The 72,089-nt window shown below is 33.9% G+C and overlaps 5 protein-coding genes and 1 pseudogene across 5 annotated transcripts; 5 read left to right on the forward strand and 1 right to left on the reverse strand.

Moving 5' to 3' along the window:
- The first annotated feature begins 7,990 nt into the window (after positions 1–7,990).
- On the forward strand, positions 7,991–10,010 carry LOC133681682 (outer envelope pore protein 24A, chloroplastic-like). The gene is made up of 3 exons (XM_062104792.1): positions 7,991–8,263; positions 8,593–8,952; positions 9,704–10,010. Exons 1-3 carry the CDS (start codon positions 8,066–8,068, stop codon positions 9,782–9,784), a joined length of 639 nt encoding a protein of 212 aa, XP_061960776.1. The 5' UTR covers positions 7,991–8,065; the 3' UTR covers positions 9,785–10,010.
- Positions 10,011–16,426: 6,416 nt separating this feature from the next.
- LOC133681359 (uncharacterized membrane protein At1g75140-like) lies at positions 16,427–18,817 on the forward strand. Its single transcript, XM_062104393.1, has one exon. It carries the CDS (start codon positions 16,672–16,674, stop codon positions 18,640–18,642), a length of 1,971 nt encoding a protein of 656 aa, XP_061960377.1. The 5' UTR covers positions 16,427–16,671; the 3' UTR covers positions 18,643–18,817.
- Positions 18,818–20,056: 1,239 nt separating this feature from the next.
- On the reverse strand, positions 20,057–25,087 carry LOC133681710 (COP9 signalosome complex subunit 4-like). Its single transcript, XM_062104817.1, has 14 exons — positions 24,763–25,087; positions 24,527–24,678; positions 23,828–23,931; positions 23,661–23,721; positions 23,082–23,174; positions 22,885–22,985; positions 22,193–22,301; positions 22,065–22,109; positions 21,863–21,931; positions 21,685–21,776; positions 21,546–21,588; positions 20,971–21,030; positions 20,468–20,527; positions 20,057–20,336 (listed from the first exon to the last, which is right to left on the reverse strand). Exons 1-14 carry the CDS (start codon positions 24,890–24,892, stop codon positions 20,262–20,264), a joined length of 1,194 nt encoding a protein of 397 aa, XP_061960801.1. The 5' UTR covers positions 24,893–25,087; the 3' UTR covers positions 20,057–20,261.
- Positions 25,088–31,975: 6,888 nt separating this feature from the next.
- Positions 31,976–39,075, forward strand: LOC133682784 (uncharacterized). The gene is made up of 16 exons (XM_062106304.1): positions 31,976–32,128; positions 32,366–32,589; positions 33,041–33,177; positions 33,269–33,379; positions 33,492–33,593; positions 33,787–33,895; positions 33,976–34,176; positions 34,801–34,969; positions 35,078–35,159; positions 35,253–35,340; positions 35,843–35,939; positions 36,100–36,193; positions 37,073–37,145; positions 37,836–38,009; positions 38,197–38,319; positions 38,800–39,075. The coding sequence occupies exons 1-16, from the start codon at positions 32,116–32,118 to the stop codon at positions 38,959–38,961; spliced, it is 1,959 nt and encodes a 652-aa protein (XP_061962288.1). The 5' UTR covers positions 31,976–32,115; the 3' UTR covers positions 38,962–39,075.
- Positions 39,076–47,606: 8,531 nt separating this feature from the next.
- On the forward strand, positions 47,607–50,888 carry LOC133681999 (zinc finger protein GAI-ASSOCIATED FACTOR 1-like). The gene is made up of 4 exons (XM_062105219.1): positions 47,607–48,268; positions 48,373–48,769; positions 48,868–49,061; positions 49,771–50,888. Exons 1-4 carry the CDS (start codon positions 48,073–48,075, stop codon positions 50,544–50,546), a joined length of 1,563 nt encoding a protein of 520 aa, XP_061961203.1. The 5' UTR covers positions 47,607–48,072; the 3' UTR covers positions 50,547–50,888.
- Positions 50,889–69,011: 18,123 nt separating this feature from the next.
- The window catches only part of LOC133682181 (cytochrome P450 734A1-like), a 6,952-nt pseudogene continuing 3,874 nt past the window's right edge, over positions 69,012–72,089 (forward strand).

Raw genomic sequence — 72,089 nt, forward strand, 5'->3', positions numbered from 1 at the left:
AATCATGAGCATAAGTCTTTTTGATGAATAATAACTTTAATAATGCTATATATGTTGCAGGTCTATGTCACAAAGTGAACTAACACTGATTATGTCGTTTCACTATTTATAATTTTGTTAGGTACCTATTTTTGTATACTATGAATACTTAAAATTGTGTTAATAATTTCACCTTGAAATGTACTAAATGATATGATTGTATTTTTAGCATTTGGTTATTGCATCTCTTTTGTTATATATGTGTGTTGGTATCCATCACACGTATGTTTTATGTAAATGGAAAATGAAAAGAAAATAAGGTTGCATTTGTTTCTTGGAAACTGGTTTCCGGGAAACCACTTTCTAAATTTTCCTGTGTTTGTTTGTCATTCAGAAAGTTGGTTAACGGAAAACACTTTCCAATCAAAGGAAAATTTGGCTTGGTTTCCAGGAAAGTGTTTTCCTTTTATTTTGGGTGAAAAACACTTTCCGGAAGTTGTGAAAAAATTAGAAATGTCATATTATTTGCTAATTATATCAAATTTGGTCCTTAAACTTTTGATTGCTATATATATATATATATATATATATATATATATATATATATATATATATATATTGTTTTGAATATTTGTTTTTCAATTTTATCCCTTATAATTTAATTTTTATATTAATTTTGGTCCTTATTTTTATAATTGTTATTTGTTTTTCCCTTATTTTGGTCCTCATTCTTTTAATTGTTACTTATTTTATTTGAAATAATTTATGAAATGTTAATTATTATTATTTTAATTTCTTCATCTTTCAATTGTTTTATTTTTTAGATTTAATCTCTATTATTTTGATTATTATTTATTTTATTTGAGATAATTTATGAAATTATATTTTTTTTCAATCTCATTCTCATTCAACTTTTTAATTTGTAAGATTTGTTCCTCATTATTTTAGCAAACTTGAAAAAAATAAAACATTAATAAGTTATTTTTCAGCTCATTTTTCATGACATAACCAAACACTGGAAAGTGTTTTCCAGCTTATTTTTCATTACACTATCAATCATCGGAAAATAATTCATTTTCCCAGAATTCACTTTCCTGAAATTCACTTTACAAAAAGAAACTACTTTCCAGCAAACAATCGGGGGCTAAGATGAATTGTAAGAAGTAATGTGAAAGAATTAAATGGAGAAATAATTGAACTAGTGGGTAGTTGAAGGTTACTATGTATATGTAATAGAGTTATTTGATATTGTGTTACCCAAGAGGATAAGAAAAGAACTGAGGAAATGTATAAGTTTTAGGGGAAATGTTGTTGTAAATTTGATAAACCAAAGAATCAATAATGAGATGTATTCTTAAACAGATTGCTAAAAAAAAAAAATACCCCATTATACTTAGACATGATGATTAGAAACATGAAAGTTACATGAAAATTTTAGGTCATTACACTAACCAGCATGGATGGAGAAGATGTATAGACCTATTGATTAGTACTTAAAAGTGCATTTTTATCAAGGTTTTATATCATCATTTTGCACTTAAAGTATCAATAACTCCTTAACTAAAGCATGTTTTATAATAACATATCTAATTATATAAGATACCTTTAATTTATGGTAAATGTTCATCTTAAATGCAGGCCTATCACATAAATGAAAGAATTGATTGATGAGTTGAAGTACTGAAATTGAAAGGACAAAAAGATGGCCAAAGAGATGCTGATGCAGTCCAAACTGGAACACAGTTCGGTAATTGGGTCATATATGGAGCTGTAGATCTTGGATTTAGGTCCATTTTATATGGATGGAAAGATAAGACATAGGCCTACAACGTTTATGTGGAGCCCAAGATTTAAAAAGGCTGTTTTCAAGTCCAAATTGTAGCAACAACAAAGAAGTCCGAATCTGTCCTACAGCCCAGACACTGTTCAGTGTTCAGCCCATATCTCAAGTTCTAGAAGTCCAAATGATCTCAAATGTTTACCCTGGAAAGATGAGACAATTTCCTAGAATTTTCATGATTTAAGTTTGTTCAAATTATGACGTCATCAATGACGTTTTTGGCAGACAAGAAGATAAGAATTGTCACCAAGTCAAGATGTGGCCACCCACTCATCAATTAGTCAACAAATCAATAGTTTCGAATTTTGGCCTATAAAAGGAGGCATTTGCCATGTATTTAGGCATCTTGATTTTCAGATCAAGATCATGCTCTTGCTTTCTCTCTTTATATTTTGTAATGCTTAAGTTTTGCTTATAATTAATCTCTTGTTTATGCTTTTCATTTCCTTTCCTTGTTTATTTATGTTTCTTTCTTTCATTATGTTTAACTAAGTTTATTATGTCAAGGTGAAAAGGGTACACTAATGGTGTAAGAATAAGTATAATATAAACTTAACATGGACCTTAATGTTGGATACTAACATGCTTTATATTTGCTATCTTGTTCACTTATGATACTTTGCTTGTTAAATGGTTAATCTAGATTTATGTTGTATAATATTTGGTACAAAAAATACTTGGCACTTTTATAGCCCATACTGTATGGTATAACCGACACCTGAGCTATGAAAGGAACTTGATTTGTTGTTAACATAAGTTATAATCATGAATGTCTGACAACATTTACAAGTATTAGCATTATTCGAATAAGATAACTAATGTAATCATGTTAACAATTTATAATCTGATTGGAACCTCTTTTGTGTGTGGTTTCCAGTTGAATAATAAGAGTTTATACTATACTTGTTTGATGTACCATTAGTGGATCCTCTAACCTTGACATTTGTTGTTATCATTGTTTAATCCTACGTTAATCTTCCATCTCAAAAGTTCTCATCAACTTCTTCCTCTTCTTCTTCACTATTATTATTATCATCATTGTTGTTGTTGTTGTTGTTACTATTGTTGTTGTATTATTGTTGCTTATAATTTATACAAGTAACCTCCCTGTGGTTCGACCCCGGTCTTGCCGGGTTATTTATTACTTCGACACTCCTGCACTTGGGAAAAGACATCAATCTTTTAGTCGTGTCACCTATGAATTCAGATTCTGTAAAGAAATACTTTGTGTAGCTTGTTATCATCAACAAAACAAAATTTGACCAATAATTCTCTTAGCATACACTCTCTTCTCTTAAAAAAAAAACTTGCATGATCTCATTGACTTGCAATGTTTTTGAGAAAACCCTTTCCTAAAAAGTTTTAGACTTTTTGACCTATTTTGTTTTCCAAAGAAAAGTGATATGATGTTTGTTTTAAAAGATATCTTGACATTTTGTTCAAGCAATTCTCACATTGAGGTGATAAGAGTTTGTTTATATCATATATCTTGAGTTGCACTTTAGCTATATGTATAATTTCAGAAAGTAGGATTCACCTAATGTCAATTTGAAATCTTTTTCCAAACCATTACTTTGGATAAGGATAGATTTATCAGTTCTGATCGTTCGTGATTGAAAATAAAAATGGTCATCTTTGTTTTTCTCTTGTATTCTAAAACATATCCCTTGTAGTTTCCTTTTGAGCCTAAATAACTTTATCCCTTATAGTCCCCTTTCGAGCCTAAATAAGTTTTTTGTTTCATAAAAACTCTAACTAGGATCACACTCCACACTTGGAGGGCATATGAAAATTCCAAAGATCAAGATCGGTTCTGACTAGGATCATACACCACACTAGGAGGCAAATAGAATTTTTAGAGCAATAAAAAAAAATCGAATCAAGGTCAAAACAAAATTAGGATGCTCCATCAAAGCAATTGATGCAACCATATTATTCGATAGTTTCACCCACATTTAACTAGTGTTTTTCCTATGTTTTATATATAAAATGTCTTGATATTCTTTGTTTTATGTTTTGAAGGCACTTTTAGATGAATGATGCAAAAAGGAGTAAATTCGAGATAATTGACAGATTTGACCTTCAGTCGATGTTTTGTGTAGAGCGTGAGCTCTAGAGGTTGAAATGAAGTGATTCTAGTGGCATTAAAAATCTAACATCCATACCTTTCTGGACATCTAAGGCAAGAAAATAAAATAAGAAAGAGCATGAAAATCACAGCCTTTAAAGTCAAATCTCACAATCAGCCAATGTTGACCTTCAGCCATTCCAACTTGAATATATGGAGCTACAGAAGTCCAATTGATGTAAACTTAATTGTTTTGGATTCATGACTCAAAGGTCTATAAACGCTCCAAATTTCAGCCAAACACGATGTCATATGAAGGAGATATGATTTTTCAAAGATGACATCTGAATTCTACCAGCAAACAGGTTTCGTGAAGAAACGAGTCCAAATTATTTTCTGAAGCATCTAAACCGATATCCAAGTTTTTATTTCAGCAATTTAGCTCCTCTAAGTCAAAGCTTGAAGATTTCATGCAAGGCTATTTCTCTTTTTTTAGGAAAATAGTTATTGAAGTACTTAAATGTAAACAGTCTACTTAATGGAGGACTATTTTGTAAAATAGAGACCTGGGGTTTCCTAGGATATAAAAAGAATGAGAGAAGAGAAGGGGGACAGCTAGCCAAGAAGAGAAAAACGCCCCCTTCCTCTAAGAAACCCTAAATTATGCATTCTTCCTTTTTTTTTATTAGTTGTTCAACAAACATGCAAGGCTAAACACTTTTTCTTGGTTGCAAGGACACGGAAACCTTCGGATTTCAAGAACTGTGAGATTTATTTTACCTTTTCTTTTCAGTTTATATGATGAATATGTTTGCTCTCCTATGCTTATTTTTCCTATGAATGTTTATTTTAATTGCTAGAGCGGACTCTAAGTTATTATTGTAGACAATCTATTGCTAAGTTTGATATCAAAACTGGAGTTGTGGTATATGAACTTGTGAAGCAACTGAGTTTAATAATTGTGGCGGATCTACGTTATTAAACTTAGGAAGAACATTCAATCAAATCAAACATAGACTGCGGACAGTTATGTTTTCTTGATTAATCAACTTATCTAGTTTTTAAGGTTGTCATTGAATTAAATTACTAGTGCGGACACTGTGGTTGTTTGATGATTAGGGTTAGTTATACGACGAATCCATAAACTAACCAATGTTAAGAAGAGATAAATATTCAGAATATAAATTGATGTTTCGTTTCCATGATCAGTTCTGATTTCTGTAGGTGGATGTGTGCTTGTGATCAAGGTTTGTTCTCTTGATGATTTTCTGATTTTATTAAATTTTGTTTGATAGTTTTCTGTTTTCTTTTGCTTTAGCCTAAATAACGTCCAAACCCCCCCATATTACATATCATCTAGCATAAAAATCTGACTTGAATCTTCCTCGTGGGATCGACCCCTTGCTTGCTTTATACTATCTTGTGTGTTGTGTTTGAAGCTAGGGTAATTAATTTGTGCGACCGCGACATCGCAACAGCAATCAAAATGGGCAAAGCAAAGAAGCATAATGAAAAAACACAATGGATTAAGAGTAGTGATTTTAAGTCTAAAAACCTTGAAATACTTTTGAGCCTATGAATATATTTTTTTTCATAATAAAAAACATGACCCATATTATGTGACTTTGAAAGTCATTTCTGATCAAGTAAACAAACGATTTAGATTATTAAAATTACATCTTCAAAGATTTCATCATGAATATGGCATAGCAAACAAAACTATCTGTCATTATTCATAAAGATAAAATGAGAATGCAAGAAACTTTTCACTATATTTTTGATCTGGTCATCTCACCCTATACCTTTGAATACTTTTTATTTATTTTTTTTTCCAAAAGTAAAACTACTCAAGTTGCACTCTTGAGCCACCATCATAAAAAAATACCATTACCATCATAAAAAAAATACCATTAAAAAGATTGGTTGGTGGTTGTATAGGTTGTGAGTATGAATAGCGATGATAGTAGACATCCAAGTGTCTAGTTTTGGTATATCCATACCCAAACATAAACCTGATAAGATATAAATCATATCTAATCTTATCGAGTTTTGAGTATCCATCGGGTATACATATTAGAACCGAATCGACCCAAACTCAAACATGTGTTATCCAACATTCTGTTGGCATAGAATGAGAGTCACCAACCTACCCATCCTTTTGTGTAATGTTCAAATCTTTTAATAAAAATTATAAAGTACAAAATTCTATTATTTCAGACTCTGATTTATGTGAAAACGCTGCAAATATCAAACTAAAAGTCAGTACCACAACAAAAGCTAGGACTCTTGAATTTTTTTTATTATAAAACAACTCAAGTAGCAGTTAACAAGTTCTTAAAGTTCAAATTGCACTTTTTCTAGCATCTGTAAGACTTTACTTGTGAAGAAAACATAGCCAACTTTAGCTTTTCTATCTGTCCAGGTTAATAGGTAAGGGGAACAGACCCATGACATAATAAATGATAAACAATAAGTTTTGTACTAATTCGTAGGGTATGACATTATAGTTTTTTCTCCCTTTTTTTCAAGTCAAAGGACAATTAATATTTTTTAGATACGGGATATATAACTAACTAAGATATTTTTAGCTCGGAGATGTGGTGATTTATTTTGATGAGACCTATATAAAAGTATGTGTTTTTTTATTTTTGTAAGGTATAATTTGTGTTTTAAAAGGTTATATATCTTTGAAAAAAATCAACCACACCTCCAAGCTAAATACACACGTAATCTCACTGCTTGAGAGATTTTGAGACCGGGACAATGAACACAAAGAAGAAAAAGAACTTGAACACCACTTTCTTTGTCACCACTCAATAGAATTATTCTCAACTCCTGATGCTTCCCAGGAATTTAGATCCGTGGATGGGCGACTCGTCTGGCCAGAAGGAGTTGTTGACTTGCTGCTGGGAAAGGGAAGTAAGGAGATTGGAGAAGAGAATAAGAGGAAGAGGAAAAGAGTGAGGTGTATGGGAAAGGAAGTCGGATGGAGAGGGGACGTGTGATAACCCTAATCATATATATATATATATATATATATATATATATATATATATATATATATATATATATATATATAAATGATTATTATTATTATATATATAAATGATTATTATTATTATTATTATTATATATATATATATATATATATATATATATATATATATATATATATATAGGTGTGGATGAAGGTTGTAGATGTGTGGCTAGAGAGTGATGGATGTCATGGTGGTTAATATCGTGTGGCTGGTCGTGGAAAAGGAGGATCGATGTTGAGGTGTGGCTGGTCGTCGAGATGTCTAGCTTGGCTGGCTATTGCGTGTTGAGAGCTTCTCAATATATGTGGTGAGTACTCTTCACAAAGTCTAAATAGGAAGCCATTCCAGGAGCAACGATGCTCATGGTAAATTAATAATAATAATAATAATAATAATAATCATTTATATATATATATATATATATATATATATATTCCTTTTTAGCTAACATGGTCCCTTGAGTTTTTAGTATATGAAATAATAAATTTAATTATACTATAATCTGTGTTTATAAACAGTTAATTAATCCACGTAGCATTAAAAATAATTTATAGTCTTTCACGTTTACCATGCTAATTGGTAGTATTTTCAAAAAAACCTTTTTTCTCATCAATCTTTATCTTATCTACTTTTCTTTTTTTTCTCTTTTGTTTCATTTAAATATTCAAAAATAATATAATAAGGATAAATTTTAAGTTATTAATGAATTTGAAAAATATAAAATAAATTAAATATATTGTAATACTATATATCAAGAAGCATACAATAATAAAACAATATATTTTAAAAAAAATATATAATATATTTAAAAAAAAAATACTTTTATTTCATTGAATTTATAATTTTAAAATAATCCAGCTTACAATGCTATAGAGGTGTTTTAATGTGTTTGAGACAGTAGTAAATATTATTTTTTAAAATATTTTTTATTTAAAAATATATTAAAATATTTTTTTTAATTTATTTTTTACATCTAAATAATCTATATATGTAAAAAAAAAAATTAAATTGTTTTATGAAAAAAAATTAAAAATTAACAAAATAACGATTCATCGCTGCGCCTTCAGATCCTTACCAACCACCAGTTTAAATTGGAGGCACCTATAATCCTCTCTCCTTGTCTTTCTCGTTTTTCACGAAATGAAGGCGTCTTTAAAGGGCAAGTATGATATTGACAAAAGCAGCACCGCTGCTACTGTCGCCTTCAACGCCGGCGATGTTAAGCTCCGGGCTTCCATAACTGACGCCACAGTCGTCAACGGCCCTAGCTTAAACGGCCTGGCTTTAGCTGTCGAGAAACCTGGCTTCTTCATAATTGACTACAACGTTCCGAAAAAGGTAACTCCTCTTTGCTTTTATATTCGGTTAAAGTCTATTATGTGGCTGTTAATTTTGTAGGAAACTTGAATTGAAAAGACTATTGTATTACTTCAAGTTTGGCTTCCTTTTGGTTTGTTTCCTGATTGATTCATCAGTAGCCAAAGAGGGATTAGGATTTTTGAATTTCTAATTCAAGGGTTTTTTTTAAGAGTCTAGGGCTTCTGTTGCTGATTTGTAACATTTTTTCCCCTGTAGCTGTGAAATTAAGGAAATTTAAAGAAAACTTGAATTTTAGTAGAATTTAGTAACTAGCATTGACTTGATTTTCACTTGGTCTTGTGTTGCAGGATTTTAGGTTTCAGTTTATGAACTCAGTTAAGGTTGTGGACAAGCCCTTGAATTTGACATACATTCATTGTAGAGGGGATAACCGGACTATTTTGGATGGGACTCTTGTGGTTGATTCAGCGAACAAGATATCTGCTAATTATATGCTCGGTACAGAGAATTGCAAGTTGAAGTATACCTATGTGCATGGAGGACTGACTTCGTTCGAGCAATGTTATGATTTTGCAAAGAATTCATGGGATTTTGCTGGATCTCGAAAGGTTTATGGTGATGATGTGTTCAGGGCTGTGTATCAAACGTCAAGCAAGAATCTGGGCCTGGAGTGGTCAAGGAATTCAAAGCTGAATGGGAATTTCAAGGTAAACACATGATTGTCATTTGTATGCTTTTTGGCTAGTTGCTGGATTTTGGTTCTAAATTAACAAATTAAATAAGGAAAATCAAGAAATAGAAATAGAAAACTGCACTAGTTGAGTTTACCACAGTTTCTCATTCTATTTGATAGTAACTGTATGAGACTCGTAATGGAGTTGAGCATAAATTTAGCAAACTAGTACATGCTTTAAGAATTTGATCCTCCATTAAACTGGACAAGATTACAGTTTTGGATTTTAAAGGTTCTAGTTCATTGATGGGAACTGTTTTTCTAGTGTGTTCATGGCCTCACATGTTGTATATCCATTTTGTAGCTCCTAGATGCATCTTATTGATTCTGTAACACAAGCATGTTTGTTTTCTCTAGGTTTTCAATTGAATTATAACTGAGCTTGTTCTGGTTTTGCAGAGAGCGTAGTTGTTGTATTTTACTTGCATTTTTCAATCATGAAAAGACCCTGGCATGATTGTGTTCATTTGAAGAGAAATCTGAACCAATGGATTGAGAGTTTTCAATAAAACACCTCTACTTTTATGGCTTGAAGTAATACATGTCTGGGATTGCGTATGATATCAGAAAATGGGTGATTGCATAACTTTCAGCTATTTGGATGCTAGATTGATGCTTGTGAGCTGCTTAATTTTATTCGGTGGTTGTAGTGTGCCTTGACCTGTCTGGATAAGCCTCTTTAAGCATTTCTAGGATTTCTAATCTTTGTTCCTTCTTTATCTCAGGTTTCTGCATCCATCAATTTGGCTGAGGAGTCAAAAATGCCAAAATTAACTGCAGAGAGCACATGGAACTTTGAGATGTGATGCATTTCATCAGTATTCTTTCCTGGTTGTAACATTTACCGGTTGTTTTGACAAACAGCTCCACCTTTGGTTGTGCCCATGATTGCTTTAAGCTTATTTTTGTCCTTGAATATTGTCTATAATTATAAATTGAACTGATCACCTGGTCAGGGGCAGCTCTGTGGCACCGTTTGTCAAACTGTTAAATCTCTCTTTTCAAACATGCGTGCGGTCACTTTTGTTGCAACATCTTGTATCTTATGTATGTTTAGCTTTTGCCAGGGACGGAAGATTATGGGTATGGTGAGGTTAGTGACATGGAATGCATATATTTTCCATGGGTGTGATATGTAAGATTGAGTCTCCTTTGTGGGAGCTGTGGAAATGCTGAGGGGTTTATGCTTGGATAGTTGCTCGTGGGTTTTTTTAGCTCCGCAGAATCCTACCCCAAACTTGCTTGCAAGTTCAGGCGTCCTTTGTCCAAGGCATGGCTAGTTATGTTGACAGAAGAAATGGAGTTTTGTAAGATAGTATTCTTGAGTCGATGCATGTTAGTAACTGAGGTATCGGACAAGTCTTGAACTTTCTGGATCATGGAAGAACCGAGCATTGAACGAAACTAAAGGGCTTGTTTGGAAACGCAGTTCCTACTATATTTTTAAAATTTTAATTTTTTTTTAAAATTAATATTTTTTTAATGTTTTTGGATTCTTTTGATGTGGTAATATAAAAATAATTTTTTAAAAAATAAAAAAATATTATTTTAATATATTTTTAAATGAAAAATATTTTAAATTATAATTACTATTACAATCCTAAACAAAACAGATCCTAAAAATCATCGAAACGGTATGGTGCTGTTATTAGGAGGATACTTTTCTAATCCTGCAGTGGTCCATCTAGAAAGCATCAGTTGATGCTTCTGGGGTTGTAGTTTTCTTGTTAAACGGCACTGGTTTACTGAGCAACAAGCATTGTTTCCTAACAAAAAGAGGTCCGAAGTAGGGCTCCTGCATTCAACAATCACAGAGTCAAAATGACTGGGAAGAGGAGATGAGGAGTGCAGTATTAATAAAGAGGCTCTCGAAGAACGATGCTAGAAAAAAGAAAACAGGGGATTGGAGGGTCTGAACGGTTGCTCAAATTTGTTTGTTCTAGCAAAAAACTGTCGACTTTTTGGCACTGGCTGAAATGTGCTGGTCTGGTATAAACATTGCAGTATATCCAGGCTAGTTTATTTTATTTTATTTTATGGTAAAGTTTTAATATTTAATATTTAATATAAGAACAATCAACGGAATGAAGTAAAGCCTTTCATTGTGGCTATTATCCTCAATGACGTTCACGTACATGTTACAACAGTAGTATAAAGTAACGTGTGCTGAAAGGAATGAGGAGATATATCAAAGGAAGGAGAATGGCGGGAAAAACTGTTATGCTTAGTTGATGCATGGAAGCATTTAACACATGAGAATAAAAGAATATAGCATCTTCAGTTGAAATGAGAAAACAAGCTTAATGAAATAATCTTTTTGTAACTTGCAAAATTCTCTTTCTCCTTCTCTCATCTCTTCTGACTCTGAATCTCATTCATTCTCTACCTTTAGTTCTATGTTAAGATTTAGTTCTTAACAAATTAGTGTCGGAGTCTTGAATCGAAGGTAATTATCAAGAGGGGGATATATAATGGTGGAAAGCAACAAAGTTAGAGCTTCAGAGGAGCATGGTAGGCAATAGGATGAAAGAATGCAAGTTCTTCAACCAGAACCGCAAGATTCCATAGCTGACAACAAGAGACAATGGCAAGAACAAGCTAAGTGGAATGAACAACTATTTGCGCAAATGGATACCCTTATGGCTACCATTCAAATATTCATGGCTGGAAAAGAAGCTGAGAAGGATGACAGGAATCAAACCAACACCTGGAGAGTGATTCATCTGTAGCAAAATCACATTCAAGATGAAATTATGGGCAACAATATTGAGAATCATATGGGTGGATATAATACGAAATTGCCAAAAATAAAACTACCCATATTCCATGAAGATAATCCACGAGGATGGATTAGAAACTGTAGAAAGTTCTTCAAACTGCTTTTCACTTCAATTCATCTCAAAGGGTGGAAATAATTTAACTATACTTGGAGGGTAAGGCAAAAGTGTGGTCCGAAGAACTCTTGATAGGAGATCATGATCTTACTAATTGGGAGGAGTTTGTTTGATCTATCTGTATAAGGTTTGGCAGTAGAAAAGATGTGGTTGAGGAGTTTAATAAACTTATATAGAATAGAGGGGTAAAGGAGTATGATGAAAGATTTGAGGAGCTTAAATCATTTATAAACATTATGAATCCTTCACTTACATAATCATACTACACCTCAAGCTTTATCAATGGACTCAAAGATTACATTAAACCAACACTGAAGATTTTGAAGCATACGGTGTTAGTACAAGCATTTGACCAGGCCATGTGACAAGAGGAATCCAATCAGGCCATAACTAGAAGGAATATAACATCTCCTTCTTTCAATAATGGAAGACCACTAGGTAAACCTTTTTCAAATACTCCTTATACTACAAGAACTGATGTGATAATAGGAGGAAAACAAATGCATGATTCCTTATACGAACATAGAAGGAAGTTAGGTAAGTGTTATAAGTGTGGGGATAAATTTGTTCAAAGCCATCAATACAACAAGAAGAATCTGAATATGATGAATGATGTAGATGAAGAAAATGATGAATTCTTAGAAATAGAGAAAGAAGATAATAATGAGATGATTGCTAGTGAAGATCAAATAGATAAGTATGACTTGTCATTAAATGCATTGGCTGAGAGTTATGCCCATAATACAATAAGGATTAAAGAAAATTGTCAAAACAAGAACTTTATCACACGTGTGCGTGATTCATAACGAGACATCGGGATCGAGGAGTTGCCACCATGTTGTTTGGTTTAACATCACTAGGAGACCCGAGTGTATTGTTTGTGGTTAAGGGTTTTATCATGTAACCTGGCTAATGTGTAAGCTTGTTTTAAAGATTTTGGTTCAAACATCCTAACTAAATTTTTAACCTCTATTTCCAGCCCTCAATGAAAAACACATGGCATTTTTCTTAGAAATTTCAGTCATATTCCAAAAGATATCAAAGTCTTTGATGTAGGTTTCTAAATCACTCTTTTGTTTCAATTCAATAAGTTTCTCTAAAGGATTCCTCCCCCCTCAAAAAAAAATCTACAACACATGGCCTCTATATACTCCTCCTGCCAAGACATTACTTGTCCTTCCAAACTTCTCGTAAAATTTTGATGTCAATACAAAGTCATTCCATCCAAATAACAGGAGGTCAACTTAAGTTTCTCATGATCAGCAATCTCTTCAACATCAAAGTATTGATTACATTTATAAATCCACTTATGAACATCTTCCTTTTCAAAAATAAGAAACTCATGTTTTGGTTTTCGTAGTTTATAATAAAGAGGTGTACCTTCATTGGCCTAGTTGAACTTGGAAAAAGAATCCCCTGCAACTGAGTACTGTGTTTCTTTAGGAATACTAAACTCACCAGTAGAGAGTTGAGTTTTCTAAAATGTTGACTCCATAAGATAAGCAAGAGCATCAATAGCTTCTTTAAGCTCTATAAATCATATATTGGTATCAACCCTGGTATTATCAAGCTGGTGTTGAAGTTGGTCATATTTTTGGGAGTGCTCTTGGTTGACATCTTCATCTACCTTCCTTGCATCTTAGGATCTAGTTTTAGGTGGCATTTTGAGAGTCTGAAGATGCTTGCTCTGATATCACTTGGAGTAATGAAATTTCTAGGCTTACAATTAATGATAGAATAATGGCATAAAGAAATAATAATGGAAGATTGGTGCAGGTGACATGGAGAGAAAGAGAAAGATAGAGAGAAGAGGGGGGGAGAGAGCATCTCTGAAATTCCTAAAGTTGTACCAATTACTCAATTATGGCTTGATCTCTTTGTTACAACAGAAAACAATATATATGCAAAGAGTTTCTCATTCTTAGAATTCCAACATATTCTTCCTAAAAACTAATTAAAATGCAAGCAAATAAAAAGCACAACATCACTTAAACAAAACGCACAACATCATAGTTTTATTTTATTTATACACATCATTTGAATCTAATATCTATGTCAACAATCAATTTCTCATGTGCCCTTCTCTTCTCAATTCCTCTCTAACAACAAAAACAAGGCTTTTTTTGTTAGAATATAGATCATAAATGGTAATAGTACACCATATTGGACATTTTACTGCTAAAAAAAGAGTTACGAAATTAGAAGTGTTTTAATAGATTGCTGATGTTCGTTGATAATTGTTTGTCACTTCTTGATTGATAAAGCAAGAGATCCTAATATGGAAACCATGAAACCTTTCCTCTAAAAAGTTAATCTTCATCGATTTCACCTCTTTTTGTGCCCTTGGTTATACATAATCTTACTGGAAAAATTTCCTAAAATTAATTCCTTGAAAATCTCAATCATTCAACTTTATAGAAACTATCGATGAGATTATTTTGATTTGAAAATTGTTTTCTGTAAAATTAGCATCGCTGAGTATATCATTGTGCATCCACCTTCGACTAGTCCTAAATAGAGAGAAGATGGAGGATTTAGGGACCAAAACGAGATATTTTGGTGCATTTTAAGGTTATGTTTACCAATTAAATGTGAAGCCCTATCTTTTCTTCTTGTTTGGGCAAAAATTAGCAATGAAGACCAATTTAGGTAATATTAAGTAAAAATCTAACAATCGTAGGGTGTTTACAGTTAAACTAACATTTTCCACACATTCATATGGACATGCTATGCATTTTTTAATAATTCATTTTGGACCTCAAAGTTTTATTTTGTGCAATTTAATCCTAATTAAAGGTCAATTGAGTCTGAATTCTTAGTTAATGGTGAAATTAAAAGGAAGTGAGCTGAATGAAAAGGGTGTCAAACACAGATGACATTCTAGAGATTGCATGAAAAATACACTTAGATCCTAAATCTTTAAAAATAATGCAATGCATACAATTTAGGTCCCTTTGAATTTTAAAAAATGAATTTTAATACACAAGTTCATTTGTATTATTTTTTACCTTGGTTAGAGAGAGGAGAGAGAGGGGGTGTTGTTGGATTCCAACTATGAGATAAAAAGTCGTTATTAACTCATTTTTTGGCCACTTTAATAGGTTTTCTTGGTGTCCACGAGTTCTGTGAGATGAGGGGAGCTTCATGAAGATTGTTTAAAGCTTTAATGTTGCATGAAAACTAGATTTGAGCCAAGAAATCCAAAACTAAATCGGTTTGATTTTGGGTCTTTGGATCATTTTTTAGGTATTTAGAGTTGTTGAGATGGTTTGTAGGTGTTATAAGAGTGTTGATAAGGTATTTTTTGGTTGAAATAGCTTGAAAATTAAGGTTTTTTTTTTGCCAAAACAATAGTTGCTAGATTTTTCAATCATCACTGTATTGCTCGAAATATGGGCTTGCAGACGAGACGTCATATACCTTGGTGGGCAATGTGTTATCTGTTTTTTTTTTTTCAAAAACAAAAGGGTAGACAACATATCATACTCCCCTTTAAAAAAATTTAAAAAGTAAAAATAAACGCAGGCCCACTAGTGCTCTTGAGTTTTTCATTTAAGTGGCCAAGATGCGCTAGGTCACAGGCATACGAGTCTAGGCTCTTTTTAGTCCTTTTTTTTAGGTTGAATATAAATTTAAAGGGAAAAAATATTGAATTCATTTGAGTTTATGGCTCAGGTTATAGGTTTAAGGTTTAATGAGTTAAGTCACAACAACTAAACTATTATTTTTTTCAAATATTATTTTTTTTACTTATATATATATATATATATATATATATATATATATATATATTAAAATAATTTTAAAGTTTATGTTTCAATTAATATCCTTCTTCTGTTGTTTATTTTTCTTATTTAACCATTTTTTAATAGAAATTGTTTTTTTATGGTGTTGTGTGAATTTAATTTTTTAAAAAATTATTATGATTCATCTATATTTTTTGTTATCTTTTGTATACAAGATTTGAAAATAAAAAATTTTTATTTTCAAAAAATATTTTTGATATGTATAGTCCTACATAATATTTGTTTTCACTTTTATTTTATTTAATCAATTTATTATGTATGTTTATTTTTAATATCATTTGATTAAATAAAAAACTAATTTTAATAAATAAATTTAGTAAATATAACCGGATAAATATTATGTCATTTAAGATTAAATATCTTTATCTGTATCTGTTTTTTTATTTTTCCAGTTTTATTTTAGTTATAATTAATATATATTTTTTATTTTTTATCGCTAATTTTTATATAGTAATAGTTCTTGATTTTTTTTATTACATTTATACATGATCACATGATCTTTTTAATTTACATTTAATACTTTTTATATATATAAAAATACATCAAAAAACTTACCTCTACAATTATTTTATATAAATAAATATCACGTCCGTGGCGAAGCATGGGTAAAAAAAAGTGGTGAGGCCCAAATTCAGCCAATCATCAACGTGTCCAACTATGATTGGCTGTTGGAAGCTTAGAATCAGACCGACCTGATTGCATTATTTCCTTTGTTACTCTAGTTATGAACTTATGAGAACAAAGTACTTTCACCTGAAAAAGCGTGCTCCTTGCCCTACAGCGTACAGACCGAAGTCAAGAACCTAAAAAAAACTTCTTTTTTCTGATCTAAAATATCTATTTTCTCTCACCTTAGATTTAACAAATCTAGCATAGATTCCAGCTAAATTCCCCTGCAATATTTAGATCCAAACACCAAAGATCTGCAATTCCACTGTACAAAACATGTCGACTGCAACACACTGAAACACACAACTTTTTCAAGCTTCTTCAATGGCAAATACTCACCAAGGCAAGCTGTTCCTTTTCCTTTATTTGCTTTTCATTTCTTGTTCTCCATCTAGAATTTTGGCAGACTCTAGCGCAGTCTCAACCCAACAAGAGCTGGAGCATGATATCAATCATGCTCGTTATCAAGAACAAGAGTCTGACACTAGAATTAAGCTTAATCAGCAAGAAGTTTTGTTACATAAACTTGAACAACTAGTGAGGAACCTTAGTGAAATAGTTGCTAGATTAGAGCCTAAATTATCTGAGTTACCAAAAGTAACATCTATTGGTAGGGAACAGAATCAAGAGGCAGAAAGGATTGATCAGGGAAAATTTGATGGTAAGAGATTGGTTCAAAAAGTTGAAGAAGAGGGATTCGAGGTTAAGACCACTAGAGATGGAGAGAGGGTGAGGACTGGTTCAGTTACCAAGTACAGTCCATTGTGGTCAGAGAGGTTTCAATTTGTGTCTGCTGTGAAACTAGATTCTGATGCAACGTGCATTCATGTTTTGCCATTTAGAGATTACGAGGGGCTTAGTAAGTATGTTGCTGTTGGTGATGATCGAGGGAGGGTTTATGTGTTTTTGAGGAATGGGGATGTAGCGGTTGAGTTCTACACAATGTCCTCTTCACCAATTACAACAATGGTTTCATATTTATCGGCTTTTAAGAATGAGAGTACTGTGGTAACAGGGCATCAGAATGGTGCAATTTTGATGCATAAACTTCACTATGTGTCGAATGGAGAAGAGTGGAGTACACTTTCTATGGAAAATGTGGGTAAGTTTGCGTTCCATGAGGATTGGGATCAACGTTCGCCTATAAGTATCTTGGAAGTGCATCATGTTGGCAGATCAAGGTATATCTTGTCATTAGATGTTAGAGGGATAATTAGGGTTTTTAGGGAAAATGGGACGGTTCATGGCTCTGCCATGCCAACAAGTAGACCACTTGCTTTCTTGAAGCAAAGGCTTTTGTTTTTGACAGAAAGTGGTGCAGGGTCATTGGATTTGAGGAGCATGAAAGTCAGAGAATCTGAATGTGAAGGTTTGGACCATTCTGTTGCTCGGTATTATGTTTTTGATGCCACCGAACGGTCTAAAGCATATGGGTTTACATCAGAAGGGGAATTGATTCAAGTATTGTTGTTGGGGGATATAATGAACTTTAAATGCAGGGTCCGATCCAAGAGAAAATTCGACATGGAGGAACCCCTTGCTTTACAATCCATCAAGGGCTACTTGTTTGTTGTTAATGAAGAGAAGGTCTTCGTGTACAATGTTTCATCTCAGCATTATGTTAGGGTTGGGGGACCTCGCCTTCTCTTCTCTGCTGGTCTGGATGAGATCAAATCGTCGTTTTTGAACTATCAGTTGACAAATGCTCCCATTGAGAGAAGAAGAGTGATGCCATTAATTGCCAGCGACCGTGAAAAAATCGTTGTTCTTGGCCTCGGGAGTGGGTATGTGGGAATGTATCGCTCTAACCTTCCAATATTTAAAGGAGAATTCAACACAATGCTATGGACAAGTCCTGTGCTGTTCTTCGTACTCTTTCTCTTTGGAGCATGGCAATTCTTTGCCAAGAAGAAGGAAGCGCTTACGTCTTGGGGGCCTGATGATCCTTTTAGCTCCGCATCTGCTACAATTGGAGCTCCAGTAGGGTCATCGGCCTCCGCGGACAGGTCATATGTAGATTCATCTTCAAGAAGTACTGATATGATGGAATTAAGGGCTGGGGGATTGATAGGTCCAACAAGGAGGTATCCTTCTCCCTCGCGATATCCTGGGGGAGCAACCAGTTCCTTCAGGCCAAGTTCTGCAGATCCCAACACTAGACCTTCCTCTATTGATCCGAATTACAGAGCATCATCGGAGCTAACATTCAGGGGTCCAGCTCTGGAATCTACAGGTTTCCCTATAAGAAGGGAGAATCTGTTTGTAAACAATCAAGTTGTGGATGATGTCAATTGAGTTGCAAGATAATTTCCTGTAACTTCCAATTTCTCTGGTGTTGGTATTCTTTTTAGATTTTGTCCTTGGACTGTTCATCTGACATTACAGAGGCCTTTTGAACTTTCAGCGTTGTAAGTTAGTCGCACAAGAAGGTTAATAATGGAAAGAGTTCTTATCCCCGTTTGATTCACAATATTTCCCAGATTTACTTTTGATAAAGTCTCCTTCTCACGATCGTACAAGTCATGCATGCGCGCCTAAATTAATAAATTCAATAATTCTTTTCACGTTCAATTTTTTTAAGATATACAATTTAAATAAAAATATGAATTAAAAAAACTTAATAAAAATTATTTGAGAGCAAGAATGAAGCTGGGGTGTTTTTTTTTTTTTAGATTTTCTCTTTTAAATATAAAACTAAATGAAAAAATAATATATATTTTTTTAAATACAAACAAGTTAATCTGAAAAAATAAAAAAAATAAAATGACTATTAAGTTCTATTATTTTTTTTTTAAGATCAATAAGTTCATTTTTATAATTCATCTTATGAAAAAAAACTCATATTTATAAAATTTATATTACCTTATGTTATATTAAAAAATATATCATTCAATTAATTTTTATTTTCTCTTTTCTTTCTTGTTTACTTACAATATTATAATTTTATTTATAAATATTTAGCTTTTTTACATGTAAAATAACTTATTTTGATAATTATTTTTTTTATATTATCTAGATTAACATAGGTTAAACCAAGCTAAGCTATTTAATTCGTGATTTAAATTATAAACTTCACCAAGTTCAATAAATTTTTAAAAATTTATTTTTTATTTAATTAAATAAAAAACAACAAATAAAATTATTAAGGAAATTAAAATTTCTCAATCTAAAATTCATTTTCTTATTAATGAATCTATTTATTATCTTAGAAAACACATTTTTTTTATATGTAGTAAACATTATTTTTAAATAAAAACTAATCATGATCCTAAAAAAAAATTAAACAAAATATATAAAAATAATATCTCAATATTTTTATATATTATAAGAAGAAAAAAATTAATATGATTAAATATAAACAAATTCATAAAAGAATTGAAGCACAATTTTTATTTTATTGAATATTCATAAACAATTTTACAGAGCATCAACTCAATTTATCAATCCAATATTAAAATAATTTTTTAACATTATAGTAACTCCATATAAAAAAAACAGTACAGCAAGTTTAGGCTTTCCAAAAAAATTTGAAATTTTTTTTTTATTATTTGAAGTAATAAGTTTTTGATATTTTCAAATCATTTTAATATATTAATCTCAAAAATAATTTTTAAAAAATAAAAAAAATTATTGACATACTTTTCTGAGTGAAAAGCACTTTAAAAAACAACCACAAACACACTTCCAAGCACCCTAATGAATGACCAAATTGCTGTAAGTTGTGCTGCTCAATGAATATTGATTATTGACACGATAAACAAGCAGATAAAACTTCCAAAGTATTTTAGCTTCACAAAAATAATGAGAAACCCATGGGAAATTAGCTTTTCTGCTTTTGAGCACATATAAGCTAAGTAATCCATCTTAATCTTGTAACTGGCCATATAAAAAAATAAAAAAAAATAAAAAACAGATCAGACAGGAATAGACAAGCCCTTCTTTGCCATGCTATCGAGGACATCATTCAGTGCTTGACACAATCCAACAATCTGCAAAATTATGCAGCAAGCAAGGTATAAGAGCTGCTTCAGAGGGCAATACCGAGTGCATGAAACAAATTGAAAAGAAATCTAGCACTGGTTAAATTCCCATGAAATTTGTAATCATGGCTAGGAATCACCTGTTGATCCCATTGTTGCAGCTCTACAGTGTCATCCTCAAAATGTATGACTGCTTCCACCTGGTGTAGGCAGGTATATTGGATTCAGCAGAGCAAACTTGAATTTGCTAGGAAACAGATATCCAGAAAGAAACATATCGACAGCAAGCCCAAGGCCCAAAAAAGCAAATAAGGTAAACCCCGAGACTAAGTTTAAATTTGAGGTGATGTTAGCAATGCAGTTCCAGAAGAACATAAAAAAAGTGCTGAGTAGACAAGTGTCTAACTTAAATGTTGCAACACAAGTTGCCACTAGCAGAGAAAAAATATGACATGAATGGGCAAGTCACAATGAAAGCTCAACTATACCGTAATAGGACAAAAATGTTCCCAAGTCCATTGTGGCCCTCAAAATTAAATCTAGTCTGAATATCAAATTCATTATCATGCAATCCAATGAAATCCTTGATAATTGCAAAAGTCTGAAATTTTGAGAGCCAGGATCAGAATTTCAAGTTTCATACCTGGTCGATCGATCCCCTCATTCTATCCTCGTAAATCATTCTCGATGCTATCTTCTCTGCCTGAAAAGCAAAAAACAAAAAATAAAAAAGAGAATTTAGTTCTCACACAAATATACTGTGAAAGCATATACTGAGGAAAAAACAAGAGCAAAATAAAAAGAGAGAGCCAACACCAGCAGGGACTCTATATTCAAAGCAAGACTCAAAGAAGCAGGTATCATAAAGCATTGCAGATAAAGAAAAATAGAACAAGATTAAATAGGCACACTATGCATACTCTTATCATCTGAGACACATCAGACAACGGATGGAGCTAAGCAAATGGAAAACCCATGAAAATGCATACAAAGACTGAATTCCCCATCAGCTTTCAAAACATAACATCAAAGGGGGAGAAGGTGGAAATATTTAAAGAAAACACAGCACACAACTTGATCAGTAGATCTAACTGCATGACAAGATACCTGCACAACTGATTTGATCAGTATACTAAAACGTTGATAGAACTCACACTTTAAAAATAAAGGGTAGAACATCAATTACATGAGAACCTTGGCAAATCATGACAAACTGACCTTGTGTGGAGGAATTCCCAGCAAGGTGCCCAACTCTTCAAAGCTACAGAAAAATAAAGTGGAAAACCAAAAAAAAATTAGTACAGAAATTACGAGGAACCTGAAGGAAAAGGTTATCCAAGACAATTGCATCTCCAACCTTATATTTGTGTAAAGTTTGCTAGCACTCAAAAGATTGTGCTCAATCATAGCACGATCCAGTACAGTGAAATTGTCTGGTAAAAGTGCTTTCTGTTGAGAAGGCAAAAGGGCACCAATTATAGATCATAACATCAAGTGAATGTGGCATCAATAACAGTTGAAAAGACATTTATAACCTGATGTGCTTTGAGTTCCTCAGAAAATGCATCAATTTCTGGTTTTCTCAAAATTCTCTCTAAATACACCTGGTAAATTCATACAAGGTTTCTGCTAATAAAACTTGAGAGGCATTGAGTGTGAAAAATAGTAAAATTGAAAACAGATACAATGGTGCAGTATGCTGCATGAGTGTGTGCGCGCGTGTGAGAGAGAAAGCACCTTTTGTAATATAGGATAAATTTTTAACTTCGAGCATCGTTCATCCTGGACCATGTCCATACATCAGTATATCTTCCAGAAGTATAATGCAAATCAATTTCTTATGAGCATACGCTAAGATTGTTTACCTTGTACAAGGTAGCAAGAACACGTGAACGTTGAGGACCAGCAGCAGCCAAGATAGTACATGTCACAGCAGCAGATAGAGCTTGTTCCAATGCTTCCTCATCAATGGTTCTATGATGAACACAACAGAAGAATGTAAAGAACTGTGTATCAGTGCGGTGCCTCAACACACCAACAATTTGTAAATGGGAACTGGACAGTAGAAGGGCACCATTTTTGTTACAGATAATAAATTTTATATCTGAAAAGTTTGTTGCCTGGACAATTCTTGTTGAAGATGAAATTTCATATTTTAAAAGTTGAAGACAATGACAAGAACCATAAAAAACAAACTGCTATATTCAAATATGAAAAATATTTCAAGCAGTATACTTTCACATAGGGTTGGATAATTCACAGCATAAAATACAGGTCAATAGTATTCTGAATTAAGTTTCCATACCCAAAATTTATTCAAAGGTAGTTCAGAGAAAATCAAAGCCAATGTGGCATCAAATTTATCCCATTCAATGCTGTTCTATGGGCAAGCACAGGTAGTGCAGAGACAGGAATAGATTCAATGCTTGAATAACATTCTATAAGTCAACAAAACTAGAAAAACAGAGTTGGCTACATTCTTAAGATTCCACAGAGAATCAAAGTAAAAACTAAATGTACCAAACATTCACAATAAATAAAACCTAGTTTTACATACTCATCTTCTATTTGTCTCTTCTCAATTTGAGATATGTCATAGTAACGTAGTGCTGCTTCCAAAAACTTCCTCTTTAAATCCAAAATTCTTGCATAACACACCTGACAACAAGAAATAAGAAGCAAACAATTTAACAAAACAATAAACTTTTCAGCCTTGTATTAAATTACCCTCAGAAACAATAGAACGATCTGAACCTTGTATTGCAAGTTCAACACTTCATGTTGGCTGTTGCTAACCAAAAAAGATGCTTTATTGATGAAAGCTTCTGCATTAACTGCATCATCATCCTGCAAATATAAACAGAAGGAAACATCAATAGCAATTTCAAACTGTTTTATGGCACCTATAAGAGAGATAATTCCCTCAACCTAGCATTGAGCTAAAGTCAGATTTTGGAACTTGAACACTCAGTTTCATCTAGCTCTGGATAAATCTTAAAACCAAAAGAAGAAAAAATCACTTCACTTCACTCTAATTTTAGAAGAAACTCAAGTGCACATGCAGATAAAAGCAGGTATACCCCAATCCAGAATAATGGCAAGTACAATGCAAAAGTGATCCATCTTGCTGTTTATAACTCTAATAAAGCATCCAGGCCAATAAAAGGTGATAGATGAATGTGTTCATTTTCATCTAAATATCCTACAATCTTGCTTGACAAACTTTTAAAAAAAGTACATAAAAGCAAACAATATACCCAGAACCCAGTGACAAAATGTTGTTTATTAATGAGTTCATCACATATCCTGTGCAAGCATAAGAAAGTCAAATACCTCGAGATATAAGCGAGCGATTTGGACACACTTTGATAATTTGAATGAATCATCAATAACCCTGATGGAAAAATTATAAATAAATACAGATTGTCAGATAGTGGCATTTTAATAACCAGTAGAAATACAACTCCTATGGTTAAATATAAGGAATCTTACTCTCAGACCTCATTCCAGAGTCTAGATCAATGCCACTGAGCATCTGAGCTGCCTTTGACCATTGTTGTTCTGACTCATATAGTTCAGCAAGTTTCTCTCTAATTATTAACACCTGTGAGTCATACAATTAATCAATTTCATATCACTTAGAAATGATTTTTATCAAACTCTCCTTTTGTAGCTGCGGTGCAGCTCCTTATTTATGTGGAAGCTACTAATGTTTTAAATTTTTTTTGCTGTGACGTTCCTGCAGGCTTATCACCGGCAGTCTCCTCAGGGTCACAAACTCAGCGATGGCAACTAAACACATGGGTTGCGCTTGTTGCAAGAATTATGCAAAAAAAGTAATAAGAAAATTATGCGTTCAATCCATCTTGCTTTCAAGCAGTAAAAAACCAATATGAATGAAGCACATTCTCATAACAACAGCCAAATCTAACCATTGCGGTGTAGAAAGATAAGATTTGAACATAATGATTTATCCACGCACAATGCACACAACTAGCTTACCAAACTCGAACACGCCTGATTTTAATTGAATTAACTAGTTAAAAAAAGTGCTATCAGTAATAATAAGCATTAAGAAACCAGAGTTCAAAAAGGAAAAACAATGAAACCGTAGCATAAAAATCCAAATTCCAGAGCACAGCAACGTTGCATAAAAAGAAATCAACTTCACAAAACAATTGAACGATGTAAAAACGAACCTGTTCTTCGAAAGAAACAACCCGAGGCTGAATCTGAGCAAGGGTATAATGGGCAATCTCCTTTTGCGTCTCCGGCTCCAACCTCCCTAACTCATGAGCAAAAGTCTGCAATAGCTGCCTCGACACTACCAAAGGTACGTCGTCTGACAACACTACAGGTCGTTTTTCAACCATTAGGAAATAATCAGAAAAAAAACCCATAAATTTAAAGAAAACAAAAGTGAACAAAAACCTACTGTGATCGATGAATTTCTTGGCTTGAACAATGTCGTTAGAAGAAATAACAGAGCTGAGAATGTGTTTGTACTGTTCGATCTTTTGCCTCTGGTCAGTAATAGTCGAGGCACTGGCGAAGACAATCTCCATGGCTATCTCTTAATTTTGTTTACAGTTTTGTTGAAACCCTAAGCCCTAATTATTCTTTTTTGGGTTTATCGCCGGCTCCTCCGCGATCTTTTGCCTCTGGTCAGTACTGTCACGGTTTGTGATAGGAGTCCGGTATTTTTATAGGAGACGGATACTTGTCTGTAGCGTTGTTTTTGCAACAAGTTAAGACTCGGCACGTTATAACTGCTCGATGGCATTTTCATCAATTTCAATTTGACGCGCTAAGGAATTGATACTTAAAATATATTTTTTTATTAAAATATATTAAAATAATATTTTTTTATTTTTAATATTTTTTTATATTATTATATCAAAACAATTTAAAAATATATTAAAAATAAAAAAATAATTTTTTAAAAAAACACAATTTCACACAAACAGCATCAACTCCTACAAATTTATTATGGTCAAGCAATGGTAGGGTAACGCTTTTTTTTCTATTCTCTCTTTTTTTTTTTTAGGTTTATCAAATTCTAACCATAAAATTGTTGACATTATTATTATATATATATATATCTGTGTGTGTGTGTTTTTATGGTTGACATTATTATTATATATATATATATATATCTCTGTGTGTGTGTGTGTGTGTGTGTGTGTGTGTGTGTGTGTGTGTGTGTGTGTGTGTGTGTGTGTGTGTGTGTGTGTGTGTGGTGGTTGGGAAGGTTTGATTTCTATTTTGGTTTTCTAAAGAAAAAATACATTGATTTATTTTTACATTTATTATTCATCTTTTTAAAAATTACAATTTACATTTTAAATTTTATCACGTGCATAACAATTTACATTATAAATCATTCTATAATTTAATATATTTTACATTCACCAATAATATAAACTGTAATTTTCCAAAACATAAAAAGTAAGTATAACAACAACTAAACTATAAGATAATCAAAGTAATTTTTTATTTTTTTAAATTCAAACTTTGAAATTAATATTTGAAGAATTTAAATCTTTTAATACATCAAACATAGAAGATGTTGGAATTTGTTTTAATAAAACATGGTTAATAAACACATTTAAGGTCAAGTTTAAAATGGGTTCCACTAACTTTTAGCTTAAAATTTTGCTGAAAATTGTTTTCTTACGTAAGTTCTCTAACATAAAATATTAACATGATTAAAATAAATTATTGATGAATGAGACACTAATCTTAAAAGTTCTTTATTGGCATGTTTGTTATGAAACCCAAAACTTTCTATTTTATTTTTTTTTAAGAAAAAAACAAGGTTGTTTATTTAATGGGAAGTTGAAAGGTCATAAATAAACCTAAGCAAAGTTATGTGAGTTTAACCCCTAACACACACTTGACTCGAGCACGAGTCTCGTGTTTAAAAGGGTTTGTTTTTTGCTAACCTAGTTTTTTCTTGAACTTGAATTTATTATAAATTAATTATATGGCTCATAAATAACTACTTTTTGACATCCTTTTTTTTTATCTAGTCCAACTCATGAATCTGATAAGTTTTTTTTTAGAAGAGTTTCTTCAAACCTAATCAATTTTTTCAATTCCAAAACATCATATTTAAAGCCAAAATGTTTAGGTTTAATTGTAATTTTATGATAGGTAATCAAAGTTGGTAATTGTCAAAATTAATTATTATAATTACCAAAATTAATTCTTTATGAGTCTTGGTTCCAAAATCCATTATAAATATAAAGGGTGAAGGAAGAGTTTTACATATTGTTTTTCAAATTTTACACATTGATGCAAATCTCGTGATTACATAGTTACGCAATCCATAACAACCAAAACAGGTCAGGTAGGAGTGTAACTTAATGAAAACATATCACAAGACACTAATATTATTGAAATAAGAAACCCTCACCTTACGAATATCAATTCGCAAACGAGAAATATTAGGAAGATGTCATGAAGCCAATTAATCTTCAATAAGTCAATTTAGTTTTTTAGATAACCAAAAAATATGAGAATCTCTCTCACACAAGTTGAATATATTCAACATCAATAGTATTATAAAAGTCTGAATATTTTATCCTTACAAAGCGTATTTACACTCTTGAAAATAAAAACTCTAATGGATCTACTCTTATAAAAACTTTATTGAAGCACCTTTGTCTGCTTTGACTTTAGAGGATAAATAGATATGTTTTGAGGACGAGAATTAGCTTGGTGGAAATGATCAACTATTGGAATGTTTAGTTGATGACTTTCCCTACATACCACCACAAGATCAAGATCCTTATTTCTATGATAATAATAGAGATGATGTTTGATTTATGTTTCTTTTGTGTTAAAACATTTTACTTTTATAATATTTTGATATTTTGTTTAAGTTGAATAACTTTAAGTTAAAGATCTATTTAATCTTGACTATTTAGAAATATTTTAAATTTTAAAATTATATTTATTTGATATTGTGTTTGTATTGCATAATTTATAATTAATTTATCTTGAATTTGAATTATGTTTGTTGAATTATATATATATCCATTCCAATTGAAAAAACAAAGTAGCCGAAATGCAATTGACAACCTTGCTCAAAATAAGCCAAAGGGGTATTTGCTAAACACACCCTTAAACCCAAAAAACCCTTAATGAAAATGGCAAACCAAATAGGGTACAAAACCCTTTGACCCAATTGTTTTTTTGCTCGACCCAACCGGGTTAACCTGAAATTTTTGGTTCCACCATAAACCGAACTAAAAATCTTGATTTAACACGACAAAACCCAAAAACAAAACCAAAGAAAAAAAATATTAAATACAAAAACTCAAAAATTCTTGAACAAAACATATCAAATACCAAAAAAAAAAATAATACGAAGAACACTTGAAACCGAACTCAGTAACGTGGGTTCAAAATCATACCAAATTTAGTCATAATAAAGACACATACATGTTGTAAATCACGTAAAAATCAATAATCTAGCATCCAATTACTTGGATTATCACTAAAACGTTACGATTTTGTCAAAATAGGTTTCGGTTCTAAACTAAAATCCTAAGATTAAAAGTCATTGAAATCATATTATTGATGCAAATAAACACTAGATTATTGGTTAATCATGCATAAGGAAGGGTTTTAGGCAAATAAAAAAAAAGGTCAAAATCATGTAGCTAAGAAAATATTCTTGAAAAGAACACGAAGAACATATGAATAACATTTAACATGAACCCGCTCTCAAACCAGACTGGATATGGGCAAACCAAAAGCACATATATGTTGGAAATCATGTAAGGATCACTAATCTAGCATCCATTCACTTCGATTATCAATGAAACATTACGATTTGGCCAAAATGGATTTCGGTTCAAATCTGAAATCGTAGGATTAAAAACCATTTAAACACGTATTGATGTGAATAAACACTAGATTATTGATTAATCATGCATAAAGAAGGGGTATGTGCAAAGAAATGGATTAAAATTGGTTCAAATCTAATGGCTTAGGCAATGCGCTTTCTAAGAACACAAAGAAAATTGGAACATTGCCTGGCCTAGGGGGAAAAAAACTTAGTTATGCCCAGAAATGGCAGCTATTGCCAAGCCTAGAAATGAGCTTTTTTAGCTTCTAAAGCATACCTTTTTTTAACCAAACAAGTCATAATATCATACACAAATATTTTTTTTAAAAAAAATAACAAAAAACATCAAAATCAAACAAAAGGTACTGGATCTAATATATATATATATATATATATATATATATATATATATATAACAGATTATATGTTCCCACAGCATGGATTCAAAATTGATTTTCTAAACCTATTTAATGTATGAATAGACCTAGCAAACTCAGGGTAAAACACCCTTGCTTTAACAAGCATAACTTAAGTTAAAAAAAACTAAAACAATATTATATATCAAAAACAAACTTAAATAATAACTTTAATGTATCAAAAACACACAAAAAAAAACTTCAAAATAAACATCATCAAATAAAAATACAACAATAAAGAGGTGAATACAAAATTACTTGTTAAGCATTCAAACATGTTTTCTATGTTTATAAACATAAATATAAAACAAAAGCAAATAATAAAAAAAATCAAAAGCTGGCCACAAAGGACCTACTTTTAGATTAGAAAAGTATATTTAGAACAACTATTCTCTCTTTGTTTTTTTTTTTAGAAATTTTTCCCTTTTATAAACTTGAAAAGCTAAGAAATCTTTCATTTAAATCCAACCTTACTTAATTTGAAGGTTTGTAGCTCTACATTCATTAATTTGAAGTTATCAACTCGATCAGTCAAAATTGTCAAAAACAAAGGTCAATCGACCAAATGACGGGTCACTCACCTTTTCTTCTTTAAGTCTGGATGACGCGTCATTTAGGTTTTTTTTATTTGAGATTGGCAAATTTTAATTGAGGCCCTATTCTTTTAATTTCTTTTGATTGCACCTATAATTGCCTTCAAACTTTTAATTTCATGTAATTTCACCCCTTTCCAAACTCAATTATCATCACCTAAGTTGTTGCTTTATTCATTTTGGTCCTTGGTTCTGAATTTGTGCATTTAAACCCATTAATTGATCAACAAACTTCTAATTTCTTCAATTTAGCCCTTAATTTAGTCAATTTCAACCCATATATTCACATGAATTTCCCAGTTTAATCCTTGATTTTGGATTTCTTCAATTAAGTCTCTAATTTTCCATCAAACTTCAATATTTATGCAATGAAACCCCTGATTTGACCAAATTAACTCGAAAAAATTACAATTCGACCCCATACTTTAATTTATTTCAATTAAAGCCTAAATTGACTTTAGAAATCAATTTTTCTTGTATCATGTATGAAAGTTCAATCTTTTTACTTATTTCATTAGCATGGTCATAATTTAAGCATTTATATCTTGTAAATAAACCAATTGTTAATTTTGATTTTAAAGAAGATGAAGAAGAAGAAAGAAATAAAGAAATTGAAACTCTATAAAAATAGACATGCAAAGTAGTTATAGGAGTAAAAGGCGAGAACACGATATTAAAGAGAAAAAAAAAATTGATAGGGTTTTTAACCTTCTGAATGGAAGGTTTGAAACCCTATGGACATAAATTATTTTATTTATGTGTAAGCTAAGGTTGAACCAATATTGAATATTTATGAAAACTTTAAATGGTGGTTAGACATGATTAGGGTTTTGGGATTGTTGAAATTATAAGTTTTGTAGAGAGATGGGAGAGGGTGGAAATGGGTTCATTCTTTTTTTTTTGTTGGTTTGTCTTTGTCATAGCTTATTTACTTAGCAAGACTAATAAAATCATCAACTTTCTATTATGCATTAACCTAAAATATTGAACATGAGTTGAGAGAAACTTTGGGTATTAGGAGATCATGTATCATGCATTCCTTTTTTTAATTGGGCTCATCAAAATTATTACAATTTCTTATACACAACATTACATTAAATGAATGGAGAGACTGAATTGACGAACGTTCAATATTTAGGGGACATCAATTTTTATAGACAACGTTACATCAAATATGGGCTTTGTGTTTTATAATTGTACGTGTTTACTTTTTTTTAATTAGAATTTTCTTTTAATGTTACACACACACACACTTTTTTATAAGGAGGAGTGGATTGCCATGATCAAATTCATCAAGGTCTTGTTATGTATTATATCATGATATTTGACACCCTGATGATTATTATATTAACAGCCTTGTTTGTCTACACAAATAATAGAAAAATAAGCTAGATTTTGATATCAGATCAAATAATTAATATTATTTTACTAAGAGAAAATGTGTTAAATTAAGGATCATGATAGGAGTTGACTCAATGAAAAGATAATCTAACAAAACAAATATTTGAAGAGTGGAGAAGCAATTGTGCGACATGATTTTATATATATATATATAATTGTAATGATCTCATTTATATGTATTTTTATTTTAAAGCTAATGTTGAATATTATTATTTGAGATATTTGTTAATGTATTTGATATTATTTTTTGAATTTTAATGAGATATATCAAATGTTAAATGATAATAAAGTTGAAGTAATAAAGTTGAAGCATGTTAATTTAGACTTGGAATATTTGAAAAAAATAAATGGAAAGGTTTATGCTGCAAAATATTGCAAGAACATGCATACAAGGTTGAATGAGAAAAATACCAAACTATATTATGAAAGTGGATAGCAAAATAGCTTTTGAAAAAATTTAAATTTTATTTTATTTTTTTGTTTATTTCAAATTAATATGTTTTTAGTGTTTTCAAATTATTTTGATGCGCTGTTATTAAAAATAATTTTTAAAAAACAAAAAAAATTTCATTCTGATGCATTTCAGTACGGAAAATTTTTTAAAAAGCAATCATAACTATATTTCTAAACAGATGGATTGGTGATGAATGGAAAAAGTCGCAGTAGAGAAAGGAATAAATCGTGATTTTGTTTTTTGTTTTTTAGTAACACATATAAGGAAACTTTGAACATTATATCAATTATAATAATATATAATTTTTTTTTATTTTTTTATTAATTGAGTTTATAATTTCTTGATTTATATATAAAATGTAATCAATTATATAAACAATAAAAAGATATAAGATATAATTTTTTAAATATAAAAAAATTATTACCATACTTATAATTTTAAATCCTTTTTTTTTCTGTTTTCAAAAACAAAGAGCTGAAAAGAAACAAATACACCCACACACACAACACAAGCGTATTTAGTATTATGATATATTATATTCTTAAAAAATATTTTTATATTAAAATATTTTCTAAATATTTTCACGTCACAATAATAATAAGAAAACCAATTTATATATTTTTAAAATAATTCAAAAACAAAAATTATCACATTCATAATATATATATATATATATATATATATATATATACACACATATATACATACACACTGCTCAAGCGTATTTAGTATTATGATATATTATATTCTCAAAAAATATTTTCAGGTCACAATAATAAAAAAAAATTATATATTTTTTAAATATATTCAAAAACAAAAATTATCACGTTCATACATTCTGCGTTTAGAGACAAAATGGGAAGAGAGTGGCACGAGTAAAGTCAGGAGTGGAAATATCAATTTCCTGTCATATATTAACAAGTTCATCACTCTTCTCCACTCTCAAAACGCGATCCTCTCACTCAGGTGATATTTGCTCCTCTTTCCTAAACCTGAAAAAAAGAAGAAAAAAAAATCGAGAGATCTTTCTAAATTTCAAGCACCGCACCGATATAACCGTATCAAAATGGATAACACAGGTTCGTTCCTCCCGCACTCATTTCTTCTGAATCCACTCTGAACCGTTTCATTTATCGCTGTTAATTTTCCTATTCCGATTTTACTGTTTCTTAATAATTCAATTCTTCTTGATTGAATTTGTTAATCATGGTTGCATCAACTGCTATTAATTTTATTTTTAGCTATTTTTTTATGGTCCTATTTTTTGTTTTAGATATTTCTGAACTTAATTAATTAGGAATTTTTGACACACTTAGGAGCGAATCCTCAAGGCATAGTAGTTCCGCCAGTTGAAGGTGTTGCTGGAGGAGGAACAGCTTATGGATGGAATGATGGCGGTGGCGTACATTTTTCAAATTCCTCACCCAGAGGATCAATCGATCCGTCTGAGGTTTTAACTTCAGATTTAGTGCATGTTTGGTGCTTGCCTAGCACTGCAAATGTTGGACCGCAAGAGATTCCCAGTAGACATTTGGAGCCTGTAAGTTTTATTTAATCTGCATTCCCAGTAGGCATTTGGAGCCTGTAAGTTTTATTTAATCTGCATTTGTAATGCGTGTCCGGTGTTCGTCTTGTTGAGAGGATATGCTGTTTATATGTGGAATTTGTTTAGCCTCACCATTGGATTTGGCTGATTGCTCACTTAGTGCAAACTAGAGATGATTATGTGTGGATAATAAAAATTTTCAGTTGTCTTAATGTGGCTAATAGTTGTCTGCTTTGCGATGCCTACTTGATATTTTAAATGTCTCAGATTGTAGGATTTATTAATAAATGCTGGTAGGTTTAGATTTTGGCTTACACTGAAAAACTTTTAATGGAATTGTCTGCGACCTTGATGTTTTATGGTATGTTTGTTTGGGAATCAAAAGTAAGTGCTGTCTTTTCGGTGTTATAGTACTCTGTCTTCTAATATTAATTTTACCTTGAAGATAAATCTTCTGGCAGCTAGAAATGAGAGAGAAAGTGTTCAAATTGCTTTACGCCCGAAAGCTACTTGGGGTGGTTCTGGCAGTGCAGGGGTTGTGCAGGTTCAGTGTAGTGACTTAACCTCCACATCTGGTGATCGGTGAACTACTCAGAGCAATATAGTTCTTTTTGTAGCTTGATGATCTACTACTCTACTAGTTCTTGGTTTTTCTGATACTGACTGTTAACAGGTTGGTCGTTGGACAATCCATAACATTGCGGAGAGTGGTTTCTATATTAGGTGTCCCAGATGCTCTTGTGCCTCTAGATCTTCCAGTTAGTCAAATAAACCTAGCTCCTGGGTATTGCCTTCATCATTGATTGTGTGTTATTCATTTAATGCAGCGTGAAGAAATTCCAAGTGATTTCTTGCAATGAGATTGAGGTGGTTTTGTTGTTTTCCCTTTGCTGCAGAGAAACAACTGCACTTTGGGTTTCCATTGATGTTCCAAGTGCACAGCCACAGGGTCAATACGAAGGGGAGTTCTTCATCACCGCTATAAAAGCAGAGGCAGAGTAATACATATCTGTTTTTATTTAATCAATGATAGCCATATGCTCCTTGTTTAATGCATAAAGTTTCTATGCTGAAAGTATTGCTGGAGAGTTTTAAATAAGCTCAGTACTTTCCCATGTATGACTCCTGTTATTTAATGCTAGTAAATATGGACATCAAGTTACTGATTATAGTTGATTGAGTCCACCACAGATCTCCATCACAGCGCTTGGGAAAAGCTGACAGGCATCAGCTGTACTCGGAACTTAGGAACTGTCTTGACATCATGGAGCCTGTTGAAGGAAAACCATTGGATGAAGTGGTAAATATTTGAATCAATCATCATCGTCATTTTCTTAACCCTGTGATTACAAGCAATTCATATCAGCAATTGTTTTTTAGGTAGAAAGAGCCAAATCTGTGACTACATCTTTAAGAAGGGTTCTTCTATCTCCAGTATTTTCTGAGTTCTCTACAGATAATGGACCAGTTGATATGATGGATGAAGATGCTATTTCAAACCTAACAGTTCGTGTCAAGCTAAACTTGACTGTTTGGGACTTCGTACTTCCAGCAACTCCTTCACTTCCTGCTGTATTTGGTGTATCCTTATCTTCTTGAACCTTAATATTACCAAATTTGAAATTGGTGATACTCTCTGAATTTATTGTTGTGAGGTTGGCCTTCACAAATTCCAATATTTATAGAAGTCAAAATTGCCATCCTCTGAATGTTTATCTGAGTTTCCTCTTGATATAAGCTGTAAATTTTCTGTAATGATGTAATTATTACAAGTCTTCCTAGTAGAAGTGCAACATGGTGGAGCTCAAAACAAACAGGGGCACAGGTCAGCCATGTGTAAGACTTAATTCTAGCAAACCTGAATTGAACTGTGCTGAACATAACCAAAGGCAAAACCCAAGCACATTTGTAGGTGACGAGTGATATGCATTCTTTCATAAACAAGGAAAATTACCTTTTAATATATATGAGAAATGATAATGATCGTATGCTTATATTTTATCACATGAGAATGGGATAACAGAAGAAGCAATTTACAAATGCTATTGCTGCTCACATACTTAGGCATTACCAACAGAACTTCATGGTAGATGATGGCATAATAAGTATCAATTTCTTGGTCATCTTGTCTCTTTGAAATTCAATTTTTGTATGCCGCTAAAAAGATGTGATAACTTTCAGTGTTGAATTCCTTACCTTATTTAGATATCTGATACTGTAATTGAGGATCGTTTTGGTGTTGAACATGGAAGTGATGAATGGTATGAGGCTCTGGATCAACATTTCAAGTGGCTTCTTCATTATAGAATCAGTCCATATTTTTGCAGGTGGGGTGGCAACATGCGTGTTTTGACATACACTTGTCCATGGCCAGGTAACTTGGTTGAGAAAAATGAAGATAAGCATGTACTTATTCAACATTTTGCAAATGCTAATAGCTCTCTCTCTCTCTCTCTCTCTCTCTCTCTCTCTTATGTTACAGCTGACCATCCTAAATCAGATGAGTATTTTTCAGACCCAAGATTAGCAGCATATGCAGTACCATATAGTCAAGCAGTCCCTGGGTATAGAATCAGCTGTCCCTCCTCGCTTCTGTCTAGTAGTTTGATGTAAAAACTAATGAGCTTCCATATAATTTTAATCTGAAACTGTAACAGTGCAGCACAGGACTACTTGCAGAAAGAAATTGACATCTTGAGGACAAAGTCTCACTGGAAGAAAGCCTATTTTTACTTGTGGGATGAGGTATCAACACTAATCCATTTGGGGATAGATTGCGTGTATGCATCCCATGTCATTGGGTAGTGCCCTTTATTCTACCTTCATCGGTCTATTCTCCTTTTCGTTTCTCATAATTTGTTTACTTGAAAATTGAGAAGGCAGAAAAAAGAGAGTAATTTCAGAGTGTTGTAGCATTTCATGATTATAAGACTTGCTTACATATCAAGATGATATGATGTCTCCATTTTATCTCCTCTGCATGTGCTCTAAACTCTTTCAATTTGGGATGAAAAATTACCAAAACTAGTGCCTTTCAAAACCATTTCTGCTCTCTATCTCTACACTTTTGAGAAGCAAAATAGTAAATGTATTATCTTTCAGTGTGGTGTCTTTGGCATTATCATTAGACAATTTAAAAATTTTAACTGCTCAATCTGTATAATGCCTTTTGATTTATAACCAATTTCTTAGGGTTCATGCAACATGTCTCCTTCATAATTAATGTGATTCCCATACATCGTGGCAGCCTTTGAATTTGGAACAATATGATATGGTCCGCAGCATGGCCAGTAAGATCCATACTTATGCTCCTGACGCGCGTGTGTTAACTACGTACTATTGTGGTATGAATTCATTAATTGCTCTCTGATATGCTGATAATTAGTTTCTGTTCCAATTTCTTCTTGCTGAATGAGTTGTTGGGCTGAAACTATAGCTTGACCATTAATTCAGCCATTAGTTGATTATGGTTGTGTTTTCACATGTTTCTTTCTTTTCATCAAGGACCAAGCGATGCACCCCTTGGGCCTACTCCTTTTGAGGCTTTTGTGAAAGTGCCAAAGTTTCTGCGCCCACATACTCAAATTTATTGTACAAGGTATTGGGGTTGGTTACTTCCTTGCATGCAAGTTACATATTTTTGTATGCGTGCATACTGCTTATGTTTGTGATTTCGCACACGTGCATGCCATTTTTATACTTGTGTTGTCAGTTGGGCATAGGTGCTTATATATTATTATTGTGGTTTATATGCCCCCACCAATATGGCTCTGTATTTCAGGAATGTACCGCACCTCCATTGCACCATCCAACAGGGAAGTTGCATCAGATTTGGAATCATATGACCATATTCAGTTTTTATGGAATTGTTTTTTGTCTGAGTTGATGCATAGTTTTTCAATAGCAAGCGACCCTCTTTGCTGTCCATATGGATTCAAATAAGCTTATCAGTGGGATATGGCCTGCTGTAGCTATTTAGATCTAAGAACCAGATAATTTTGCTCCATTTTTTGGAGGGAACTCCAGTTAAGAGTGAGATTTGGAAATATTTTGACTGTTCTTGTTATGGTGCTTGAACTAAACTTGGATGGGCCTTGCTGTGCATGACTTGGTATGTACTACCAAATGTACTGCATAGGTATTTACTAGCTCAGTGATATAATCATTAACCGTGGCAAAGAAGAGAAGCTGTTTTTTATAAATTGATTAGCAGACTTATCTGGTATTTCTTGATATCTTGATGAATGTACCTCATATGTTGTGTGCCTAAGGCTACAACTTGAACTTCTTATCTCACTACTTTACTGGTTGGCAGTTATCTTGAACTGACTTTCAATTAGATGCGTAAGGTTATTTGGGACATGTTTGTACTATATTTCATATAGCTAAGATCTTCTAATGTTCTAAAGGATGTAATGTATTTATTATCAGAAAAAAGGAGGAAGAGGTGTAGTTTACTTTTCAATTTTCTCTGCAGTGAGTGGGTGCTTGGTGATCGAGAGGATCTGGCCAAGGAAATTGTCTCTGAATTGCAGCCAGAGAATGGTGAGGTAATAACCATTGCCGTGCTTTCCTTCAAAAGGACAAAAAAACCTATACTAAAAATATGATGGTCCTTATTCTGATCCTGTGACGATGAACTGATATCTGTATTTGAGAACTAAACAACTTTATTAACATTCTTGTTATCGTTATTTTTTTCATTGAGTTTTAATTTAATATTGTTCTCAGTGTAAATTGTTTATGATGGAATTGAATTTGACCTGGGCATGCTAAATAATCCCTGTTTAGTTAAAAAAGCGTGCATATCCATAGTTTTCTAACCAGCTTTGTAACTGCGGCTGGTGAATGGTTCTTTTGTTCTTGCTGTCATATAAAGGGAAGTAGACAGATTGTAGTATTTTCAGCTGGTTAATAGGACCACTGGTTACAAATATCTGCTAGTATACGAAGAAACAAATAGCTTCAATCTGACACTATGATGTATTCTAATTAGTAATTGGATGTTATTCAGTACTGCTTAAGTTTTTTGGTCACCATTTTTATACAAAAGCAACCATGCTAGGCTATAAAGTTTTAATCTCTGGGGCTCTAATTTTTATTTTGATGGGTTTAGTTTTGTGATTTATTTGATTGTTCTTTCTGGGACAGTAACATGTTTTAGAACTTGAATGTGTAGTACTTGTTTTTAGTGCCATGTATAGTTATTCTGAAGCAAAGCCTGCTTATTCCTTCTGCAGGAATGGTGGACTTATGTGTGTTTGGGACCCTCTGATCCTCATCCTAATTGGCACATTGGGATGCGTGGTACTCAACATCGTGCTGTGTTCTGGCGTGTGTGGAAAGAAGGCGCAACAGGTTTTCTGTACTGGGGTGCCAACTGCTATGAGAAGGCTACAGTTCCTAGCGCAGAGGTATTTTCATTGCATCTCATTCATTCATAGAATAGAACGACAGTTGTAAATTTCTGCTTTCCTATTCTTTTTCTCTGAATTTGAAATGTTTGCCTTCGAGCAGATTAGGGCATGACATACTGCCAGTTATAAATCCTTCATTTCTTTTTTCTTTTTCTCTGACAATGAAATGTTTGCCTGCAATCAGATAAGCTTCAGGCGTGGTCTACCTCCAGGAGATGGAGTTTTATACTATCCAGGCGAGGTGTTCTCATCCTCCCACCAGCCAGTTGCATCTGTTAGACTAGAGCGCATACTAAGTGGCTTGCAGGTAAGAGATATTTAAGTGACCGTTCATTTGTTTGGGTTCAGATCAGAGCATGGTTTGCTGCTATGAGAGTTCCTAACAAGATCCCCAGGATTTTATTTTCAAAATAAAATCTTTTCAAGTTGTTTTTTTTTTTAAAAAAAAATGAAAGTAATCTCATCTCATGCTAGGATCAATATATTTTACTTGTTACCTGAATATTTCTTTTAAGATTCTCTATGCTAAAGTTGGAATCTTGATACTTGTGTCATGGCTGTAGTGATTGAAAATTATCAATGCTTGACTCTCCCTCCCTCCCTGACTCTCTCTCTCTCTCTCTCTCTCTCTCTCTCTCTCTCTCTCTCTCTCTCTCTCTCTCTCTCTCTCTCTCTCGCGCGCGCGCGACCACATTTGAGAAAGATAAAAGTTGTGCATGGATAGTGCTGGGTTTTTCTCTAATACATGTTTCTGGTTTTGATGATCTTTCACCTTTTGTTCTATCAGGACTTCGAGTACCTGCAACTCTATACTTCAAGATATGGAAGGGGTGAAGGGCTAGCTCTTCTGGAAAAGACAGGCATGTATCTAGGTCCTGAACGTTATACTTTAGAGCACACGCCAATTGATGTCATGCGGGGTGAGATCTTCAATACGTGCCGATCATGAATAGATGGTTGTGTTCTCATTGAGTTTATTGTTTTTGTAATTATCCATAGAAACTTTTTGTATGGTAAAAGATGAAATGGTTTGTGCAATTGCATAAACTCTTTCCACTTTCAACGGTTAGTTACATGCAGTGCTTTACTGGTGGTGCCGAGGCAAAAGTAATTCTGGACGATAATATGATGGTATATTCGAAGAACCATTGCATCTTATTGCTCTATGATTCTCCTGGCATGACGTGCACCTGCCGTTGCCCTTCCAGGAGTCATATTCCTTTGGAATTGCCTCTTTGTTGCATTGTTCTTTCTCTCGGCTGCTTGAAACTATAGAATTGAAACCATCAGCAGTCATATGCTAGGCGTAGTTGCATCCACATAAATGTTGCATGCCGTTTGATCTTCAATGTGCAATCCATGCTTTCATCTTTTTGCATCAAAAGCTATTTCTACCAGGGTTGAGGTCTTTTTGATACGAGGTTCAGAAAGAAATTTCCGATGTTGTGCCCGATTAAGACCTAAAAACTGCATTCCGCAGTTGGAAATTATCAAAGATACAAGAGCCACATAAATTAGTTTTCTGCTGCTGCTTTACTAGCCGGTTGTTCAGATTTTAATAATTCCCGGTGCGTTTTACTTGATTAAGCGGTTGGGATGAAGTCTGATACGATCAAGGAAAAAAGTTGACTCAATCATGTACACAGAACAAAAAAGGTGACAGCCATCCTCTACTTCCCCAATTGCATGAGGTGAAAACGTTGACTCCATTCAGCTCTTGGTCAACTCCTTAAAAACGTGTACTCCTCCGGTGTAGTGTTTGTAGAGCAATTGACCTGGGCAATCAAAGATAGTATCTGACCTGCAATGTACTGTATCAGAATAGCAACTAGGGCTCTTATAGACGAAGCCCCTCTGTAGAAGGAGAAAAGGTATGGAAAGGAGTGTTGTCACCATCAAGATTGAAGGTGCGCTTCTGGAATCGGAAAAGCAACCTGAAGATAATCAAATTGGCGATCATTACTTTGTGGACCTGGCACTCATTTCTCCTTTTCGGGAGTGTTTGGAAATGGTAATGTGGTTATTTTTTAAAGTGTTTTTTATTTAAAAATGTATTAGAATAATTTTTTTTTTATTTTTTAATTAATTATTTTTGATATTATTATATCAAAATAATTTAAAAATAAAAAAATAAAATTTTTAAATCATAAAAACAAACTTACTCCCTATGTTTTGTTTGAGCTTTTATCGTTAACTCGTAGCTGTACATTTTTCCAGCACTTTCTGTTTGGTCCATCATGAGGTATTAGAAACGTGTATTATGGGCTTTCAGTTTCGTCCGGCAATGAAACTTGTCGAGAGTGGATTGCTTTAAAATTGAATTAGTAAAAGGTTTCTTCTCTAATTTTTTTTTACTGATTTTGAACGGATAGGTCCAGGATTCACATCCTTAGTCATCGTTCCCGAAACACAAGGCACGAGGCATGAGGCAAAGGGTAAAGGAAAGTACACTTGTCAAGAGTGACTCATAAACCTAACGGGTCATAACGCATACAAAGTTTTAGCGCAAATTACATCTCTTAGCTATACACATCATGTGAACAATAATGAAATTAAAAATAAAAAATAAAGAAAGAATTCAAAAAAATCAGTCATCAAAATAAACTCAGGTAATGAGATTAAAAAAACTTTATAGATTTTTTTACCACATTACAGATCAAGTTAAATTTTTTATATTAAAGTGCATGATGCCTTAACATTTCATTGATTACTGCTACAGTGAAATGCCAAGAGATTTTAATATATTACTAGATAATTGTTTATGCTATATCGTGGGTTGGATTGAATTTTTTCTGAACATAAAAAAATATCTAGGTGTTGTTAATGAGTTTTTTAGTAGAAAAAAAATTAAAACTATATAATGATTGAATTGATATGACATAGTCGACTTGACAGGTTCAAAGACAACTCGGATGACCAAGAAAAACATAGATAGACTCGGATCAACTCGGGTTAACTTGTCAAATCTGCCACCAAAGTCATGAGACCCTAATAATCCTATAGAAAGCAAATTTTTTTAAAAAATTATTAAACTTAATTTTCAATCAACCAAATGTTGAAGAATAAAATTAAAAACTAAATTCAACTAAAAAAACAAGTTGAGTCGACCTAGGTTAACCTTCCAAACTTAGGTAATGAGATCGAGATAACTCCATAAAAAGCACATCAAAACAAATTATGAAACTCATCACAATCAACCTAATTTTGAAGGATAAAATAAAAAAAAATAACACAAAAAACCACCCAAATCAATAAAATAAACTCACAACTCGGGTGATAAAACCAGAAAACCTCATAAATGCACACTGAAACAAATTATAAAATCTAATTCTCAGTCAAACTAATATTGAAGGATGAGATTGAAAATAAATAAGAAAACAAACTCAAGTTAACTAGCTTAACCCGTGACCTGGATTATAAGACTATGATAACACCATATAATTGTCGGTGCTATGTTGTGGATCGGGTTAAATTTTTTCTAGACGTCAAAATATTTAGATGTTGTTAATGTGATTTTTAGTAGAAAAAAATAAAATTATATGGGGATTAACTTGATGTGACCTGGTCAACTTGACAGGTCTAAAGATAACCCAGATGACCGAGAAAAATATAGCTTAACTTAAAAAAATTAAGATATCTTTTTTCAAGTATTGAAATAAATAAAATTATATAGGGATTAACTTAATGTGACCTGGTCAACTTGACATGTCTAAAGATAACCCAGATGACCGATAAAAATATAGTTTAACTCAAAAAAACTAAGACATTTTTTTTTAAGTATTGAAATAATAACATATTAAATCGACTTAGATCAACTCGGATTAACCTTCCAAATATGCTACCCATATCATAAGACTGATAATACTATACAAATTATATGTGTGTTTGTGTGTGTGTGTATTAAACTCAATTATCAATCAATCCAATATTGAAGAATGAAATTGAAAACTAAATTAAATTAAAAAAAAGTTGTGTCGACCCAGGATAACCCTAGAAAAAGCACATTGAAACAAATTATAAAGTTCAATTCACAATCAATCCAATTTTAAATGATAAAATTTTAAAAAAAATGATGCAAAAAACCACCCAAGTCAACAAAACAAACTTGTAACCTGGGTGATGACTAGAAAAACCTCATAGAACGCACATTAAAATAAATTATAAAGCCTAATTTTTAGTCCACCTAGTATTGAGAAAAATCAACTAAAAAAGGAAGGAAAAAAACTCAAGTCAACAAGATTAACACATGACCGGAGTTATAAGATTATGATAACCTTATAGAATTGTCTAAGCTACATTGCGAATCGAGTTTAATTTTTTCTTGATATAAAAAAATATTCAGGTGTTGTTAACGTGTTTTTACTAGAAAAATAAATTAAAACTATATAGGAATTGACTTGATGTGACCTAGTCGACTTGATAAGTCCGAAAATAACCTGGATGACCGAGAAAAATGTAGTTTAACCCAAAAAAATCAAGATGACATCTTTTTTTAAGTATTGAAACGACAATTTATTAGATCGACTCAAATCAACTCGGGTTAACCTGTCAAGTCTACTATCCAGGTCATGAGACTCTGATAACCCTATAGAAGACAAATTAAAAAAATATATTATTAAACTCAATTTTCAATCAGGCCAATATTGAAAAATGAAATTGAAAACTAAATTCAACTAAAAAAATGAGTTTAATCAACTCAAGTTTACCTTCCAAACCTAGGTCATGAAACCGGAATAACCCCATAAAAAGCATATCGAAACAAATTATAAAGCTTAATTCAAAATAAACCTAATTTTAAAGGAAGAAATTAAAAAGAAAAACACAAAAAACCACATAAGTCAACAAAATAAACTCATGACTTGGTGATAAGACCAAAAAACCTCATAAAACGTACATTAAAACAAATTATGAAATCTAATTCTCAAACAACCTAATATTGAAGAATGAAATTGAAAAAAAAAATCAACTAAAAAAAAAGATAAAAAACACAAGTCAACTGGCTTAACCCGTGACCTAGGTTATAAGACTGTGATAACCCTATAGATTTGCCTGCACTACATTGCTGGTTAGGTTAATTTTTTTCTGGACATAAAAAAATAATCAGGTGTTGTTAATTTGTTTTTCAGTAAGAAAAAAAATTAAAACCATATAGGGATTAACTTGATGTGACCTTGTCGACTTGACAAGTATAAGACAAATAAGAAAATGTAGTTTAACTCAAAAAAAAATCGAGAAGACATCTTTTTTTAAGTATTGAAACAGCTATATATTAGATTGACTCAAGTTAACTTGTCAAATCTGCTACCCAGATCATGAAATCCTGATAACCCTATAGAATTTTTTATTATTATTAAACTCAATTCTTAATCAACTCAATGTTGAAAAATGAAATAGAAAACTAAATTCAATTGAAAAAATGAGTGGAGTTGATTTAAGTTAACCTTTCAAACCTAGGTTATGAGACTGAGATAACCCCATAAAAAACTTATCAAAACAAATTATAAAACTCAATTCACAATCAACTCAATTTTGAATAATGAAATTACAAAAATAAAAAATAAAGGCACAAAAAACCACCCAAGTCAACAAAACAAACTCGTAATCTGGATGATGATACCAGAAAAACCTCATTGAATGCACATTGCAACAAATTATAAAGCCTAAACCTCATAGAACGCACACCAAAACAAATTATAAAATATAATTTTCAGTCAACTTAATATTGAAGGATGAGATAAAAAAAGAAACCAACAAAAAAAAGAAAACAAAACCTAAGTCAACCGGCTTAACCCGTGACCCGGTTTATAAGACTGTGATAATCCTATAATAAGCAAATAAAAAATAAATTATGTAGCTTAATTCTCAATTAACCCAATGAAGAATTAAATTAAAAATAAAATCAAATAAAAAAGAACAAAAATAATAACTTAAATGAACCCGGATTAACCTGTCAAACCTGAGTAAGGAGATCGAGATAAATACATGGAAAGTTAATCAAAATAAATTATAAAATTTAATACTTATTAAATCTAATGTTGGGTAATGAAATTGAAAAAAAAATATTGAACTCTAAAAATAGTTCTTAATTTTTTTTAAAAGTATTTTTTATTTAAAAATATATTAAAATATTTTTTTTAATTTTAAATATTAATAAATTAAAATTATAAAAAAATTAATTTGATGTTATTTTAAATTAAACGTACTTATAAATATACCCAACACATTCTCGAAACGCTCACGTAGACTAGAGTTTGGACTTTGGACGAGTAACTGATTGATGAAGTTCGCAATGGCCACAGCACGAAATACAGTGAACAGGCAGACATGGGATCAGTGCTCTGCTATGAATAGCTGAGTAGGTGCCTGTAAGCACTGGAGGACTTAAAGGACCATTTGTCATTAGCTAAGAGTACTGTCACGTACTGCCTACAAATAATGACAATCGAGCCTACTCTTTCCTTTATCCAAAAATGCCCCTGAAATTACACCTTTCTCCTGTTTTTGCCACTGTCTTGTTTTCTCTGCAACTCTTTGCTTGCAAACAAAGGTAGGTTAATTTTCCTACAAACGATGTGCTCAATCAATCAGACATTTGTTCTTTACTCAGGCAAAACAGCTGTGTGAAGCTAATTAAAATCGGACAAGGGTTTTAATGCTCTTCAAATTACGAGAAAGCCACTAAATGGGGACTAACAGCAAACGTTGTCTTAATGTGTTATACATATATATATATATATATATATATATATATATATATATATATATATATATATATACATATATATATATACCCCTAATGTGAACGTTGTTAACCCCAATGAGCTAATGAGCTCGGGTGAGAAAAAAAAAAAAACCCAATCCCTTAGCATGACCTTAAATAAAACACATTTATTAATACATTTGAAAATAGTTAGAATAAGAGGCTTGATCTTCATTAATTCTCTAATATAAATACTTTTGATTGTGAAAGAAAATATCCTAATATATAATTCTAAAATGTTATTTATTATTAAAAACATCTTTAAAGTTAAACAAGTTTTGATGATAAATGATGGATACAAATCAAATGAATCCAATATATCTTCCCAAATAAACTTAAAGAAATCATCTAAAAAAGAAAAAAGCTCAAAAAACATCAAAGGAACATGGGCGCTATGCTGTTATGCCCAAGCCCGGTGTGTTTAGGTCCAGACAGTATACCTTGACTCACATTTTATTTCTAATAGATTCAGACACTTTTCCTGAGCCCAACACTTGCTAGATAATTTTTTTCGGACTTCATGCGGGTCTCTTAATATTTTTTATGGATCCAATACATATTATTTTGAGTAGAATACAACTCCAAATATCAAAAGGATAAAATTACACATCAGCCCCCCCTCTCCGCAAAAGGATAAGATTCATGAGCTATAAATATACCATGAATTCATCAAATCAAACGTTTATAGTCTCTTCATTCTCAATATTGTTAGCATATATATTTTTAGAATTTATCTCTTTAAAATATTATTGCACTTTCTCTCTTTATAAAGTTATCGACTTTAACATCGGAGAGTTCTCACATCCATCAAAGAGAATTTTTTGCAGATACCAGCTACTGAGCACCTGGCTTACCAGACACCACCTGCTATTGCCACAGTTACCGGCTACCTGCTTTACCAGGCATTACTTGTTACCACTTACCAACCTTTTAGGTTTTCCATATCAAGTCACCAAATACCTTGACTATAGAGAATTGATCAAATTGTTTGAACTAAGAGATCAACTAATTATCCAACACATTAGTCTTATTCTTAAACATCTTGGATTTTATGACTTATCAATTGACGTCAACTGATACAAAAGCCATCGATTTCTGTCAAAAGCTTTTGACATTTCCAGGCCATTCCATGGCACACGACAAAGACACATATGGGACAAAACACAGGAAAATCTACTCGTCACCACGAACACGTCTACCCAACCAGATCTTCAACAACTCATTAGTCAAGTACAACTTCTCACTTAAATCGTGTTGAAAACATAAGGTCAAAATCATTCCTTGCCACCTTGATAAGTCTTGACTCCCTCAATGACATATAACGCCCTAGCGCCACAACCACTGGCCGTACTGGGCACCCGTAAACGATCACACTACTCCATGAAGACTAAATATAATGACAATCGTGAGAGTCCTTTAAGGGGTCGCTCACGCCATTGTTATACTCATGTACAAAACCGGTACTTCGAATGTCCTTCCCCTAGCTATCGTGAGATGGAAACCGGTTATCGTAACCATCGTTCCATGTCAAACTCCTCGGGCTCTCAAGAGCCTAACAAAAAAAAGACTAAAAGAAAATCTATATACGAGGATACCCAGGAGAATGACTACAACTCTAATCAGTTGAGGGGTTCTTCATTGTCTAAATGAGTAATGAGTAATTGACCCCCTAAGAACTACATTTCCATAAAAATGAGTCTAGACAACTATAATGGTCTGACCGACCTAAGGGAGCATGTATAGAATGTACATGGTGATTTAAAGTTGGTCATTCAGGACAATAACTAAATGTGCAAAATCCTCCCCATAACCTTCAGAGGGTTTGCGCGTGCATTATACAATAATCCATTGATGGGTTTAGTGACCTATGTGCTAAGTTAGTAACACATTTCAGAATCAACATACCTGTCAGGAAAAGCTCGACGAAACTATTTGCTATGACATGAATCCCCTCTTTATTACATGGACAACTAAGAACCTTTTAAATGGAACCATTCTTCTAGTAGAAATGAATGAATTGTTTGAACTAAAAAGTCAGCCAATTATCTAACATATAAGTCTTATTCTTAAATATTTTGGATTTTATGGCTCATCAATAAAATCTATGTCTTTTACTTTTATGGTATGAATCAAAATATAGAAAAAATAAATAATTATATAATTTAAATATAATTAATTTCAAATATATGTATCGAATTTCAACAATACTTAACAAAGACACGTGGAACATATAATATATTTACATTCAAAGTACGTGAGACAAATGGGGTTTTTTCCCTTAACAAACAAAATAAAAAACACATGTGAAAATGAGGATTTATTATGCATAGCCGAAGCCACACAATTACATAATCCAAGTCACGAGTACAAATTTAAGGATAGGTAATTGCGAAAATAAAAATATATAAGATTATTAAAAGTATTTGCCGATAAACCGAACTATCCCATGTGAAATCCTAATCTAGCATGGGTACTAATGTCTTTCCACTATTATCGCCTCTCAAAAAGTTCCGAACAAAATATGCACGTAGATATAATTAAAATAATGTTTTTAACATCAAAATAATTTATTCTCTATAAAACGACAAGCACCGCCTAGTCCGGCTAGTTACGACAAATGTCAGCAAACAGCATAATTTGACACGTGGACGGTAAGATTTATTGCGCGGGGCAGCGGGAGAGACTTGTTGCCCTGGCAAAATGCATAAGCTCTCTTAACTATAATTAAATAAATCCATAAAGTACAGGTTCAAAATCAACCACGGTTAAAATGGCGCCGCTTTAACTTTTTTTTTTTTTTTTAATTTGCTTTCTCCACGTCATTCAAAATTCTTCTCTCCTCTCTTCAATGTTATTTGTGTCTCCCTCTGGTCCTCTCTCTCCCCTCCGAAGATGAGTATGAATTCAATTAGCCGCCTTTTGGGACTATGAAACTCGGGTGTGATGAGTCACTGGCCGAGTGAAAACGGTGCTTCATTTCCCTTCATTGCGAGAGAGCGCTAAAGAAACACACACAGAATTTTCAAAACATGGTCGTTTTTTTCTCGTTTTTTCTTCCTTCTTGAATTCTGAAAGAAATCAGAATATCAGTATCCAAACACCAGCTCTAGTGGATTGGTATCCTGGTGATTTGATGTCCAAGAATTCATTTCATTGATGCTTCTAGTTAGGTGTAACCATCCATTCTCTCTTGTTAGTTGACCTTGTGAATCAAAACCCTCTATAGCTAGTATACGATTACTGCCGGCCATCTTTTGCAAGCTTAGAGACTTGGAGAAGTGGAGGTTTTTTTTTTTTTTTATGGTAAGTTTTGAACAGGACAAAGCTGAAGTTTTGGAAGGAAAGAGAATGGTGGATGTTGAGAATTCATTAAGAATGAAAGTATCTACAGCTTCAGGAGAGGACACAATTGTCTCTTCATTTGGTAACCAAGGCATGCCACTCTCCGTTACAGTGCCACCACCAAAGAAGAAGCGAAATCTCCCTGGAATGCCAGGTAATTTACTTACAGAAACCATTACCAAGAACCCCAAATTTCGAAACTTTTATTTTTGTCAGCTAATTTTTTTAATAAACTCAATTTAATTTCTTCCTTTTCAGATCCAGATGCAGAAGTAGTTGCGTTATCACCAAAGTCTTTATTAGCAACAAACAGATTCGTGTGTGAGATCTGCAACAAGGGCTTTCAAAGAGACCAGAACCTGCAACTTCACAGACGAGGCCATAACTTACCATGGAAGCTAAAGCAACGAACCAACAAAGAGCCAAGGAAACGTGTCTATGTGTGTCCAGAGCCATCTTGTGTACATCACAACCCAGTTAGAGCTCTTGGGGACCTTACTGGCATTAAAAAACACTTCAGCAGGAAGCACGGTGAGAAAAAGTGGAAGTGTGAGAGATGTTCAAAGAAATATGCTGTTCAGTCTGATTGGAAAGCTCACATGAAAACTTGTGGCACTAGAGAGTATAAATGCGATTGTGGCACTATGTTTTCAAGGTAAGCGTCAAATAACTTTGGTTTCATTACGCACTTTGTTTTGTATGTTATTGATTTTAATTTTTAATTGTTTTGGTTTTGTTTTTGTTTTTATGTAGGAGGGATAGTCTTATAACACATAGGGCATTCTGTGATGCGTTGACGGAGGAGAGTGCAAGGGCGCAAACCCTAGCGACAACGGGGAATGAAGGGAATGGTTGTAACGTCAAGTGTGTGGTTGCTTCACCACCGCCTCCACCACTTACGCCGACTACTAGCGTGGTGTCTCCGGGTTTGTCAGTTCAAAGCTCAGGTAATTAATTTGGTCTAGCTTGCTAGCTAGTACGTACTATCATGGGTTGATTTATTATTTATTTATTTATTGTTTTCTTGTGGCTGTGGATAGAATAGAATGGATTGAAGTCTATAGTTTTGTGTTGGGTAAATGGGTTTGTGTTTTGTATCTTGTTGATGTCGTTCTCGTGTCGACGATAGACTGGAGAATATTAACAAATGTGGGTCGGTCGGTCGGTCGGTCGGTGGGTGTGTGAGAGGGAGAGAAGGATAGTGTTGCGTTTCAATTTCATGGGTAGCCGTAGCTGCTCGCTAGTAAAGCTTTTCTAGTGGGTTGAAATTTTGAGAGAAAGGATTCCATGATAGCTCCTTGCTTTTGCTTTTAATAAAGCTTTTCTAGTTCAAGCTATTACCTTCTTCTGGGTTTTTTTTTTTATAAAAAATTAATTGTTTTTCTAACTTTAAATTATGTTTTTTATATATATATATTTTTGGATCCTGACACTTAAATATACTTTAAAAATAAAAATAATATTATTTTAATATATTTTAAAACAAAAAAATCGCTTTAAAACATAACACCAGATCCTCCAAAACAAAATACCATTTTTTGCTAGCATATCCCTTTCTCTTTGGTTTTTGGGATCGACTGCATTATTCTTCTAGTTCGTTTCTTTCTTACTCTGGGTTAATGTCCTCTCTCTCTCTCTCTCTGTTTCTTGTCACAGAATTAACAGAAAATCCAATTGGACTTTCACCACCAACACCAGCAACTATATGCCTGATCAATGCCTCAGCTACAAGCACAAGCTCTACTAGCTCAACCAGTAATGTATTTGCTAGTATATTTGCTTCTTCAACAGCATCACCGGCTGCTATCCCCCAACGAGCATCACCATCTGCGTTCCCAATGTTTTGTGGCTTAGCTCGCTCTGATTGTCCCCCTACTATGCCAACACCTAGAGCAATGGATCCCCCATCACTCTCTCTTTCACGATCTGTTTATCTCTCCAACACCACCTCCTCTCTCTTCCCCACAGACCAAGATCGTCGCCATTACACACCGTCTCCGCAGCCGGCCATGTCTGCCACTGCATTGCTTCAAAAAGCAGCACAAATGGGTGCAACTACATCAAACCCATCATTTCTCCGTGGTTTAGGCTTTCCCCCTTCAACTAATCAAGACGGCAATGGCAATCAATGGGATATGAAGCCAGAGAACAATACTACTTTTGCCGCTGGGCTTGGACTTGTACTCCCCACAAGTAATGTTATGATGAATTCATCTTCGTTGTTTGGAAACAAGCCAACAACACTCGACCTTCTTGGGCTCGGCCTGGATGCTGCTAGTTCTGCTTTGCTAAACTACAATGGTACTGGTGGCTTTAATGTTGGAGCAGCAGCAGCCGCTGCATATGTTGGTGGAAGGAGAGGGAATTCTGAAGAAACATGGGATGGTGTTCCTGAGAGAAAACCTAATGGATCCACAGCAACCTCACTTTAGAGCTCTATCTAGCTAGCTTCACTTTTCCCAGGTATTTTTGTCATGGGTGGAAAAGAAGCTGAGCACTCAGGGGCATCTCTCTGAGCTTTTTATATGTAGATATACGTACACCTTCGTGTCTCCATACCAAAGGTCCAGGGAGGAGAATTTTCTTTTCGTCGTTTCTTAAACATATACTTGTTATCTCGTAGTAGGATGCATATTTTTGGTCTCCATGGATAGTACGTGGTTGCTTTTCGAAGGCAAGTTAAAATCGAAATATTTTCATAAAGGAGTGTTGGTGAACTTGTGAATTACTGGCTGCTGCTGCTGCTGCTTAATTACTTACCAAACGTTTAAATATTTGTTCCTCCTCCCATCTAATTTTGAGCTGCTCTAGTAAAAAGAGAAATTTTGGTTCGACTAGAAAAGGTGCTTTAAGTTTGGTTGCACATTGATCCTCTTACTACAGGACGTTTACCTAGCCAACATTTAGATCCGGCTCTACCCAAACTACGAGGCATGAAGCTATGGAGGCACGTTTAAGCTTTCTAGTCTGCTCGAGAATGATACATCATGAGAAATGAGGTAAAAGACGGTGGCCTCTTTAATTGAATGATAGTTGTACTTCGAAGAAGGCCAGTCAACTGGGGGGGTCATGCATTCAACAATGGCAACTCTACTCAGTCTGTTCCTGCCCAGTCTTCCACCGTATATTTAGAGAGTTTTTCATATTGTGGTTTACATAGCTTTTTAAAATAAATTTTTGTTTAAAAATATATTAAAATATTTTTTATATTTTATTTAATATTAGTATATTAAAACTATTAAATATTAAAAAATATTAATTTAATATTTTTTTAAATAAAAAATATTTTTAAAAACCATCTAAAAATAAAAACAAAAATAAAAACAGTGCTAAACACTCTTTAGCCTAGTGGGTTTTCAAATTAGGGAAGGTGCCTTTTTTTCTGTGATGTCTTAAAATCCAGAATATTTATGTAATGGGTTATATGTAATAGGTTATTTAGATTGTGAGTAATGGTTAATTAAGATGTTTGGGTGAAAGTTATTTTTCATGGCTTAGGAAGTGTCAAATTAATGTTTAAGCCCCATGTACCTCTAATAATAGTCCTAACACTTAAGATTCCCGATGATAAAGTTAGTAACTTTATGGGAAAGACAATAAATGACTTAGGCCCAGTTTGTTTGCTGGAAAGTAGTTTTTTTTTGGAAGTGAATTTTGGGAAAATAAATTCTGGGAAAGTGAATTATTTTTCGATGTTTGGTAGTGTAATGAAAAATAAGTTGAAAAACACTTTCTAGTGTTTGGTTATGTCATGGAAAATGAGCTGGAAAATGACTTATTAATGTATTATTTTTTCAAGTTTATTAAAATAATGAGGAACAAATCTTAAAAAATAAAAAGTTGAATGAAAATGAAAATTTTTTTTTTCATAAATTATCTTAAATAAAATAAATAATAATAAAAATAATAGAGATCAAATCTAACAAATAAAATAAATTAAAAGATGAAGAAATTAAAATAATAATAATAATTATCATTTCATAAATTATTTTAAATAAAATAAGTAACAATCAAAAGAATGAGGATCAAATTTGATAGATAAAAAATTTCAATTAAAAAATAATAAGGAAAAAATAAATAAAAATTATAAAAATGAGGACCAAATTTAATATAAAAATCAAATTCTAAGGGATGAAATTGAAAAACAAATATTCAAAATAAAATATATACAACAATCAAAAGTTTGAGAGCCAAATTTGATATAATTAGCAAATAATATGACATTTCTAAATTTTTCACAACTTCCAAAAAGTGTTTTCCACAAAAAATAAAAGGAAAACGCTTTTATGGAAACCAAGCTAAATTTTTCTTTAACTAGAAAGTGTTTTTCGTTGACCAACTTTTCTAATGACAAAAAAACACATGAAAGTTTGGAAAGTGGTTTTCAGGAAAACACTTTCTGTCAAACAAACAAGACCTTAAAAGAGCTCTAAATTCCAAAAACAAGTGATGTTTGTTCATGTATTTCAGAGTAATTATTGCTTTGAAATATATGCAAGCTATTAAGAATTAAAAAGGTTTAGAACCCTTTATCTAGTTGAAAAGGTGTTTTATACTCCCTGAACCTTGTCGTTTTCAAAGAAAGTAATGACTGAATAATCCCTTACTTTCAGTGGCATTAATAAGGGACAAGTATCCCTTACATATTATTAATAAGATGATAAATGTGGTAGGTCATTTAAGAGATGTTTTGTACTTCTATAAGCGTAAGGAGATCATCACCTTATATATGGATAATTCATGTAATTGTTTTAAAAGTAAAATTTCTTAGTCTTGGATACTCAAAACATAGGATGTAACCCAATCTAGGTTAAAGGGTATGACAGTTTATCCAACCCATAACACTTTTAATTTAGATGTTTATCTATGACCTAACATATTGCCTTAGGTTCAACTGATTGCTGAACCTAAATATATTGGATCTAGCATCTTGCTAGACCTATGTTTCCTTGGGTCTCTAGATAACAGTTGGACCCAAGTAGGTTGGTTCTAGCATCTCATCATGCCCATGTTTTTTTAGGTTCAGCTAACAGTTGAATTTAAGCATGTTGGGTCTGGCATCTCGTTAGGCCCATGCTTCAGTTGAATTTAAGCATGTTGGGTCTGACATCTCGTTAGGCCCATGCTTCTTTAGATTCAGTTGGTGGTTGAACCCAAGTTTATTGGATTGGACATATCACCAACCCCAAGATTATCGCCGAACCTAAGTGTTTTGGGCTAGACATAATGTTAAACCCATGTTCTCTTCAGTTCAGTAGATTGCTGAACCAAAATGCATTGGGTCTGACAGTTCATTAGGCTCATATTATCTTGGGTCAGATACATCATTAGATCCAGTTTACATTAGGTTCGGCTAATTATCGACCTTAATTGTTTTGAAGTCTAACATATTACCACACCCAGCTTGTTATAGAATTTTTCAAGTCTTAACAAGATATGCCAATAATAATTACCTTATCAGCTGCTCCCATAAGCCTTTAATATGTATCACGTAAAAAGGCTTAAAAGGTGTCTTGGGAGACTACTAGTCAATATGCATCTTTTTCTTCCTTTGGGAAGAGACATTTAAGTCTTGGTTATTTGAAAGGATTTCCTAAGGAATAGGAAGCAAATATCTTGAGAAGATCATTTGACGACATGCAATGAATATTTGTTGGCTTTTAGCCTTTCTAAGGTTATAATGAGATGTCATCTATTCTTTATCTATTGCTAGAGGAAGAGGGTGACTTGTAAATAAAAACCTTCCTTCACTTGAAATTGTGTTGTTTTACTTCTGCTAAATTGTTTTCTCTATTTCCTTAACCTAAGAGGTTTAAGACACATGAATAAGACAATTTTATCGCAGAAGAATTTTTCTTGTTTAGGTAAACCAAATCTCTATCTTCATTTTTTCTTGTATGCTTTTTGTCTTAGTTTTTCTTGTTTTTTTATAAAAGATTCAGAATGACTACTAGAAAAAAAGAATAAGAAAGTATCCTCTTAGGAGGATTTTACCTTTAGGTCAGAAACTAACGACGCTCACTACAGATTGTCGGCCATTAGGATTGACCTATAGTTTAGAACTGATACTTCTCCATCTTCCCTTTCTAGATTGAGGGAAAACAAAAGTCCTCAAGAGGTTTCAAGCCTCAAAGGGAAAGAACATGTGCCCAGGACTCCCATTAATAATGTTTAGAGCACCGTAACTCCAAACCAAGTGGATTAGGCCAATCTCCAACAACTAGAAGATTATGTGGTATTGTTACCAGAACCTAATGACCATGTTTAAAAGATCACCAATAAGCAAAATGGGCAAAAAGTTTTAATTACAGTCCCTATTTCCATGCACGAGTTTGGATACTTGTTTTCTTTACAAGGTTTTCTAAAGGAAATAATAAGATATTACAATATGAGTCTAGCTCAATTCCACCCTAATGGGTGGACCATTCCACCTGTATTCAAGAAGTTCCTCAGAATGCTAGATGAGGAACCATAGTCAAGTTTTTTAGGTAGTGGTACACCCTGATCAATAACGCTGAAGGGGGGCCTTCGTTCCCATGATTTAATATTTTTAAAAGGTCAAAGTGGCCAAGGAGGAAGACTTTAAAAAAAAGTCACCCTGCTCGAAAAGCTGGAGAGGACAATGGGTGGTGGTGAGCTATCATGAGATGACGAAGCTGCAAGACAAGTATAGTGCCACTTGGGGCTGTACCCATTATTAGAGAGCACCACTAATGGGTGTGAGTGACAGGTCTTTCCTCAATACTGAGGAGGAAAGGGTGTGCATTAGGCTGGACTCATTACACACCTGGTTTGGCCAAATGATTTTATTGCACCGAGGGTAAACTCTTGCTTTGACACCTTATTTTGATTTTATATGTATATTTATTTTATAACTTTTTCTTTGTGTAAGGAATTTGTTAAGGGAAAATGGATTTGCGGTTAATGGATCCTCAACTTCTTTACCAATGCACATCTCTATGTCTCTTCGTAGACGTGCTCCTTTTGTTCATGCTCCTTCTGCTTCTGCCTATTATGAACATAAATATTTTAAAGACAGTCGACCTTTGATGTATAGGCGAAGGGTTGGAATAACATTTTCTATGGACATTGAAGAGTCCCCTATATATGTCCCTTCTATTAAAGAGGTTCATGAGGATGTCTCTCCTATTAAAGAGACAAATGTATATATCCCTCCTATTGAGGAGACATGCTTTAAAGCAATAAGAGTTGATTGTCCCTTCATTTCAGGGAGTGCTCTGAAACTAACCCTAATAAAGATGGTTATGGAGATAACTTTATGATGGAAGAGGATGCGGGTCTCTTTGGTTTCAGATTCTGATGTAGAAGTGGTCCCTTCTCCAACCAAGACTTTTACTCTCGCAAATCCAGTCCTTATGCTCATAGGGTTTTCCAGTCAAGGACCTCATCCTACGGGGGTGGAAGATGGCTTCTCCAATCTGAACTTAGGTTATGCTCCTCTTCGCTTTCCTAACTTAAGTGAGGAAGAGAAAAGTACAATATGATCTTTTTTCCATGAAAGTTCCACCCTAGGGTTTAGAGGAGTAGAGGTGATGGAAGCCTTAGACAAGCTACTCACTCTCCTCTGACGTGGTGCTCTTACTGATCCTAACTACTAGCATCATCTGGCCATTACTAGGCATATGGTCTTTTAGGTATAAATGAGTTTTTAAGTTATTCTTTTTTTTTTCTAATACATTTATTAGTTTTTAGAATTATATTATTTATTTACTTTATATTATTGTTGCACCAATCCAAACCTTCATGGTGTGTTCCCACTCCAGGAGTAGGTGAGCTGAGGAGGAGAGAGTCATGAAAGAGACCATTGAGCAGCATCGCGCTAGCAAATTTGAGGTACGTTGGCTTAATGAGGAGAAAGTTGCTTAGGATGTTTATATGGCCTTTCTTAAAACTACGTATACCCAATTGTAGGGGGAGTTGGGAGCTCAGACATACATCCTGGAGTCCAATAAACAAAAATGGCTAAAATTTATAGCCGCATAAACTTATTGGAAAAAAAGGTGGCTGAGCTCAAGGGAGCGAGAGAGGCTTTAAGGAGGGAATTGAGGATGTCTAAAGAGGAAATAAGGGTTGCCAATGAAAAGGTTGAGAGTTCGTGTCTGAGGATGACTACCCTGAAAAATTATTCCCAAGTCTTTTAGGTAGAGTTTAGAATTTTTGTGTCTCTAATAAAGAAAATAGGAGATAAGTTTTTCCTGACCATATCCAATTTGTATATCCATAGGCTATTGGGGCTTGAAATGTTAGATAACATGGTGGTTGTTGCTGTTGGAACTATTGTTCTTAGGAAAACCACATACCAATCCCTTGGAGATTTATGCATATAACACTAGGAAGACCACATGCCAATTCCTTAGAGATTTGTGTATGTAGCATTAGGGAGCAAGGTTGTTAAAATCGCGATTTTACGAGTCAATGTAGGCTTTACGTGCTAAATCGTTCATAAAAATAAAAAATGGGTAAAATCGGGTTAAATCGAGTAAAATCGTTAAAATCGGGTGAAATCGCGTAAAATCACGATTTCACCACCGATTTAACGATTTTACACACAGAGGATAAAATGTCAATTGCTATTATAGGTGTCGACCAACTATTGGCATTTGGCCTTTTATAGAACAAAAGCGAAAATTGCAAAATCACGTTCATTCAATTCAGACTTCAATGTTTAACTTTCATAGAGAAATTGAAATTGAAATTGAAATCCCTAAATTTCTAAATTCTAAGTCTCTTGATCTCTTTCTCTCAGCCGTCCACGGTCCAATAACCAACCACCACTAACAACCCTTTTTTTTTCCATCATCGACGGTGTTCTTTTCACCAGCCACCGTGAGAATCAGAGTCCACACAACAACATCGACGTCTCTCCAGTCTCCACCAGGTAAGTTACTCTATTTATCTTTTTTCACCTCCTGCAAAAAGCATTATGATCTAGAGTCTAGAGTAATTTATTTATAATGGGTCTCTCACCAAATCTCAAACAACTCCTAACATAAATCGACGAGAGGTGGTCTTAAGTTGAGATAAAAATTCAATGGTTCTCTCTTCTCTGTTGCTAACTACCAGGGCCAGGGAGCTGTTTTTTTCCCCATCTGTTTCTCCTTGTCGGTGCACAGTGCACATAAATAAGCTAAAATAACATTAATTATTTCTTACTATGTTTTTAAGGTTTCTAATATTAGTTTGATTGGATTCATGATTGATTTTCTCTGGTTGCAATATCGATCTGCTAAGAACAGAGGTAAGAACTTATATCTGTTTTTTTTTATTCGTGATTTAAAGTTGTCTGATTTGGTGCTTTAATCTTTGTGTGACTGTTGTTTGGTAGTTTTGTTGTTTTTAATTCAGTTCATTCGAATTTGGTGCTTTAATCTTTACAGTTTAGTCTAATAATGTTAAAGATTGAGAATTTGAGATTTTGATTCAAAGTTTCTGTCTATCTTTGAGATTTTGCATTCAAATTTTTGATTCAAAATTTACCGTATGTGTATATTTATATAGATGAGTGTGATGAATGGATTTGGATTTATTGTAATTTAGAGTGTTGCAAGTTAACTGGGATTGTAACTTGTATGGCTTCTATATTTCTAGTATGCTGTTTTTATGCAATGAATGTTAGTGAGTTGTGAGCTGATTCTAGTACTTGTCTGTTGTTGCATGCCTTTGCTGACTTATCTCTCAAATTCTCAATGTTAGTGAGCTGATTTTAGTACTTCTATTTTTAGTTGGAATAGAAGATGGACTGTTATTTTATTGTAGTGTGTACTAAAATCAATTATCTTAGGTTTTCTGATTGGATAGTAATATTCCAATGTGTTTGAATGAATTTGATCAAACAATAAGGACATATATGCTCAATGTGTTTGAATGATTGATTCGAAAAATCATGGTCTACAACATGGAGAGGGACTAGCAATAAGGTTATAGAATATAGACAGTTAAAATTGTTGTTTAAGACTCAGGTTACAAATTTTTATTTGAAGCATGGATTTTTTTAATGTATTTTAAAATTCTTTATGATTTTACGATCCAAGTTTGTTTTGCATTTTCTGTGCCGTGTTAAAATCGCGATTTTAACAACCTTGTTAGGGAGATCATATACCAATCAATTAGAGATTTTTGAGTATAACACTAGGAAAACCACATACCAATCTCTTGGAGGTTTATGCGTATAACACTAGAGAGACCATATACCAATCCATTAGAGATTTGTAACTTTACTGGCAGGAAGAAGACTTTTCATATAATATAAATGTACATCCTTATCTATTATAATACATTTTTAAGTGATCAAAATGTCAAGCGTGAGGAAGAGTCTTACCTTTTATATTTTAAAAATGGTAGGTGTTTGCCTTGACCACTTTGATGATCTTAAAAGGAAGTAGAGCTAACATGCCTTTACTTCCTTGGTTGCCCCTAACTTTTAATTTTTTTGAGATCAAATCTCTAAATTTGATTTTTCTGTTCTTGACTTTAACGTTATAATATTGAATTGCTTTAAGTCGATGAGCTTTATTTTTAACTACCGCTATTAGTTGAGTCTTTTCTAAGAAATCTAGATTGGTCATGAGGCCTTGCTCATTTCTCTTAGTGGTAAAGTAAACCACCCTTGGACTAGGGCATTAAATTTCAATTAGAATCATTGCTTCAGTTCCATAGGTGAGATGAAAATGAAGTTTCTCTTATGGACATCTTTTGAGTTGTCCTATAAGCCCATACAATCTCATTGAGCAACTCTGTCCATTCTGACTTGGTTTCTTTTATCTTCTTTTTCATCCTATTAAGTAAAAATCAGTTGGTTAGTTCTGCTTGACCATTGGTTTGAGAATGCGATACTGAGAAGAAGCGATGGTCAATATAGAGCCTTTAACATTGCTATTTCGTCTTGTGATTATCAAATCAGGTTCCTTTATCTATTATTAAGACTCTTGGAAGTCTATAACGACATGATATTTTTCTATAGGAATGAAAGTACTTTGCTAGTAGTGATGTTCGTTAAGGCTTCTATTTCGACCTATTTGGTGAAATAATCAACAACTACCAAAACAAATTGTCTTTTACCAGTGGTCTTCAAGAATGGTCTTAGAATGTTCATCCCCCATTGAGCAAAAAAGGCCATGGCGACAATCATTTCAACAGATGGTTGATGGGAGACCGAAGTAAATCTTTGACATTGATCACATTTCTTCACGAAACTCATTGTATTATGAAGCATAGTTGGCCATTAGAAACACATTCTCATTGCTTGAGCAGTTAGAGCGCTAGAGGCTATATGAAGTTCTCATATGCCCTCATGCAATTCTCTAAGAACGTAAATGCTCTCTTTAGGATAAACACTTGAGTAACATAAATGAAACAGGTTTTTGATATAGAATGTTATTAAGCATACAATACCCCACTGATCTGTTAGTTAAACGAGTTGCTACACTTCTATCTGAAGGTATCTCTTTATTAAGTGAATAAATATTAACTGGGGTTCTCCAATACTTTTCTAGGTTGATAGGGACAACAATAAGTTCTTTTTCTTTCACACTTGATTTTTCTAGAATTTCAACCCATACATCCACAGGGAGTTTTGTAAGTCTAGAATTGGCCAACTTTAATGTAACGACCTTGCTTTTTCATAGCCAAAATCGATGAATTTTTTTTTATATGTCATTAAGTTCATTCTGTGAATTTATCAATACATTTCATTTATTAGCAAGGCACAACCCACATAAAGTAAATCAACATCCCATAAAAAAGTGACAATACACATTCTCGCAATGGTGTTTAGGGTTTATCGTAACAAAATTCATCTCTTAGAGTAGTACTCATGGGATTTCACAATACAACATTCTCATAAAAAGAATATCACATACATCCATTCACCACATCATGTTTGCAAGATCGTACTTTCACATTCGTATTCCATTACAATTTTCGATATCAATCTTTATAAAAGTGTCGAATGACAAATATTCAATTAGTTTGTTTGTTCTTATCAAACACATAACACCTAAAACATACTATTACATAGCACATTTCAAAGTATGTGAGCTCGAGGAACGACTTTCCTACGCACCTTAATTGTGTGATGGTCCTGTTACAAAAAAAACATGGATACAAGAATTATAAATAATCTAAACATAATAATTAACATCTAAAAGGACGTTATTGTTACTTTCCGTTATCAATTGAAGGTGAGTACATTCTTTCATTTACTTCTCATATACATTGTACAATACTTATTATCTCGCTAGATGTATTATCCTCACTCATATGCCCCAACCTCTCCATAAGAGTGGTGGGGTCGAATTTTGATAATTGGTCGGGGTTAATTACCTCCCTTTACGCTGGTCATCCACCTTGGATGATTGTAGCTGTAGCTGATCGCAACATCTAAACTCGGTCATCCGTCTTGGATGGCATTAACCCAAACTAATCATAAAATCAAACCTGTCATCTCTTCGGCCCATTAGCCGAAGCCAATCATCATAATCAACTTGACCATCCATCTAAGATGCCATTAGCCAAAATTAATCATCAATCACAACTCGATCATTCGTCTTGGATGCCATTAGCTGAAGCTAATAATTAAACACAACCCAATCATTCATCTCAGATGCCATTAGCCGAAGCTAATCATCAATCACATCCCGGTTATCCATCTCGGATGCCATTAGCCGAAGCTAATCAACACCCGGTTATCCATCTCGGATGCCATTAGCCGAAGCTAATCAACAACTCAATCAATCTCTCATAATTGATTTAACATTCACCAACGACTCAACTCATATATCATAATCGGTTTAACATTCATCAACAACTCAATGAACATTTCATAGTCAGTTTAACTTTCGTCAACAACCCAATTTCATCAACAACTTAATAAACATTTCATAGTTGGTTTAACATTCATCACAACGCAATAATATATCATCCTCAAACAAGTCATTTCAGAACATTAACATTTTCATCAACAACTCAATCAACATTTCATAGTTGGTTTAACTTTAAGCACAACACAATAATATATCATCTTCAAGCACGTCATTTCAGAACATTAACATTTTCATCAATAACTTAACCCACATTTCATAATCAGTTTAACATTCGTCAACATCCCAATCAGCATTTCATAGTCGGTTTAACATTCGTCACAACATAATAATATATCATCCTCATACAAGTCATTTCAAAACATTAACATTATATAAGAAAAAGGTGGAAACCACCTACCTGTTCCTCTTGTGGGGTGTCCATGTTTGGTCAAAAGCCCGATTCCAGTTGTAACACGCCAATAATCACAAATCAGCACATTTGAATTCGGAAATCACATAACTTGCCATCATACATATTGTCGCACCCTCGCGTGAGCGTGACGTCGCAGCGAACCCTTCTCGGAGCAGGGAATTGATTTCGATTTTTTTTGTTTTTATGAATAAGGGAGTCGCCGCTTATTATTATGGTCACTAGAAAACCTAACTGGTCTTTCAGAGATTCTGAGGCAAGGGACTGGTTGCGTAAAGATAAGATATTAGCACCCTTAGTATGCCCTACCTAAGATAAGCTGCTTGGTGTTTGGTTTGCCTTATTATTGCTATGGTGTTGGTGTTTTCTAATCCCATCAGTTTTTCTAGGATAAGCTTGCTATGATGAACAAACTTGGACTCAAAGTCTAAAAAGAAAGAACCCTTTGTCAATGTGGATCACACCTTTAGATATGTCTACAAAGTACCAAGAAGAACCAATGCAGATCTCTTGAAATCTGTGTTTGATTTAGACTAAATTTATAACCTATGATTTATGAGACAGGTAAGATAGAAATCTACGTAGATTCGATGTGCTTAAGAGCTCATTTCCCCTTAGTATTTCAAATGTTTGCGACTCGTAAATCGCAAGGAAGAGAAACAAAAAAGACTAAGTTAGAAATCTAAGGAAATTCAAGGTGCTTTAAAAGCTTATTTTTTCCTTAGTATTTCATACTTTCATGGCTCGTAAACCATGAAGTCAAAAATTAAAATGTCCCCAATTATAATCGATGCTTCTTTCAAGGATGTGTGATGACTTATTATTCCTAGAAAAATATTTTGGATATTAACCACTTAGAAGTTTCTTTATCCTAACATTGACAGTAAATAATAACAAGTTATTCCCAATAATATTTTGGATATTCATCCATTTAGGATTTCTTTATCCAAATATTAATGGTGAATAATAGATGAATTCCCTCAAAAATAAGTTTTTTGTATTTTTTTAGAATATTGACCAATATCCTATAGAGTTTTACAAACATGTTGTAAAATCCAGAATGCAAGAATATATATATATATATATATATATTTGTGTTAAGAAATCCATGCTAAAACTCATTTTTTTAAAACTTTGAATATTTGTTTTTTTTTAAAAAAGAAATTCAAAATATGTTAGGGTATTGACTGTATGCAACACACAAAAATATTTTTATATTTTTTTTGTCAAAAATATAAGCATCATAGTTAATCGCAATTAAAGACAACAAACCATGCACATATATTCTCAAAATTCACAAGAAAAATGAACAGTCCAAAAAAACAATTGAAGGATGGCCCCTCGAAGCCAAACAAAAACTTTTTTTTTTTAATCTTTTTTGGACTGGATCTAGCCCAACCATATGGGCTGGACTGGATACAGCTAGGCTCAACCCGGTTACTGGCTTAAGCCAGTAACCAATTCTGCCAGCAGGAGACTTGCATACATGAACAATTACTGGTAAAGTAAAATTCACATGCACAGTAACAGAGTGAATTAAGTTTATGCATGCATAGAGACGAGAAAAGCTTACCTGGTGCAGGGACGAAGCTGGTGCTACGGGATGAAGACAATGGGTGGTGTCGACCAGGATGAAACTAATCTCACTATTGGGCTGCTACTTCGACTAATACCCGCTCGTGATGGTTGAGAGGCTGTGAGTTAGTGATGGCTGTCGGGGCTGACAATGACTCCACGGTTGTAGCTAGTGTAAGACGATTGGGCTATTGAGAAGCGCCAGTGAAGAGATTGTTGTGCTGGCGAAGAAGTTGCACCGTTGGTCTACTGGTGTGAACGTCGTTGGTGCAGAAGGAGGAGGTGCTATTATTGCTTTCCAAAGCTCAACGTGCCTATGGAAGAAAAAGTCGCACCGCTGGAGGAGAAGAAACTGGAGAAGAAAATGAAGGGACAAAGGCGATGACGAAGGTGTGCTGGTTAATCTCTCTGTGTTTTCGTCTATTTATGTTCTTTCCTTCTGCTCGTCCTTCCTCTCATTCGCGTCTGTCTTGTCTCTACTGAGAAGAGATGGTTGTTGTTGTTGCTATGGCTGGTGCATGCTTATGGTAAGAAAGGGGAGTGAGGGCTGGTGTTTACGAGGGCTCTCGGCGAGACTTTGTTTCTCTGGTTTTGGCTAAAAGAGAGGGGGCTGGACGAGAGATGGAATGGGTACCAGCGAGGAAAGGGAGAAGAAAAAGGAGCTGAAATGGCTGGCTGGCAAAGGAAAATGAGAGGTGACTTTTGTGTAGAGAAAGGGAGGGGAGAGTGTGCGGTTGAAGGGAGAAGGGAAGCTTGTGTGCATAGGGAAAGTTTTGGCTGAGAAAGGGGAATGAGCAGTGATGACTGTGAGAGGGAGAGCACTAGGTCTCAGGGTTTGCTGGGGAAAACAACAGCAAAGAAGGAAGGATAGGAGGCTATGTAACGGAGGGGAGAAAATAGGGAAAACAGTGGAGGTCGGTCAAGGCGTACTGGTTTTAGTGAGAGAGAAGAAAGAGATAGGGAGGTGGTGTTTGGGTGAGAGATGATTCTCTAGTTTGTTTAGTAAAGGCAAGGTTCGGGGGGGGGGGGGGCTCTTGGTTTTGTAGGGAAGATGGAGATGATAGTGGTGGCTAGTGTGTGAGAGGCGACTTTGGCTAGTTCAGGTGAGGGAGAAAACAATAGAGATCAAGGATCGAGAGAAGATGTGGATGACTGGCTTGGTAAAGATGAGTTTTGGTTTAGGGTTTTTTTGTGTTTTTCTTTAATTTTTCTTGTCTCTCTGCCCCCATCTTTTGCATATGGCTGGAGGTTCACTTATATAGAAATCTCTACACGTGCTATTCAAGGAAATATTGCAATAATTATTGCAGAGATTGTCTTCTATAACCAACACCAACAAATCCTATATCTATGGTATTTTATATTGCAGTAATTATTTTCCATAACCAGCACCAATCAAATCCTATATCTATGATATTTTATATTGCAGTAATTATATATGATTCTGTAATTATCTCCTTGATATATTGCTTTCTTGATATTAGCTAGACATTATTATGACTTTTTCTGATCCAGTCCCTATTTTTTCAATTCCTTCAACGAAACCAATTACTTTTCAAAGTTTAAAATTGGTCTTTAATTAACCTGATAAATTCTTGAAATAATAAATCAGGTCCCTTGAATCAGACCGACAAACTCAGGCCAGGATCCTTCTCGCAGCAGGATTTTCTACTTTCATACTAGATATTCAAATGGGAACATCTTGAGCTTCTGGTATCGAAATTGGGCGATTCAAAAACCCAAATTCATCTACGCGTGTAGGTCTACAACTTTTATGACGGATTCAAAATGAGATAAATTCGTTTTGAAGAACAAAATTGCAAAAACTCGAGCTAGAACATTTCTCGCGGCAAGATTCTCTGCTTTCTCATTAGATATTTACATGAGAATATCTTGAGCTTCTGATATCAAAATCAGAAGATTCAAAAACCTAAATCATCTATGCATACAGGTCTACAACTTTCATGAAGGATTCAAAATGAGATAAGTTCGTTTTGAAGAACAGAATCTGGTTGCAATCTGGTTGGTCAAAAGGATCTCCTAATCTGATTCAGGAAACTGACAATGCCAAGCATCCCAATTTGACTGAGAGTCTGCCATAAGAACAATGAGCCCTAGGATCCAATAAAGGTGTAGGTCAATTCTTCAACATGTCATGAGTGACAGAATATAGCTGAGATGGTCAGATATTGCATAAAACCAAGTCAGAATCAAAGCCTAAGTTGGAACAAAAAATTACGACAAGAGCAAAATCAATTTTTTAGTGCAAATTCTGAGGGATTTATCCAACCTTAAAGACCAGATAAAGAAGGAATGAATTTAGCATTATGAAGACTCCTAATCAGTCTAAGAAAACTGATGATTTTCGCAGCAAATAGGGAGGATAAAGAGGACAGAAAATAGCTGAAACAGGGTTCGAAAACCATTTCTTTCTTCTCCGCTTTTGTTAATCTTCTAGCAAACATGAGTTAAACTCCTGCATTCGGTTTAAAAGAGGTACACACCATCTCCAGCATGTGGGGCTAAAAAATGAGTAAAAACACATATCTCAAGAATAAACATATTCACATTGGAGTGTTCAACATATTACAATCATACAATGCAATCACTTTAATCATCGAACCATTTCTGATATGTAATATGCTACAGAAATTCATCAGCGAAACTGGTTCGTGGGTGACGTAGATTCGTCAGTGAATTGATTCGCTCGAACATAGAATCATTAGCGAATTTGGTTTGTTGGTGACACAAACTCGTCAGCGAACTGATTCGCTAAAACACAGAATTCGACAGCAAAGCTGGTTTGCTAGTGATGCAAACTCGTCAGCGAACTAGTTCACTAGAACATAGAATTCCTAACGAAACTGGTTCACTGGTGATGCAAACTTGTAAGCGAACTGATTTGTTGGAGCACAAAATCGCAAGCGAAACTGCTTCGCTGGGGACACAAACGCATGAGCGAATTGATTCGCTGGAACACAAAATCACTAGCGAACTGATTCGCTGGAACACAAAATCATCAGCGAACTGATTCGTAGGTGACCAACTCATTCGGGAACAGATTAGCTAGAGCATAAAGTTGTCAGCGAAACTTGTTTGCTGGGGATGGAAACTCGTCAGCAAACTGAATCGCTGGAACACATAATCTTCAGTGAAACTAGTACGCTGGTGACGTAAACTCGTCAGCGAACTAACTTGCTGGAACACAGAATTGTCAACGAAACTGGTTCGCTGGGGACGCAACCTCGTTAGCAAATTGATTCGCTGGAACACATAATCATTAGTGAAACTGGTTCGTTGGTGGCCCTTATTCGGCAGAAATCACTAGCACGCGCATGCCACTGCTGATGTAGAAATCGTTGATGAAAATTGAGTCGCTGCTGAATTAGAAATTGTCAACGCAAAACAGTTTTGCATTTGGCACTGAAATCATCAGCATACATGGTTTACAACTAACTTAGAAATCATTGATGAAAACTAAGTCGCTGTTGACTCAGAAATCATCAACGCAATACAATTTCACAGCTGACGCTGAGATCGTCAGCATACACAATCATACCTTCATTCATATGGTATATAAACATGCAATTTCATCAATCACACAAATAGAATTTGGGTATCAACCTAACATGGTCTATGTTTTTCAATTTTAACATGCTCTTCAAGGTTTAAAGACAACATAATTATGCACAACATCATCCTAACATATTATCATACAATTTCATCAAACATAAGCATAAATTTACGTCATTAACACCAATATGCTTCTAGTTTTGATTTCAGTAGGGTCTAAGGTTCCAACAAGGTCACAATCCATGCATTTCGTCACCTTAAATTTGTGTTTTGTCCAGCCTTCACTATGGCCGACCTTCCTCCTAAGCTCACACATTCAAAGTCATTCATGATTCTTTTGTAAAAGGTTTGCACCCGTTTTCTTTCATCTTCTATTCTACTTGAATCTTTTCATTTAGTTAAGGTGCAAGAACATTACTTTTCTCATTTTTTTTAGAGTTTGCTTCTATTCTACTTGAACATTACTTCTGTTCTTGTCCTTATTTGGTTCATCTTAGGGCTGGTCATATCCTTCATAGTTCCCATTTAGAGTAGGTCGGTTCTGCTCCCTCACACTTCCCCTTAGAGCAGACCGGTCCATACTCCTCAATTCTTTTTAACATGGGTCGGCCTAAGACTAAATTTTTGTTGGGGTTTTACAAAACGCATGGATTTGTCAGCACACCCAACCTCCATTGACCTAGAAATCATCATCAACAACTGCGTTGATGCCGACTTAGAAATCAACAATAAAAACTGCATCGCTATTGACTTAGAAATTGATAACGAAAACTATGTCGCTGCCAATTCAGAAATCAGTAGTGACGATGGAGTCGTTTCTGACTTTACTTTTTTTTTTGTTGGGTGTTTACATTTAATAAGAGATATGCCCATTGATTGTCATCTCTTTGAGATGCGAGTGACTGAAATTTCTCTGTTTTCATTTCTTAAGCGAAGTAAAACTTTCTAAAGATATAGCTGCATTGTAGGTTCTTTGGCCTCATTTATTCTTTGACATTGATCCATCATTAGCTGGGAATCACTATGAACTTGCATATGATATGCATTTAGGGCTTCTGCCAGACATTATCTAACCATGATAGCTTTATATTCTGACACATTATTTATAGCTAAGAATTCAAAGCGAACCCTATATTCAAAGAGTTGCTCATTCAGACTGATCAATAGTATTCCAACTTTACTTCCATTGATATTGGAGGATCCATCAACATACAAGTTCCAAGCGGGGGCTTGTAGTGGTTGTTCTATTGGCACATCTAGTGTAGTAAAAGCTACAATTGAAGATTGTAGTTTAGATATATCCTTTAAATTCTCAAAAGCACACTTAATAATAAAGTCTACTAAGGCTTGACTCTTTATGGTTGATCGATGTTTGTATTGAAGTTAAAATTCTCCCAGTTCAATGGTTTATTTCGCTAATTGTCCAAACATTTCTGGCTAGTGGAGGATCTGTCACAAGGGCTGGCCTAAGAGTATGATGATCTGGTGGGCTTGGAAATATGGCTTGAGTTTCTTAGAAGCGCTCACCAAAGCAAGGGCCACATTCTCCACATTCAAATATCTAGTTTCTAGGTCATGAAGAGTTCGGGTTGAAAAATAGACTAAGTGTTGCACACCTTTGTCTTCTTTAACCATAACAATGCTTACAACCAAGTCTAATACTCCCAAACAAAAGGAAGAGATCTTTACCCTCTCTAGGTTAGGACAGAAGTTTTAAGGGATGAGAGGTGGGCTTTTAGTTCCTTAAAAGAAACACTATATTCATCATATTTTATTTGTCAGATTCATGTTTTTTTAGGCTGACAGCTGAATTCAAGTTGCTTGGATTTGACATATCACCAATTCAAGATACACTAGGTTTGGCTTATCGCCAAACCCAAGTGTTTGGGGTCTAGTATAACATCAGACTAATGTTTTCTTGGTTTTAGTAGATTGTTGAACCCAAACGTACTGGGTTTGATAATTTACCAGATTTATATTGTCTTGGATCTCATATACCATCAAATTTAATTTATATTAGGTTCGGCTGAATACTGAACCAAATTATTTTAGAATCTAGCATATCACCCTATGCCAAAAATAATTTCCTTGTAGCTTATCAGCTCTTTCGAGTTTCGTCATCCAGCCAAAGCAATTCGGTGAAGAATTTCAAAATTTTGATCAATTATCCTGACCGTCATTTTCACTAAGCTCGAGCCTTAATCCAATTATGTTGACATCAAAATCCAGTTTTTTCCAGCGGTAAAGGCCAAAAAAAAAAAGCACCAAACTTTTGACTTTTATAACCAATGGATTGAAGTTCCAATGTGAATCCATTCATAAAATTCTGGCTTGCCGGTGGCCCACTGTTGCTTTTGTCAAATTTTACATCTTCACATGATGCAATAAAGGCTCGCTCGAGAACTGAGGTTTTTTTAAAGAGTGTACTGTAATAAATAACCGTTTATCGGCTTCACATCGTCACATGATCTACGCATTCCACTAATGCCATGGCCTTTCTTAAACAATAGATTTTTGCTTGTTCCCGACTTTCCGCCCAAAATCGACACCTTACGTAGCCTATGGTTTCAAGTTTTTCAACGAAAGTCACCATAAGAAACTGATCACCAATACCATACAAAAATAATATATTCTAATTTTCAACTACGCAAATAAATAATAAGCAACCTCAACTAGCACTTTAAACCCTCCTTTTGATCTCTCTCTCTCTCTCTCTTCTGTCCATTGCTGATCTCTTCTGTTTGGATTCAGTATTTCACCATGCCTTCTCTTCTTCTAATTCTGATCCTCTGGCTGCTTTTTTGCATCTTGAAACTCACTCTCTCACTGACATGGGTTCCTCTAAGAATCCAAACCCATTTCAAGAAACCAGGCATCCAAACCCATTTCAAGAAACCAGGCATAAGTGGGCCTAAATACAAAATCATTTTCGGCAACTCGGCAGAGATCCGCCGTTTATTTGCTGCGGCAGCAGAGTCTAAGTCAACATGTATCAACCATGATATTCTTCACCGTGTGGCTCCACTGTACTACGAGTGGTCACGCAAGTATGGGAAAACTTTCCTCTACTGGTTTGGATCCCAGCCTAGATTGGCTATGTCCGATCCAGATATGATTAAGGAGATTCTAATGAATACAAGTGGGTCATTTGAGAAGATTCCGTTTAACCCGCAATCAAAAGTTCTGTTTGGTGGAGGGCTTGTTGGGCTTGATGGCGATAAATGGGCTCTACATAGAAGGATCACAAACCAAGCTTTTAACATGGAGCGGGTTAAGGTACGCTTGTAAGCTCATCAATTCTTGTATTGGGCTCATTATCATTGTAGACATGTTTGCGAGTATTTATTACACATTGAGCTCGAATACTTTGGGTTCTCTACCGGTCTTGTTAGGTCCACGTGACCGAATGAAACATTGAAGAAGTAATTTGGAATGATCATAAAACACACTCCTTGTATCAGTCTTTTAAATAAATCTCTCGCAATGCTAATCCTAAGTATTCAACTCAACAAGTTCAGGGTGGAAATATACCTCTTAAGCCAACCCCTTAAGAGTTAGGAATAGAGTTCCTAACCATTAGAGGTTCAGAATCACACTCATCCAAGCATGTAAAACCTTTTGCAGTCCTTATGGTTCCTCATAATCTTTGCAAATTTGATCCAAATTTCATCAAACTGCTGACACCAAAATCTATTTGACAGGGTTGGGTTCCAGAAATTGTGGGAAGCATTGCCAAGATGCTAGAGAAATGGGAGGGAATAAGAGGAGGGAGAGATGAGTTTGAGATGGATGTGCATAAAGAACTTCATGACCTCTCAGCAGATATTATATCCACAACTGCTTTTGGAAGCAGTTATGAAGAAGGGAAGCGCATATTTACATTACGGGAACAACAAATGCATTTAGTTTCTCAAGCTCTGAGAAGTGTCTACATTCCAGGGTTCAGGTGATTACTATGGCCACAAATTATAATACTACTAAAAGAAATCAGAATGAAAGGTTTGTTTTATTATCTGTGCAGGTTCGTGCCTACTAAGAAGAACAGAGAGAGGAGGAGACTAGAGAATGAAACTCGTGAAGCGATAAGAATGCTGATCAAGAATAACAGCAGAGCAAGAGAAAATTCAAGGAATCTACTTAGTTCACTCATGTCTTCATATAAAAATCAGGAAGGGTGTTGGGGATTCTGCTCCTCCTAACGGACCGGTGATGTTCTGATAGTTGCATATTGAAGGCTAAACATATTGACACACAATATTTAACGTGGTTCGGCAAATCATCTATATCCACGGGAGATGTACATATTATTAGAGATAAAGAAAGGATACAATACACATACATGAAGGAGGAGGATCACATCCACTCTACTCAACTCCTAGCTCTCATTGTTGCACTTGCAGCTGCTGTAATGGCAGCAGCCATTGCAACCACTCTCTTCTTCTCTTCTTTCTTATTCTCCTCACAATTTCTTTCATTTTGCTGCTCTCTCTCGGTGCTTATTTATAGGCTTCAATGGCAGCTCCTTTTGCTTATTTGTCAACAATGGTGGCTACCAACTCCAGCTCATCTTCAACAATGGTGGCCGCACCAGTAGCCCTCTTTGACTCTTTGACAATGGCAGTCATCCTTTTCTAGAAGATAGGCTGCAGATGCTGCCACATAAGTGGCAATATCCCAACAATCACCCTCTTTGCTATTTATGTGAGCAATTGTCCTTTTGTCTCTTCAGCACATGCTTGCGTTCCGCAGCTCTTCTAAGCTTACCATTCTGAGAGCGTCTTTGACCAAGTTTACAGGTACTTGCCAAACCTTTCAATCACCAGAGTCACCAAAGCACCCCTTTGCTCACTCTAAAGGATCACTTCAACTAGATGGTTTGTCACATCTTATCTAAAAAGTGTTAACGCTTGTTTTTGGAACAACATTCCCCTTCAAGCATATCAACCATGCTTGGTTCGGAATGATTTATCAAGCCTCATATCAAGGCTTACAACACCCCCTCAAATGGAAATATCTATTTCCGAGTGTGATAGTCATTATCTGAGTATTTTAATGTGATCACGAGCTCACCACTCTTCCAAGAGTCTACTCATCCCGGAGTTGCGTCTGCCCTCTGTTCCACCCTAGGAACCACACCTTACTTTTTCGTGAGTCTCTCACTCTTAGTCCTAAGAGTCTAGGTAGCTCTCCACCTTTAACCATGAGGGTAGCTCATTAAAGGTTGATCCATATCTGTCTTCATACTCTGAGTATTACAATGCCATTACCGAGCTCATCACCTTGACAAGAGCTAACTTATTCCCGGAACCTGTGTATGTCCTCTGCTCATTCCTAGCAGTCGCGTCTTAATGCTCCACAAGTCATCCACTTATTGTCCACTCTCATTATAGCCATTTCATTGGCTATCCATACACCTGTCCACTCATATCTAGCAATCACATTGGCTTTGAGGCATTCTGAACTGGGCTCCTTTCATGGCCCTTACACCTTCTTTAAGGTGTCTTCGCCCGTTGTCATGGGGTGGTCTCATCCTCCTTCATCGGAAATGCTTTAATATGGCTTTAAGATTCTCTACC

The sequence above is a fragment of the Populus nigra genome, chromosome 2 (genome assembly GCF_951802175.1).
Source record: "Populus nigra chromosome 2, ddPopNigr1.1, whole genome shotgun sequence".
NCBI classification, from domain to species: domain Eukaryota; kingdom Viridiplantae; phylum Streptophyta; class Magnoliopsida; order Malpighiales; family Salicaceae; genus Populus; species Populus nigra.

Excerpts from the sequence above, each read along its gene's own strand:
- LOC133681682 (XM_062104792.1), top strand. The coding sequence starts at position 8,066 with ATGAAGGCGTCTTTAAAGGGCAAGTATGATATTGACAAAAGCAGCACC. Across the intron at positions 8,264-8,592 it reads ACTACAACGTTCCGAAAAAG|GATTTTAGGTTTCAGTTTAT; the intron begins GTAACTCCTCTT and ends CTTGTGTTGCAG. Across the intron at positions 8,953-9,703 it reads AGCTGAATGGGAATTTCAAG|GTTTCTGCATCCATCAATTT; the intron begins GTAAACACATGA and ends TCTTTATCTCAG.
- LOC133681359 (XM_062104393.1), top strand. The coding sequence starts at position 16,672 with ATGGCAAATACTCACCAAGGCAAGCTGTTCCTTTTCCTTTATTTGCTT.
- LOC133681710 (XM_062104817.1), bottom strand. The coding sequence starts at position 24,892 with ATGGAGATTGTCTTCGCCAGTGCCTCGACTATTACTGACCAGAGGCAA. Across the intron at positions 23,932-24,526 it reads TTGTTTCTTTCGAAGAACAG|GTGTTAATAATTAGAGAGAA; the intron begins GTTCGTTTTTAC and ends TATGACTCACAG. Across the intron at positions 21,932-22,064 it reads TTTATCCTATATTACAAAAG|GTGTATTTAGAGAGAATTTT; the intron begins GTGCTTTCTCTC and ends TGAATTTACCAG.
- LOC133682784 (XM_062106304.1), top strand. Across the intron at positions 32,590-33,040 it reads CCAGTAGACATTTGGAGCCT|ATAAATCTTCTGGCAGCTAG; the intron begins GTAAGTTTTATT and ends TTTACCTTGAAG. Across the intron at positions 38,010-38,196 it reads CTACAGTTCCTAGCGCAGAG|ATAAGCTTCAGGCGTGGTCT; the intron begins GTATTTTCATTG and ends GCCTGCAATCAG.
- LOC133681999 (XM_062105219.1), top strand. The coding sequence starts at position 48,073 with ATGGTAAGTTTTGAACAGGACAAAGCTGAAGTTTTGGAAGGAAAGAGA. Across the intron at positions 48,770-48,867 it reads TGTGGCACTATGTTTTCAAG|GAGGGATAGTCTTATAACAC; the intron begins GTAAGCGTCAAA and ends GTTTTTATGTAG. Across the intron at positions 49,062-49,770 it reads TTTGTCAGTTCAAAGCTCAG|AATTAACAGAAAATCCAATT; the intron begins GTAATTAATTTG and ends TTCTTGTCACAG.